The sequence below is a fragment of the Diplotaxodon limnothrissa genome, linkage group LG23 (genome assembly GCF_057381915.1).
Source record: "Diplotaxodon limnothrissa isolate DT_005_m linkage group LG23, D_limnothrissa_male_GT1.1, whole genome shotgun sequence".
Lineage (NCBI taxonomy): Eukaryota > Metazoa > Chordata > Actinopteri > Cichliformes > Cichlidae > Diplotaxodon > Diplotaxodon limnothrissa.
In genome coordinates this window covers 32394478-32455425 of record NC_140617.1, presented here as the reverse complement: position 1 = coordinate 32455425, position 60948 = coordinate 32394478, and the positions used below count along the sequence as shown (strand labels likewise).

The window sequence follows — 60948 nt, the reverse complement described above, 5'->3', positions numbered from 1 at the left end:
TTTTGGTTCATCTGGCTTTATAAATAGTTTCTATAAATGCCCAATGGCCTAAAATAGAGTGAATAATTCTTTGAAAAGATCAAAGATAAACTCTGATGCTTCTGCACTTTACAAAAAAAGCTCCTGCTGTAGCTAGACATGGGGGAAAATGAAGAAAGAATACTGTGCACCATAGGAATGTATGAATGGTTACAGCGGCACTGATGTCTCACTGTCTTAAACACTCTTTTACAAACACACTATGTGAATGAGATCCCCAGAGTTAAAAACAGATCAAGTAGTCAAATGCAAAAACACTTAACTTCCTTGTCTGTAGTTTTAACCCCATGATAGTATCCTTTGGGTTGGGCTCTGGACAGAAGAACAAGATAAGACCATGTTGTAAACTGAAGTACTAATACATGCTTGTTAAGTTACATGTGGTTTAACCCTCTTAGAACACAGAAAATAATAAACAACACATGAAAATGTAGACAGATGATGATATTACAATTGTTGTAAAGGTTTGAAAACCATCTGTATTTAATGGAGTCTCCATAGGAAACAAGAATAATGGGGGGCACATGTGACTTCACTTTACTGGTTGCGGCAGGTGGGTGCCCCTCCCTGAGCTTGGTTTTGTCAGAGGTTTTTCCTTCCCACTGTTTGCTCAGTGGGGTTGGGTTTTTCCTCTGTATTATTTTATGGTCTCTGCTTTACAATATAAAGCACCTTGTAGTGATTTGGCGCTATATAAATAAAACAGAATAACATTGAATTGATTTTTCAGGTTATGACCTGGAAAATTTTGAAATCAGATAAAATAGGAGAAAAAACGGCAACAAATTATGTTTTTAGGTAGTGTTACATTCTTTGAAGGTTTTCAGCTGATCCTTCAGGTAGTTTGAACAGTCATTAGTAGTGATGGAGCAGCAATTTTGATGTCAAACATCTCTGTCAGAATATGGTGGTCGAGCCATGTACTGTAGGTTGGCACTGGTTGGTGTGCCAGTGATGGTGTTGAAGATGCCCATAGAAGCAGACAGATTGCTCCTTGGACCATCGTCCACTGGGTTTATCTGGAAGAAATGGACTGTTAGAAAGCTTAAAATATACTGTTTGGTTTGTTTTATGTTTAAAAGGGGGTGGGGGGTGGAATTAGTGAGGAATGGTCTTTTAAAATTTTCCTTAATCCGTGGACAATCATAAATATCAGGCTACACATGAAGCTGATTCAAGAGGGCATTACATTTCATCTTTTGGAAGGCAGATTTGGATGTAGATACTATGTCCATGAAGCTGTTAGTCAGTTGCTGTCTATAAATCTTTTACAGTGTAAATAGTTACTTTATTCAATGACATAATCATTATTACCATCCAAGCTGCTCATGACAGCATAAATAAAGGAGATAGGAAACATGGTTAGTAAAGGTTAGAGTAAAAGAACTGCAGCACAGGACAGCACTTTTTGTCATGCAATTAAATATAAAATTACACATTGACAAACACCCTCATAACAAAATATATGTGTAGATAAGTGTAGATGAAGCATGCAGATGTGAATACAAATAAAATCTGACAGACCAGGTGCAACTTGATTCTTCACACGGAACAAAACTTTATAAATAAAATATTTAGTATTTATGAGCCATCACATCTCAGAGCCATCACATGCTGTGATCATTCATCATTCTTCAGTGTTTCCACCTGTTCGTGCATGATGTTCGATAGCTCCCTCGTCAGATTCCTGTAGTTGGCCTTCATCTCATCATGATACTCTTGCTGGTCTTCTTTAATCAGCCGCTCATTAACGCTAAGCGCTTGACCGCAGGCGTCCACAAACTTCCTGAAAAGAGAGGCATGAAAAAACTCAAAGCAAAGCAACAAGCGCAAAATAGTAATATGCAATACAGAAAGACAAGCATCCAACCTCTGTAGCCAAGCTCACTAAGGCACAATGTAATCATAGTAATATTGGGTATGTTATAGTGTGTGGGAAGAAGGTTTTCTGTCAGTACCTAAAGACCTCTTTGAGCTGTTTGACTTTGTTGTCTGGATATTTCTTGGCACTGCTGCTGTCTAGGAAGGCTCTGGCATAAGCAAGAGGACCAGCATTTACCTGGAAAATCAAAATCAAAGACTGTTAATTCTAGATTAAAGGAATAAAATAATTATTGATAAAGTAAAAATGATTATAACCTTGTGATTTTGACTCTACCTGAACACTGATGCTGCCTTGGAGCTTGAGCTGCAGGCGTATCATGTCCACTTCAGAGGCCGAGCACAGCTGTCGCAACTCATTCACCTTGGCACTCATCTCATCTATGGCCACTTCTATGGGGCTCAGGTCGGTTTGGTGTTGGTACATGACTGCTATACGCTTCTTTACGTATGGGAAACAGTGGGTGGCTGAGTGAACACAGGATTGGAAGAGAAAAAATATCTGTTGTTAGCAGCAACATAAAAATGTCCTTTGAACACAGAAACAGTAGATTCCACAGTAATGCTGATAACCAGGATACTAAATACTGTAAATGGCCACAGCGGAGTCTCCACTATAGCCAAATCGGTTAGCATAATTATTAATAAGGCACCGTAAGAGCTGAACTTACTGGTACACTAATGAAACAGAACTAAATTCATCTACATAATTTTTTAAGTGATTTGCACTAAAGTGAGACACAGGCAATTGTAATCAACAATAACAGCTGACAATCAGGAAGATATAATTAAACTTTGGTTAATCTACTCTACATTTACAAATAGTTTCCATGATTGTATGACATACTGGTGAGAACAGTCCGCCGTTTACATTGCTCTTCCACCCCGCCCTGCTTTTTGCCTGACATTGTGAACGGTGTTTCAAACACAAAGCGCCAGATGTTGTGACTCTTCTCAAAGTCTGTCCTCCTGTCCTCCAGCTCCTTTTCGTCGAGGTAGGGCGTGACGTGAGTTACCTGGATATAGGCGTACTTTGAGTCCAGATCTTTCGGATTCACCTGTGGATGCAGAAGAAGTTTTTCAACATATTTTATTTGTGTTCAATCCATAATATTTATATAAGCTTACATGAAAATAAATTAGTGTGTTAACCAACCAGTAACGGTATTTCCCAATAGCAGTTGACATATAAAAGGTATATATTAAATTTGATTTCTTCCCAACTGGCTTTGTATGCTCTCATGTTAACATTTTAACAAAGGTATTGGCAGCTACACAACTTCATTTTTTTTTTTTGAGGTTACAGGTTATACTGGCAAAAAAAATAACATTCACAAGTCAAGTTAGTGCAAGCTGAAAATAAATCAAAAGGTTAACTTTAAAAAATTGAGATTTTTTTTAGAATTCATATAATTCTTAAGCAAGATGGGTCTAGTCATTTCAGCACTTCAAAAGTAACCCTCAGCATGTGGTATGTGACCCAAAATCAGATTGAGGCTCATCAACAGTTGTCATAGTTATGGGCTTTCAATACAAACATTCACAGTGGTGGAGAGGGGAGGGGGGGTTGCCTTTGGGGCTTAGGTTACCAGGAGATATAGCATAAACAGCAACAAAGTACATTGTAGTGGATGAATAGGTGAAAATGTATTCATGCAGGAGAACGAGGTTTGTCTCCTATGTGAAGCCAAAAATTCAAAAACACATTTAAAAGACTTCATATATCCGGTTGTTCAGTGATGACGCAACGAATCCTACTTCCGGGTCTAAAGTAGTCTGCGTTTAATATGGCTTTTGTGTTGTTAACATGTTTAATGTTATGTATTTTCTTCTATTTGATCTCAAAAAGCTCCTAAAACAGTCAGTGATCACTGTTGACCTCCCTCGGCTTTTATTACCGCTAATCATTTATTTAAGCTCAATTTTTAACACCTTAGGATGTAACTACAGCCCAGCCCATGCAGCAGTATACGAATGACTAACCTCGTATTATGGATGGATTATCTCAGTTGTTCTCCTGGCTGAAGTTTGGTCCTTTTATAGCATCCTGCCATGCGATTACATTTGTTCGTGACCACCGAGAACACTCACGTTAACTTTTATCGAGTGGAAAAAAGGTTAGCTTGTTTATATTATGCTAACATAGCGGTGTCGCTAGCGGTCACGTAGCACATCATTATATACCAGCTAGCCCAACTTCAGTAACCCTACAAACGTCACTGCTTTTTAGTTTTCTGTCTTCATTTATGCTGGAAGTGATAACAGAGCTGTACGTTTTAATTTGTTTCCCAAACCCCGCAGTCAGGACATGCTATATTGTATTTAGATAGAAGCTAGCAAGCTAACTCCCTGCTAACTTCTAACTCCGTTAAATGTCATAAATTCCGTTTTCATGGATGCCTGGATATTTAACTCAATTGTTACACCTGGTAGAGCAGAACGCTGATCATTTTATTACAGATGAAAGACTTTAGACAGTTTTTCAACTCTCAGTAATGCCACAGTGATCGTTTGATATATGGACCTGCAGCGGAGTTTAGGTCCAGACACGGCTAGTGACGTCAGACTGAACAACCGGATTCATTGTGAATTCTCTGAATGCAATGTGTACGTCAAACCTACAATAACGTTTTCTCAAGATTATTGCACAGTTACTAAGGTCTATCATACTGTCATCCAAACATACAAGAATGTGATCACACCTTGCCAGAGTCCTGAATAATCTTGACATTTTCTTGGCCAAATTTGTCAGAGTATAGCTTCAGGAGCCTCTGGGAAATTTCAGACAGTGGAGTGAACTTTGGCTCCTTGTAGATGTATTCTTTTCCATCCTCATCCTCAAAGAACCCCTGCAAAACGGAAAGATCAAAACTGAAATAAGATGGTTAAAGAAAATATCTGTGCACTAAAGTGGACCTATTGTGCTCATTTCAAGCTCCACATTGTTAGTATTGCACTGTCTCCTTATTGTATGACTTGATGGTGGATTTATTCTTTCAATTACAAGATGTATGAAGCAGTCTGTATTTGTTTAAAGGTGTTAACAATGACATACGTAAATTGAGCACTCAAAGCCAGTGACACAAACATTCATACAGCCCTTTATGTATACATAAACACTGTTTAGCATTGTCATGCTAAATGACGTGCCAATGGACACATTCGGAGAAACTCAGGATTGTAACCAAGGCCCGAGATTGATCCACCAAGCTTCCAGTTGGTAGATGACCTGTCAACCACCTGAGCCACACCAATTCAATTCAGTTTTATTTATACAGCGCCAAATCACAACAACATTCACCTCAAGGCGCTTTGTATTGTAAGGTAGATCCTACAATAATACATACAGAGAAAAACCCAACAATCATATGACCCCCTATGAGCAAGCACTTTGGCGACAGTGGAAAGGAAAAACTCCCTTTTAACAGGAAGAAATCTCCAGCAGAACCAGGCTCTGGGAGGGGCGGGCATAAACACACACACACACACACACACACACACACACACACACATACATACATACATACAACTAGGGCTGCTCGATTATGGCAAAAATGATAATCACGATTATTTTCACTGAAATTGAGATCACGATTATTTGACGATATTTATTTCGTCCGCCAGAGCTTATATTATTTTTTTACATGCTGTAGTGCCATTTGTGGGAGCATTTCAAGTTGCTATACATCAATACAACTGTTATAGCCCATATTTTAAAAATGTGTATGCATTAAGTCCATAGTAACTACATTAATTGCAAAAAAGTGCAATAAACTACAAAAAAAATTGAAAATCGTTTTTGTTTTTACATATATTTCTACTTGGAGAAATTTAAGAGGTTTATCCCTCAAAACTTTAAATACAAAAAAGTTGCAAAAAATAGTTTACAACAACAGGAAATTTATTTTGAGTGTCTTCATAGTTTTATTTTTGGAGATACAGCAATTTTTATATACTGCAGGAAAAACAAAAAAACAATCCTATGATGCAAATTTGCAAAGAATGTGCATGTGCATCAAAATAAACTATTTCCAGCAGTGCAATTCGAGTTCTAAGGCCTACAAGTAAAAAACTACATTTTCCGCAAAAATGACGTCACTTGCGATAGTTCACGTTGATGTCTTTTTCAATGTGGGAAGTGTTAAGAACAGCTGATCGGATCGGCAAAGCGTGTTTCTGGAATATTATGTTTTTGTTCCTGCAAGCTCTTTTTATGCAATTTTTGCAAAGCTATATGTGGAAGGAAACCGTGACCGAGGACAAGCTGATGGCATAAGAAGTAAGTACAACTCCTCTGGTTTCATATGGAAAAAAATTTATTGTGCTAGCTTAGCGTTCAGGTTCTACAGGGATTTAAAAATAGTTACACAAAACGAGCATGCTGCTCTGACCGGCTTTAAAGGTTTAACAATAACAATGTATTGAATAATGACTTTAAAAAATAATATAAAATAGTGTGCAAATACTGATAACAGTGCAAATGTTTGCAATATAAGAAATAAATGAAAAATGTGAACTTTGCAGTGTTGCTCTGTGGTGCAGCTACGACACCATAGCAAAGTTTACACACTGTGTCTACTTGATCCACGTCTGACTCCGCGAAGCCATAATGTTTCCACACCACTTAAGTTTTTTTTTTTTACCTCTCTTTTCAACCAACGGCAGTCCACTCCTCTCCAAATAACTTCTGCTTAGCTTTCCGAGCTTCCCTCGGGTCCTCTTAATTGTTGTGACGCGTGTTCGAAATGCAGAGCAGTGCGCTTGATTTGCCACATGGAGCAGCGCGAGAGTAAAGCATGAGGGAGGGGCTAATAATCGGCTCAGTCATTTTTAATGATCGTTGAAAGCCCAGATCGTAATCGTGATTAAAATTCGATTAATTGAGCAGCCCTACATACAACCATCATGGAAGGACAGGCCCCTGCACAGTATGTACCACTGGCAGATAGAGGAGGTGGCTGATACCCAGAAATCCTACCAGTGGCTGGACAAAGCTGGACTGAAAGACAGCACAGAGGCACTAATCATGGCAGCATAGGAACAAGCACTGAGCACAAGATCCATAGAAGCTGGGGTCTATCACACCAGGCAAGACCCCAGGTGCAGGCTGTGTAAAGATGCCCCAGAGACAATCCAGCACATAACAGCAGGGTGCAAGATGCTAGCAGGCAAGGCATACATGGCACAGATGTTCCTGTACACTATGTCGGCCACTTGGTTATGACGTTCCGAGTATAACCTGGAAGTCCCGAGGTCAAAATGGGAGATGCCCCCAAGGGTGGTGGAGAATGACCGAGCTAAGATCCTGTGGGACTTCCAGATACAGACGGACATAATGGTGGTGGCTAACCAACCGGACATAGTGGTGGTAGACAAACAGAAGAAGACGGCCGTAGTGATCGATGTAGCGGTTCCGAATGACAGCAACATCAGGAAGAAGGAACACGAGAAGCTTGAGAAATACCAAGGGCTCAGAGAAGAGCTCGAGAAGATGTGGAGGGTGAAGGTAACGGTGGTCCCAGTGGTAATTGGAGCACTAGGTGCAGTGACTCCCAAGCTAGGCGAGTGGCTCCAGCAGAGCCCGGGAACAACATCGGAGATCTCTGTCCAGAAGAGCGCAGTCCTGGGAACAGCTAAGATACTGTGCAGGACCCTCAAGCTCCCAGGCCTCTGGTAGAGGACCCGAGCTTGAAGGATTAACCGCCCATATATATATACATATATACATATGAGCAATAGGTCCACTTTAAGTGATTGTCATTATATACAGAAAGTTATCAAACACAGCAAACATTAGCTGATCACTACCGAGTCAAACAGATACAATCTATTTAATTTAATATATTCATACATGCGTAACAGTTACACTGTGGTTTATTTGTATAAAAGTAATAGTTGGAAAGGCTTCATCAATTAATCAAAAGAAACTTTCAGGGGAAAAATCACAATGGGATCACATATGACTGAAAAAAGGATGAGTTTCTGGATTTGCAAATGAAACAGAAAAGAGATAAAATGATATAAAAGTCACACAACAGCTATTGTTTTGTGACTAAGTAACCATGTTTTATCCACTACTGGTCAAAAAAAATCATGAAGCAACAAAAGCTTAAAAATCTACAGATACTTGATAGTAATTTTACAAATACTCATTAGCCCTTAAACAACGTAAAAAGGCACTGACATAGAGGAGGACTCCTCTATTCACTTACCGCAGCCTTAAAAGGAAAGGGAAAAGAAGAGAAATCTCAATTTAAAAAATAGTAGCGTTCCACTTAGATTCAAAGGTTCAGCTGTATCAGAGAGTGTATGTGTGTATGTGGTACTGTACTGCAAAAAACAATAAGATAAACACCATGCTTTTATGAAAACTGTGGACTGAGTCAAATTTAAGCTGAACTGAAAATTTTAATTATTATCATATTTATTTACTTTTTATTTTGTAAACTTACCTGTCCAAAAAAGGCCACTCTGAAGTATGTGCCAAGCAGTCTCTTGCCAGAATGCATTACTTCCATCACTTTAGTATACGCACGGTGGAGTGTATCATACAGGTGTGCCAGTTTCTGTTTGACAAATTCAAAAACAAATTGCAATAACTGTCACGCAGATGTTTTTATTTACAAACTGTTGTTGTGAATTGGCATTATATAAACAGAACAGAACAATTCACACTTTGTCTATAACTTGTGCTCAGTGTGCAGCTCACCTCAAAGTCTCTGCGCTGTTCATAAATGGGAATGATGAGCCTATAGACATCAGCAATGAGCTCATAACGCTCTGCCTTCCAGAGGCCATCAGCACACTCCTCCAAAAGCTCCATCAGCACCTCCTGAACACAAACAATTATCTTATCTTTAGAAAAGACACTGAGAAGTGGGACTAATGTTACTGCCAAAAAATATTCCTGAAGCCAATGACTAATTTTAAAAGGACATTCTATAGGCTGACATTCAGAAAAGATCTAAACAAAGTCTGACCTCACTGAAGTGAACATCCTGCATCCCAACATCCTCCATCATGGCTGCTTCCTCGTCAATGTTCGGAGTGATGACACGGAAAGCTGAGCAGCCCTGCCTGAACATGCCTGGCATAAAAAAGGTACACAGAGAGGTCCAGTAGAACCATACACTGATCAAGCATAAAACTATCACCACTGACATGTCAACCCTGTCATAGAAATTATATTCCCGGTTGGCTATGGCCATGGATAATGTGCCCTGCCATGATGCAAAAATAGTTCAGGAATGGTTTGAGGTTGGCAAGATCTCAGTCCAAGCGGATCTTGTGGGATGTGCTGGACAAACAAGTCTGATCCATGGAGACCCCACAACTTACAGGATTTTAGAGATTTAACATGCTGTTATGTGCTAGACTGTCTCAGGGGCATCTTTGCACAGCCTGCGCCTGGGGTCTTGCCTGGTGTAATAGGCCGGGCCTCTATGAATCTTGTGCTCAGAGCTTGTTCCCGTGCTGCCATGATTTGTTGTCAACACTCTGTGTTGTCTTTCAGTCCAGCTTTTAGGATTTGGTAGGATTTGTTAGTATCAGCCAGTGGTACATGCCATGCAGGGGCCTGCCCTTCCCTGATGGTTCCTCTCTCCTTCCTGCTCTTCTTTGTTGGGCTTCTGCTGCCCGAGGTATTCACTAAGCACACTATCAGTTGCAGATAAATTCCTGATGTACTCGTGGACCTTTGTTTGTTCTTTCATCCTGGTTGTGACACTCACTAATTATCAGCCACGTTTCTTCCACTTTTGTGTGTGTAGTAAGAGAGAGAGAGACGTGAAGGGTGAAGGCAACAGTAGTCCCAGTGGTAACTAAAGCACTTCCCAGGAACAACATCTGAGTTCTCTGTCAAGAAGAGGGCAGCAAAAACACGGCACAGGACCATAAACTTGAAGGATAACGATGAAGGAATATGACTCACACTGTTTATTTTTTACAATTATTGATGGTTTTAGAGTTGGAGGAATTTGCAGTGTATACAATTTACAATTTCGATTGCAGACATCCCCAGCTCTGACATATAGCTTTTTATCACGTTCCATAAATCTTTCATCTGAAAACAACAAGAGAGTTGATAGGCTTTATTGAGTTTATCAATCAATCTCTCCAGGATAATGTTCCTCTACTGCTGTAATGTTTATCAGAGATTCATTTTATGGCTTCTGTAAATGAGGATCATAAAAACATGTTGGAGTTCAAATAGTTAACTGCCAGGAGACCTTACATTATATCCTCAACTTACCTTTCCTCCAGAGATACTCAGCCACCAGAGCGGCAACATGCACGTAACACATAGCTGCCTGCAGGTGAAAAGCACAGACACAGTCACGAGTCAGAGGCTAACACAACAATGCCTTACTGCAGAAAAAAAGTCAAGGTATTCAATGTGACGTAAAATACCTCTGAAAGATCCCCATTTTTGTTGTGGATGCGAGCCATACTGTCCAACCAGGTTTTACGGAGCTCAGGGGTGCTGGTGTAGGACTTGGCTAAGCTGTATTGGAGATCTACCAGCATTTCCGGGTCATTTTCGTGCTCTTTCATTTGCTCTGTGGCCATCAACACTGTCCTGATGCGTTTTGTTAGGTCCTTCACATCTGAAGGAAACGCCGTGTGCTGCCCAAGCACAACAACAAAGTGAATGTTCAGGATTACATAAAGCAAGAAGCGGGTACTGAAATGTGTTTGCCCCAAAACAGGAGAAAGGCTGAAATGTATCTATTTAGCCACCTAGTAATAGATAGTATTGCTACATGTATGATCTGACCAAGTGTTAATCAACCAGTTTGGGACAGAAATAACTAAAATTATTCAACAGTTCTCCTGGTAATTTATTTTGCCTACCAAACTCTCATTCCTCACCTTGATGGTCTTGTCACTGTTGGCATAGTTGTTGATGATGGAGAGAGACTGCTGGAAGCGCATACCCCCTATGCCGATGACGTCAGCAATCAGCTTACTGACAGCAATTACCACCTGGGTGAATATCAACAAGTAAAGAGAACCTTACATTTAAGACTTCCTGTATAATACAGAGATACATCATTAACATGGTTAGCAGATACATCATAGATACTGTATGTAGATAAGAGACTAGAAAAGATAACTAAACATATAAAATGTCAAATTTAGACAGACACAAATGAAACGCTTACCTGCAGATGTGTTCGTACAAAGGATTTACGACCTGTGTAGTCGAAATTGCTTTTCATAAGAAAGTAGAGAAGGTGGGCAGCATCGCTACGGATGGAGCTCAGCTTGGAGTTACAGCACTTGAGAATTTCGTAGCAGAGAGAGGCACACATGTCGGCCCGGCCATCAAAGAAGGTGCAAGGGAACTAGAGGACATGGAAATGCAGCTGTGGGGTCATTTCAAGTCGATTTGTGGATATCAAAAAATCACAACCACATGGGTTACAACCCAATTCAGTCCCACCATGTTAAGTCAATAAACATGGAGCCAGATATTTCACCTTGTAAATGAAAGTCCTGAGTGAGGTGAAGACCTGTTTGAGAGCAGCCTCAGACTGAGGTATCTGCAGAAAACACAAGTGCACCTGGAAAACCTTCTTCATCAGGGGATTGTGACCGAGATCTGAATTCAGCTGGGTCTGAAAACAGGGAAGGTGAGTTTATTGGCTGAGCAAGATAATAAAGGGTGTCATGTTGGCTGTCTCTGTTAATACCTTGAACCCCATGATGAAAGTGTTGAGTGTGTCCAGCACAGTGAGACAGACCTCTGTAGACACACTGGCCTCTAGAAGGCACTGGCTGCTCACATCTGCTTCCGTACAGGAGTACGCTGCACAGAAAGCACATAAGCTACGTCTCCGATAGGGATAATGTTTTATTAGAGCCATAAAAAAAAGTGCATACCGTTGATTGCTTTATTGATTTAAATCTAAGACCAATAACGATTTGCCATGTGCTTGTATGGCAGACCTGTTGTTGATTTTGTCACCATTACCAACTCCACGAAGGAGTCAGTAAAAGACAAATCCGTTGCCGCCAAGAGCTCGGGAAAGCATGGCTACATTAATTCAGATAAACACAATATTATTTAGGTCCAAAAAATAAATAAAAATAATAATATCCTACTTTAACTACAGCAACATCTGCTTCATGACCACATTTTAGCACAGTACAACTCACCCCAGCTACACACAAAGTACTTTAAGTATACTCTTAAGCAGAGATGGGCATTACTGCGTTACAACGCAGTAATGCAGTAACGCGTTACGAGTAAAGTAAGGGATTACTATTGCAAAAACGGTAATTAGATTACCGTTACTTTACCGTAGGAACGCTGCGTTACTGCATTACTAAAACCGTGATTGTTTTTGCGAGAATGTCTCATGACCATGATGTATGCGAGTGCGACGTTCCTGACAACAGCTGTGTGCAGATCAACAATGGATAATATATCGAGTGCGGAGAGAGTATGAGCGTGCAGTGTTTAAAGCGTGGAAGTACTGACCTTACTTTAAGTTTGATTCCATAAAAAGTGACAAAAACATTAGTGTCCGTTGTGCGTGGGAAGAAAACGTCTTTTTACAGCGAAAAAAAACCCCTAAACTTCCGAGCAAGCACAGAGTGCGCTATGATGTAATGGGAAATTCACAGAGAAACTCGCGGATTCTTCAACTGACCGCTGTGGCACACCTGCACCAGGGTAAACCTCCGCCTACCCTACTCCTGCTTCACAGGTGAAAATAGAGCAAAAGGACCGCTAGTCTTTGATTTTATTTATTTTCTGCTGTGTTTTACTTCCATCTATTTGAAAGAGTGAGTGTAAACACAAAAAATATATATATTTTATGTGCTGGAATGTGCAGAAAATTTTTGCTTGATGCATAAAGTTAAAAGACTAAAACAAGTTTTAAAAAGGGACTTTTCCATTTGATTACATTTTGTATGATGGATTATGTAGAAAAAGTAGAATTGGGCTGAAAGATCTATCGCTTTATCACCTCTTCAGGTTGTAAATCGTGTTTTTAAAAAGTAACTAAGTAATTAATTACTTTTGAAAATAAGTAGAGTAACGGGATTACTTTTTTGGGGAAGTAATCAGTAATTAGTTACTGATTACTTTTTTCAAGTAACTTGACCAACACTGCTCTTAAGTATGTTGAAATTCAACCTGAAAGAAGGAAATAACATTTCATACATACTCTAAGTATATACAGTACATTCTTGCCCAAATGATTACAAATAAAACATCAAAGTGCGCTATTACAAATGACTAGATAAAAATAATACAAATGTGTATATTTTCAGTTGTGTCATTATTACTGAAATTAAATGACGTAAGAAGTTTTAGTTTAATAGTCTTGGTTGTAACCCAGTTAACTCTTAATAAATCAATTTTTTGAAGGTTAGGGGTGTTTTTCTACAAGAACAGTTGTAGTTCGTGTACTTAAAAAGTATAGCCTCATATGCATCATCATGCTATCTCAAAATCTGTTATGTGTGCTTTGCCTTCATACTGATTCTGTCTCGTTAATGATTTACTTTTATATGCTGGTAACCCTACATGTAGGTTTCACCTGAGTATTGGAACATCAAACACTTTGTTTCCAGCATTCCGGCATTATGCCATTCTTCAAATGTTTTTAGAGAATAAAAGCGTTACCTAATGATTCAACAAAATAAAACGACTTCCTCATCTTTTTTGAAGATGGAAAGTTCTTAGAGTTCTGTGTCGTTTGTTTTGGTGAATAATTATCACATCAGTGATCATTTCATTTGTTACCTGTAATACTTTAAATGTATGTGTAGTTTCTGCTCATGTTCAAAACATTTAAGACAGATGTGGGATGATTTTTAGGAATCGTGTACATCTGTACTTGGAAAAAATTCTGACTGAAAACACAAAAAGAACACAAAACATTGCCTTAAGATTAGTTATCAAATTAGCAAACAAGACCTCTAAACTCAAAAAACGTCGATCACAAATTCTTCCTTTTGGTTTTGCCAAATGGTGGGACAGAATTCCAAGACAGATGGAAAAAACCAGATCATTAGTGACATATCTTATCCAGCACCGATTACAATTCATAGATTATTGTCTATAAAACAAAAAAAGAGAGACGTTGAGCTTGACCTTGACAGTTTAGGTGAAGAGCCATTAGGTGATCATCATGTGCAAGTTTTGCTAAACCAGTACTGTACAAAGTAAATTGTGGCCGGGCAACTAGATGGCTAAGTCGGATAAACTAACAAATATTACTACATTACCAAATTTAGACTAAATTATTGGGTATTTTTATTTATATGTTTATTTGTTTTTTGTTGACATGTGGAAAGCATCCATTTAATCATCCATTTCAGGTGGGCAGGCCTACTGTTGCTAAAGGTGTGAGCATTCTCCAGAGATCCCAGCTGCTGCAGACGGGCGTGGAGGATCCCAGCTCTGTTACGAGACACAGGGAGAGTCAGTGATTTCCTGTCAGGACCTACAGGCCCCGCCTCCTCATGGATCCTGTTGGAAAACGGAGAAGTACTATTAACTTCAAGCTTGAATGACTTACTTACAGCTAAGTCAGAATAAAGACACACAAAAGGGTATAATACTGTTATTTTAAAGCATCACTTACGGAGGGTGTTAATGGTTGTACAAAATAAACCATGGACACATGAAATAAATAAATGTCTAATATGTAATGTGGTTTTAAACTGACAGAGGCAAAAAGAATGTCATGCATTTTGTTAAGCAACCAGCGAATGTAAGATCGCAATCTTACCCAGGGAGGGGCCATAAAACAACTTGCCAGCAATGTTAAAGATCAAAGAACAAATCAAAATCCAACAGTTAAAAGAGTTACAGAAGATTCGCTAAAAGTCTCTGTTTAGATATGAATCACTAATTGCATGGAATGCCGGCAAAATTAGTTTAAGTTCAAGAATTCAGAAATCAGCAGACAGAACAATATTGACTCTACCTGGCGATGAATCTCTTCCCCATGTATCTGAACTGATAAAGGCAGACTCTGCAGGAAAAACACAGGTTTTATTATTCACAAGTTATTACTTCTAGTACCCATTTGACCCCTGCAGAGCTGGATCTGTATCGGAATCTTCAAACAACCCTTGGATTTGTTGCTGCAAACTCGAGATGTTACACCAAATGTCTTAAGAATATGATAAAGGCAGACAGAGTTTGGGTATGGTCTTATTCCCTCTTCAATCCAGGAGAGTTCTTTGTGGTCAAGCTAACTAGCAGATGGCAAAGTCCAGCAGGCTGGTGCAAACAAACATGATCAATTATGGCTCTAAACAAAAAAATCCCAAATGGCAACAAATGAAATTCTAAACTCAAGGCAGAACAGTAGTCCACAAACTGGCGCAAGCATCCCTTTGTCAATATCTTTTAGTGACGCTAGCGAAGTCAATGTTCATTAATTTGCGTACTATGACATCTAAGGCTTGCTAATACAATCTATCTTGTTTATGTTATCTAGAAAAAATATTATTTAGAAAATGTTCAGTCACTCTTACATGTATGTAATAATAAAAAGGTTCTTTCTCTACTTACTGTATCAGTGTGAAGAAGTCCATTAGCTCTGAGGAAGCAGCTTTACTCCAGTAAGTAAATAGGGCCTCTGAGTATGATGAAATTACATGAAATTAGATTATTAGACCATAGCACGTGTCAAAATCACATATGAATCGCATGGTTCCTACCCTCTGACATGTTCTTTAGGATATGCAGAAAACACATAAGCAGGTTTTTGATTTCATCCTGGTCCAGTTTGTCAGAGCGCAGCACAGTGCTGCCCAGGGCTGATGCACACGGATTCTGATGCACAGGAACAAAGTAGAGAAAACTTTTACTTATCAATCTTTGGAGTACTGAAAAAATCAACCTTTTAAGAGATATAACCCATCACTCAAACAAACCAAACTTTAAAGATGAAAAATGTCAAATACTTTCTTTAAAAACCTGTCTACTACTGCAGACAGTAACAACAACTCCAGGTTTAAAAAGCATAGAAGAAAAGAAGTGAAAAAGCAACAAGGTCTGCCAATCTTACAAATCCCAAATTTGCAAGACTCTGTAATATGAAAAACACTCTGAAGGGGTCACACATGTCAAACAGAATACTTGTAAAGTTAAGTTTTCCTCATGATTTGCATCCACCCTCTGGGCTGGAGCTGCCTTGTTATAATCACTGTCATTGTCCTGCAGTAGGTCAAGCAGGGGAACAGTGAGGAGAGAGAAGTCCACGGTGACCCGCTTGGTTGCATGATTAAGATGAGGTGCGACTTGGTGTTCGGGTTCAAAAGAGAAAGGGAGCACATTGATAGAATGCCTCCTGGTAGATCTCTCCTTTTGGTGGAGTTGGGATGTGATGGAGCACTGGTGGGAGGAGGGTGTGGGTATGAAAATAATAGAAAATAAAGACACATCTCAAGAGACCTTGAAGCTTACAGATGCTGCTTTTGCTTTGTTACTATTATGACTCCAACAGAGTAATGTAGTCTGTGTCGTGAAACAAGGCTTTTATTTCCCCGTCTCTGGATATTTCTGGGAGGTGGGGCAATTTTTATATTATATGTCCAGGTTTAGGACATATAATATAAGGATAAGGATAAGCAGAAGTGAATGGATGGATGGATGGATGTCCAGGTTTAATCTAGTCTACCTGAGTAGTTCTCAAATAGTTATGTTTTTGTTAACCTTGAGAAATGTTTTCTATGTTGCAGACTATATCTTTTTCAAAGTTCAAATAAGGCCAGAATTTCCACTACCAGTAAATATTTTATTCTCCTTATTAATCAACCCTTATTATCAATCCCGATCCTAATCAGGTTAGTCTGACTTTTTAAGAGTGATGTTAACATTCCTCTATGCCACTGACTCATCTTTATTTCATCAAGAAGAAACAACAACAAATGTGCCTAAGGAACTGCCATGTCACAAGTGGTGACCTACCTTTTCCAGAGAGTTGGTCCTGTCACTGCTCTTGCCCAGCAGGCTGTTCCCAGAGTCGGTAGAGACCAGAGAGCCTCTGGAGTCTGCATGGTGAACTGAGCTGGCATTGGTAGTGGAACTTTGAGGAGAGGCTGCAAAGGGACCGTAAAAAAAAAAAAAAGTTTTTCACCAAAAGTAAAACCACAAAAACACATTTTTCATTTGTGATCATGGTGCAAGATCAGTAAACTATGATTAAAGATACAGTTTATTCATTTTAAATGATATTGGAAAATTATTTACAATTTTTATTTTATTTTATTTATTTGAAATTATTTAAATTCGACACATTTTTATTACTCAGTAATGTCCTTATAAGAAGGGAAACACCTGTTCCAGAGATGACCCCAAACACATCTTTGTGGAGAGCATTCTCTATGCAGCTGCCAGGTTTCTGAGGAGTCACCATAGAGGTCTGTACCGGAGAGTCCTCTCGTGGGTTCTGGGACAGAAACTAAAATTACTATTGTGAAGTGCTCTAGTTCTCACTTAAAAACAATAAAGAGAGAAACTGCAGAACTGAGGCATGCATTACAGATGCAAGCTACCATTCAGTTTACAACCACTAGGTGTCAGGCTTACATTTACATTACGATTGTCGAGAGGCAACGACTCTTTGATGTCAAGCCTATAAACATTTTCCTGAAGCAGGCCAAACAGAGGGAGGTAGAGAGTGGCAAGTCTGGCCTGCTGGCTCTGCAACAACAAACCTTGAGTTAAATTATTTAAAGCTGTCAAATTGAAAAATTATTGTGTCACTGGTTAAACTACATCTAACATGTACTTTTATGGAAATGCAGCAGATGGCCAAAGAGAAGGATAATGGCCAAGAGCTGCAGAACTTACTTTGGAAGCATAGCGGTCATCAAACGTGTGTTTGATCATCAGTCCCTTGAGCACCTGGATGGCAATCTGACGAATCTCTCTGGACTCCTGAAGTGCACTACTCACCTCCCTGAGCAGCAGTCCCACCAGGAAGTGGTTTCGACAGAAGTCATCAGTCAGCAAGTAGTCCAGCTGGAGATCTGTAGCAGGCATTTATTAGCAGGACAAGGCAAGAGCAAAAAAAGATGCAATGTACAGATGAAGTCAGTGCAAATTGTGGGTTTTTTCTTACCCTGGAACCTCTGTATTCTCCCTTTCCAAAAAGGCATGGGCAGATTTAAAGGTACATAGTGCTCGTGGTTGCAGACCTCCCGCAGGAACTCAAACTTGAATTCATATAAGGTCTATAAGAACCATAAGAGAATGTACATTTTAGGGTTTTATATTAACTTCAACAACCTGTATCAAATCTTTAGAGACATTATGCCTGCTAACCTTGGGGTCTCCAGGAACAAAGCAGTTCAAGTAGTTGTTGATCTGCTTAAATACAAAGCCTCTGTTCATGAAGGTGAAGCAGCGCTGTGTGGAAAAGAGAACAAATATAATGAGCGAAGATTCATAAAAAAAAAAGTCCACTTAGTTTTCTGAAGTTGAATTAACTTATCATTTCAGTCTTTTATAAACAATAAGTAGTGAACAATAAGTAGTAAAAATGTTTTAATGTTTAACCTCAAAACAAAGAAAATTTGAGATATATTTCTACATAAATATAATATATAAACTAAAATAATCAGCTGGTGGCAACCTTAATGAAAATTGCCAGGCTGTGGTTGGCATTGCGAGCTGCATCGAGATTGTCCTTATATTTCTGGGTGATGTGTGGCATGAGCATATTGACAAGAGTCTCTACTGCATGGTAGTAGGATGCAGAAAAGCGCTGGTTCCTGGAGACCTGGACATAGGATGGGAAAAGAAGAAAAAGATTTGGAGGAGTCACGTTTGTAAGAAAATGGCTTAAGGACAAAAGGTTTTAACAACAGATCTACCTTAACCTTCCCGTGCTCTATCAGATAATGAGCCATGGATTTCACCAGACCTTCAAAGAAGTACCAGGAGTGCTGCAACCCAGAACACAGTGTCAGTGAAAGAAAGAAATACGATGAATGTACAAAATGTGAATTATTTTGAAAGTGAATGTTGCATGGAACTAGAAAATGACATCATAAATATGTCAACAAGAATTTATTCATTTATTTTCTCAAATTTCAGTAACAGATGTAAATTTTGGAGAACTCATAGCAACAGAATATAATGTTTGTAGATCTACTATCATGTATTACCTATTTATGTTGTTTAATTTAATTTTAATTTATTTTTTTTACAGGTAAATTGAAAAAAATAATCATTTTACAAAGATTTGTGGATTAGTTTAAAAATATTATTTTATTTTTCTTTATAAGTCTCCTTTAATTAGCTTCTGCTGATTGCCTTTTGACAGATGAATTACCTTTAGAAGCTTGTTGCTAGTCAGAAAGTCTGTTGATGGTTTGAGAATGGCTGTCATGGCTTTTGCCAGCTCCTCATGAACAGTTTTTACATTGGTGAAAGAATAGGGTTCTGGCTTCAACACAAACTGGGTGCAGAGAAGGGGGCGGGGAGTGTCAGACTCTGAAACAGTGAATATCATCATTGTGATAAAATTCATAAGACAATAAGCACCTTGACATACGATCTCAGGTAATGCTCAAGTCCCTCTTCATGGCACTGTGCTACCACATGAACCATCACCCTACAAAGATAATGAAATAAAAACAAAACACAGTTCAAAAGTGGCGCTGAAAGGCAGACGTTCTATGTATTTGTGTGTGTGTGTGTGTGTGTGTGTGTGTGTGTGTGTGTGTGTGTGTGTGTGTGTGTGTCTTGCCTGGTCACATTTACAGCCACATCCTCATGTGTGGTTCTGGTCAGGACACAGAATAGCTGGTTGAGAATGGTGGGCAGAAAGTTTACCATCATGTGACCTTCCATTGCATGGAGACTCTTTAAGAAGGAAGTAAGAAGAAAAAAGTCAATAACTGTGGACTCTTCCTGTCATGATCCCTTAAATGCTAGATGAAAAGATTGTTCAACAGTGTGTGTTCCATTTTCCTCAGGGTATTAGAAGTAAATGGAGCTCTGAATACCTTCAGGTATTTAACAAGCTCTCCCTCCGAAGCTTGTTCTGACATCTCCATGCTTTCGCAGTGGTGAAAGAAGTTATGCAAGTGCTGATCCTAATAGAAACATGTCATATCGATGTTTAGATTTTTTTTATTCTATAAAACCGTTGTGAGTAGGCAGCTAACATTAACTGCATGGATATATGTGCTATTTGTGTACACACCTGAGTGTTAACTGTGGATACAAGATGAGTTGAGACTTTGAAAAGAGGTTTTCCTCCATCCACCCATTTGATCTCCAACCCAGAGTGCTGCAACAAGTACACAACTATTAACTGCACTAGATATTAAGTATAAACTGCAGTACAACAAATAAACACAGTGATGTTCTTTTTGCATATACTGATTTATAATATAATAACGTTTATCACAGATTAATTGACAATAAGCCTTAATTATTATTGTTCCTCCATGGCAAGTACCCATGCTATCAATATACATATATCATATATCAATACATATATCAATCTACATCAATATCTATCTCAAGCAAGATGGATAGCTACTGTATAACCTCTGATTGCAGATGTTTGGGTTTCAACTTGCTAAATTCATCACTTTATTATTCTGAATAGAAGCCTGGGTTTCCCACATTGTCCTTTCACCATTTCCCAGCAGGTTAATTCCTGTCTACATATGCTGCTTGATTTACGGCCTTACCTTGCTAGAGGTAAATAACACTTAGTTGTCAAATAAGGATATGTTTAACAGATCTGTCTTGGTTGTCTTGGTTGATACTAAAATTAGCTTTAGGAAAATACAAACAAAATATATAAAATTAAACAAGACACCAGAAATGAAAGGATGATAGGATGCCACGCTGTTTGATGGAAATGAGACTTGTCAACCTACAGAGTGCTGAATCAAAGAATTATGAAAGAATTATGTGGCAGGCTAGTCCACTACCTATCTATAGTCTACACCATACTACCTACAAAAAAATAAAAGTTCATTTTTGTTGTTGTTGTCTTTTACCTTGTTCACACCATCCTGGGAGCTGAGGTACCCAGCAGGTAGATTGGCAGCCACAGGAAGTTGTTGTTCATTCGTGATAACTCTGCCATCCTTTAGTAGAGGCAGCCATACTTGGCCAACTGAGGGTTAAAAAAAAAAACCAGCACCATTAACATAGCACCAGTACTGGAATAGAGGCAGCATAAGAATTAAGATTTGAATATTAAATCACTGTGTATCTGAATCAAACTGCTACACACACAAACAGCTTCGTATTCATTGAGGGTTGATGTGACTTAAACTGATGGCCCACCTGGAGTTTCCACCACGTCTTTCTTCTTGCTGTTGCTGTCACAGCTCACATGATAGAAGGTGAAGAGAAGGTGATGCTTCTCATGCAGTTGAGTAGGCAGCTCTATCTTTATCTAGAGAGAGCACAACAACATAGTTTGCTAATACCGAAGAAGCTTTGCAGTTGTAGAGTTCAAATTTGCTCAAGCAACATGAGAGGCAATGAGAAGTATTTTGTTATTTCAAAAACAAAAAGGTTTGAAAAAAAAATTGCTTAATCGTGCAACATATCTGACTCTCTGCTGGTAGTTTGTAGCTATTTTTAATCCATCCATTTACTCTCTTCCACTTATCCATATCAGGGTCATGGGAGGGACTGAACTCTATCCCAGCTACCACAGGGTAGGTCACCAGTTTGTCACAGGACAACAGATACAGACAGACAATCATTCACACTCACATCCACACCTATGGGCAACAGTATCACCAATTCACCAAACCCTACTAATTGCATGTCTTTGGACTGTAGAAGGAAGCCGGAGTACCCAGGAACCAAATTCCACTCTGATGGTGGAGGCAAACTCAGGACCCTCTTGATATGACATGCAGCCCTATTAAGCCATTGTATCTATTAAACTCTGATTGTGAATAACATGAGCAGAGAAATACCTCGTCATAAAACTCAGGGTTCTGCTGATGGTGGAGGACTGCTGCATATGCCTGCTTAGTAAATAGAGGCCCTCCAGGACAGCCATAGATGCACTGCAGTAGATTCAAAAAGTAGGAGCAAGAAATCATGTGAGGACAGGCGGATATCTTGTCATGCTCATCGTGTGGTTTAATATGTTGTGGTCGTTGGTTTATCAGCTAGTTTGAGCTGTCAAGATGAACAATCCAAAGTCAAGATTGCAAAGCCCTAAGATTAATTCTAAGTCAAGGCAAAGAAACCCAAGTCAAAACAAACTAGTCTGTAGTCAATACAAAGCAGATTTAAGTTAAGACCTAACATTCAACACCAAGTCAAAGAATAAAGGCTTCAAAGCCATACTATTATTAATTATTATGATTAAGATGATGATAATGATGATTATTACATAAGTGTTGCAAGAGAACATTTTGAGATCTGCTTAGTAATTGTTTAAATAGCCAAATGTGATAATATCTGTGCAAGGCTTGTGCATTGTAATTAGCTAATATCTATTTTAGGAAAAGTACCCTCTCTTGGAGAGGACATCAATTAGTCTAAAGTGCACCCGTGAACCCTTGAGTGTTGATGTCTTTTGTCTTCTTGTTTAGAGCTTGCCGGGTGTCTAAATAAAGTGACCTAAGTATATGCCTCTATTACATCTCGTAGTTTTATGTTCTGCCTTGGAAGTATGCTATATAGCATATAAATGCACCTTCAGCGGCTGGGCTTCATCCTCATCAGAATCCTTAAATTCAATGCAAACAGCAATATTTCTTGCCTGAAGAGGGAAGAAACAGATAGAACATAAGAGAAAAGTAAGACACATTTCCACGATATCCCAGGTCACATAGAAGCAATTTACCAGCAAATACTTTTCCTACTTTGCCTCTCTGAGTCTATTTCAGACTGTGAAATAGACTTACCCGCTTGTTACAATAAAAGGAGGGAGAAATCTGTAAAGATCTGAGAGCTCACAATAAATTGAAAGAGAGTAAGAAGGCGCAAGGGAAATAAGATCGGTCGGTTTCCTGTTTGGAGCTGACTTAGTGAAAGTAAATGTAACAATCTTGTATTGATGCACTAATCAGAAGCAGCTGCTGTGCATTATGATAACTATCCAGCTCTGCAGCTTGACTGGAAGAGCTTGAAAGAGATCCCAGTTAGTTTCATAGGCTAAACAGAATATCTGCCAAACAAAACCATTTATTTCCTAAAATGATTTGTCTTAGAAGTTTCTCTTTAAAAGATGAAGCAGTGTTTGTGAGGGTCATGCATCGACCAACAGCTCAAAATCAAAGGTATCTTGTATTATTAGTTATTTTGATGCAGCCTTGTTGTGAGTACCTTAGCAAAGCATTTCTGCCCATCGTACTTGAGGTGTTTTGGATAGACATAAAGGTGGTTTTTATAGATGGTGAATGGTTGGGAACACTTAGCAATACAGGGCACAAACTCCTCCACTTCCAGAAGAGCACTGCTTTGCCCGTTTCCTTCAAAGTTCCCCACAGGGATGTAGGAGGCAGTGACACAATCTACAGGAAGGAATGATAGTCAGAATCCTTGTGGATACAATTTGATAACTGTAAATAGATACTCAGAAGTTATGTTATAAATTTGAAGATTTTACTGGTTAGATCTGGGGGCACACTGTCAACTGTTACATCCAAGTTCCCTAAGAGCACAGGGAGCTTAGCCATTTTCTCTGGTCTGTTGGGAACAAAGAAACAAATAATTTTTTGCAAAACTGTATCAAAACATGTTACAGAGAAACAAGTGACTAGATAAGAGAAAGAACGTACTTTCTGAAGTCGGTAAGCAGTTTGAACATGTCCTCATCTGACAGCTTGCTGCTGTCCTGTCTGTAAAGAGCTGAGAATCGTGCACTTTTGTCTAAAGTGCCTGATGCATCTTTAAACACAGGCCTGGGGAGATAGACACACCCAAAAAATAAAAATAAGTGAAATTACTGATGAGCACATCTAAGTTCCACAATACTGGTTTAATAACGTGTGTTCCTATAGAAAGTCTTTCCTTTAGTCACACTTTTCACCTGGTTTGGTTGCTGTATTTCAACTATAACTCCCTATTTTCCTCAACTACAACAACATTAGAAACAGGAACAGCGTTATACTAGCAAGTCAAGCCAAAGTTAACAAAATCCACAAATCCTCAAAGCAAAAACAAAACAACCCTCCACCTACCATTAATATTGTACATAAAATATGTATAAACTCATAGCTGGATTACATTTTTTAAAGAAACCAGACTACTTATCGTCTCCTATTTCCAACCCATGAAGGCATAGCACGAGAGGTGAGCAGTTGTTTGTTATAAGCCCTCTCTCATCACACATTTAGATCAGCACCAGGGACTGTCTTTGATGGTATTATATACACCAGCATCTCACTGAGCGACGGCTTCTGCAACCTGAGATCAAGACTATCATCTAACACTGAATTGAATAGGTAAATTGATGGTTTAAGTATAAGGTGGCTTTATACCTTGCAGCCCAGCCAAATGGCATCCTGTACTGGCCCAGTCGGCCGCAAGCTGTCTTGGCATTCTTTAGCACCTTTTGAGCCATCTACACAAGAAAACAGGGGATTTATTTTGGCAATTACCAGCATAAGACAAGAAAAATACACTTCATATCCTCATCTTCATATAAATGTACCTTAGCAGAGTCAGAGCTCTTCATGTAGGGTTCAGTGCAATGGGCGATCCCTCCCTGTAGGACCTTCTCAATCCTGGCCACTAGGAAGATTTCTGGATGGGGGCAGGTGACTGAGAATATACCCTGTTTGGGATACCGGACAGCCCCCTCTGGGAGCCCACTAGCTAACCTGTGTTCCAAAACACTATCATTACTGCTGCCACTGATTTGCTGGTTGGATCCACTACCATGACTGGATGTCATCTGTCGAACCAAAGGGTGGTTGAGATCCACATGGAAGTTGGCCGAGATCTTTCTGTTGTTCTGGACGTCAAAGAGGGACAGGATCACATAGAACGGCTCCACCTTTGACGATAGAGGACAGGAGGGAAAATGTTTTGAGACAGAGATGCAGTGTAAGAAAAAAGTAAAAAGAAAGCTGCAATTTAACCCTGGAGAACCCATGGGGTCAAATTTGAACCCATGGCTTCCCTAGTAAACCAATGGGGTCGGATCTGACCCCATGGGTTCTCCAGGGTTAAGGGATAGTCATTCTCCTAATGCACTTCTGATTTTCCATTAAGACTAAATGTACCATTGAGGTAATTTATCTTCCCTTTCACTCTTTCCACCAAGCTTTTCCATTACACAACACCATTTGTGTGTGTGTGCATGCATTCAGAGCAGCTCAAGAGCTAATGGCTGTATTGTCCCAGCTGAGCGTTGAGTGTTAGAGTCAGAGACAGAGACCTTGGAGTGACGACAGGAAACCAGCCTCAGACTGGTGCTAATGCATGGTAGGAGGCCAAAGCTGGTTTCCATGGTAGAGAACACTGCGGGGTTTTGATGGGGGCCAGCCAAGTGGGTCATCTGAATTGTCTGTGATCTTCTTAAGTGATTTAAACCTCACCATCATTTGCCAAAGGATATTTGTCTGTTAAGCTGAAAGTTTGTGTGCAAATACAGACACATCCAGCAGCTGCATTTGACTGCTGGGTTTTCACTGATACATACATTAGTTGTTGGCCTTTCATCATTCTCAGCAACACAGCCCTGCAGGTTAAACAACAGGTCATGACAGCTGACCAGGACTCTTTTCCCAAACTTCTCTTCAAACTGTTGCACATTAGGCTCAATGGCAGAAAAGTCTAGTTTCTGTGGAAATAAGAGTTGCTGTCAGAAGGCTTAAATTATCTGCTGCCACAACAAAAATATCAGTCACAGCGATGCTACTGAGAAATCAGACAATACCTGAGTGTCAGGGTCCAGAGTGAACAGCTTGAGGCGAGCTTCACTTCTCATCTTAGATTCAATATCTCTGGCAGTCTGTGAAAAACAAAGCAAAATAAGAATGCATTTCCAATTATAAAGTAGTAACAAACAAATTATGTTGTCCATTTTAGACATCTGGAGATCTTGAAGATGTGGCATCAGTTGAGTATTCTCTTGATACTGTATGTCTTTTCTCTTTTGCTTCACTCCCAAGCTTGCCTTGGGTCCAGTTTTGGATCTTCCTTCTTACTATTACCAAGTGCTTTCTCATAGAGGGTTGTTGTGGTTTTCTCACCAATATTGCAGACTCTTAGTGAAATATCACTAAATGCACAGTGTAGCAATGTTCTGCATCTACTTCCCCATTATATCGTCTTTTGAAACCCCAACCGGTCGCAGCAGATGGCCGCCCCTCCCTGAGCCTGGTTCTGCCGGAGGTTTCTTCCTGTTAAAAGGGAGTTTTTCCTTCCCACTGTTGCCAAAGTGCTTGCTCATAGGGGGTCATATGATTGTTGGGTTTTTCTCTGTATCTATGAAGCGCCTTGAGGCGACTTATGTTGTGATTTGGCGCTATATAAATAAAATTGAATTGAATTGAATTGAATTGAAAACTATCATCGCAACGAATATCATACCTAATTCCTTAGTGATTATTAAAGTATTCCGATTCTGATCATTTATCCTTCCAAAAGATTTTTAATTTAACTGACATTGGCTAAATACATTTTATACAGCATATACAGTACCTAACAACACAGTGCTTTTAAATTAGGGGCAATGCAAAAACCTGTAAAGGCAATGCTAAGACATTACTTAATGTAAAACTGCTTTGCCTTCTGTGTTAGCAAACCATTAGGATTTATTTGAAGTTGTGTTTCAGGGTATCTCCATCTGAATCGGGAATCACAATGAGGTCTGGGTAGCTCCCACTATGTTGTTGTTCACATAAAACTAAGGCAAAGAAATCCCCACAGATCTCAGAATTCTGAGATTAAAGTCAGCCCAGAAACACCAAGTGGCTACAACCAACAGCGAAGATCAAAAAGCAGTAAACACCTGCGTACCGATCCCCAAACATTCAGGAAGATCTCCATCAATGCCCAGGGCCCCCACCGTGACTCAACAAAAGGGCAGGCAGCACCGGCAGCCATAAAGAGGAGCTCATAGCATATGCTATAGTGTCACAAGTGCTAGAGTCTCAAGTGTGATCCCAGACTACTAAATCCCATTTTTAGAGATCTAGCACATTATATTGGATGTTTCCTTGGTAAGCACAAAGAGGAAAATGTGGAGGCCTGGATCCTTGAAACAGCTGGCCTAATGGTCAGGCCATAGTTACAATACAGACAGGCTCCAAGTGATCTCTCAAACATCAAAAATTCAGTATACATCCACAGTATGAGGACTGGTACTGTACATGCCAACCATTAATATTATTTCTGATGGACTAACAAGATACCTGAAAGGTTTCTTGAAAATCTCCAGTGGAAAGTTCTGTTTTTCCATGTTCCTCATCTGCTGGAGAGATCAACATAAGGTCTGTTAGCTGTGGCTGCTGCATAAAACATAGTAATGCATTGGTCTCTTGTATTCAGAAGGATAACTGAAAGGAAGTAAAAACATGGGTTATAAAGTTAAAGAAGTACATTTCAGCAAATCGAAGAATCCCACAGGTGCAGCAAGCTTCAAAAAATATAATCAGATGAAAACAAATGCAATTACAAACACAAGGCAGGCAGACAATAAAACATATAAATAATTCCGACAAAGTGTTAAAAAATACATACCATCATTCAGATCGCCATTTTTTTTCTCCTGCATGGCCTGTTCAAAGCTGCTGTGGAGAATCTTGTTGAGGGTAGTGATCCACTCCTCCATCTCTGCTTCACTGTCTGCAGCCAGCAGAAATGTGCTCTTATCCTGCATCTTCAACTCAAAGGCAAATCGACGCACTTTACTGTTCTAAAAGAGAAGAAACACAAACACAGCTTCTGTAAAAGTGGTTTTAATCTTTTTGTTTCCAGTGGACAGCTAACAGAATGCTAACTTTCCTTTTGCTGCATTCAGTTTAACCACCATCACTACCACCACCACAGCTCACCATTACCTGAACAACTCCCATGCATGAGTCAAGGAAGATGGTTCCTTTGGGATCTTTGGAGGTGTTCTCATCCTTGTAGAAGTTGAGGTTGTAAGACCCATCCCCCAGCTGAGCCAGATGGAAGTACCTCCTCTTGAAGGACTATGATGACAATAAAGAATGTTAACATTCCTAATGGACTAATTTTCTCTAAAAAATACTAAAGAACGGAGAGAGAGCATGGGAAAGCTTGTGGGTAAACTGAAAAAGTAAGCAAAGTTTTGAGCTATCACACACAAAGACTAATCTGAGTTCCATATGTTCACAGGAGAAAAAAGGATGCAGGGAAAAGTAGTTCGGTAGGGTTACTGAACCGTCATTATGCACTGAGTATTTTTTTCTTCAGTCGCTTTTCTCACGCACTGCGTGACTATACACCTCTCTGTATTGGATCATCACTTATTATTCATCTCTGGCTCTCTTCCACAACATGTCTTTGTCCTGTCTTGCCCCCCCGGACCCCAACTGGTCGCTGCAGATAGCTGTCCCTTGCTGAGCCTGCTGGACGTTTCTTCCTGTTAAAAGGGAGTTTTTGCTTCCCACTGTCGCCAAAGCGCTTGCTCAGAGGGGCTCATATGATTGTTGGGGTTTTCTCTGTTATATTTGTATTTTGTAGGGTCTTCCTTACAATTTAAAGTGCTTTGATATATATAAAATGTGATTTTTTTATATACAAAAACATCATGGCTGGATCTTAAGACAAAATGTTTTTTGATCTTCCACTTGACGTTTTTGTTCCTTAACCCTCAGAATCATTTAAGAAATTCCAAATGACCGTTTTACTGCGTCCCACCTCAACCTGGTTTTCAATAAATTGCATGCTCAAAAATGTTTTGTCTCACTTCCATTTCTTCTTGTTGCACGTTGAAGCTCTACTATATCCAACCATTCAAAATATAAATTTTTGTCATTTTTCAAGTGGTCTTAAACTTCTAATCCGGACTGTATATATAAACAAAGAAAATGTAAATTTCTGTCATTTTCAGTCTGCTGTACTCACCCGCATTGTAACAGTGATTGCACCGTTGACGTTGCCTTTAAAAAGCCAGCCATGCTTAGACACTCCTCCTTTCTGAGATCTCAGAGAGGCTGTGTCCTGGAGGAGGAGATTAAGGGGAAAATAAAAAAATTGTCTGGTGTTGCTATCCTTGTGGGGATATCTCATTGACATAACCATCAAAAATGTATGCCTAACTCTAACCCTTACCCTAATCCTAACCATAACCCAATCGTAACCCTGACACTAAAACCACATTTTGTCATGGTCCTGAGTCTGATGACTCAGTGTTTTGTGTTTCCTTATATTATTCTATGTTCTTGTTTATTCTGGTTATGTCTTTTGTTAAGGTTTGCCATTTGCTAGGTTTCTGTTCTGTGCCTACCTGCTCCCACTTCTCTGTGTTCCCTCTGTCTATCCATGGTGTCACAGTGTCTGCTCGTGAATCTGTCTGTTAAGTTCAGTGTCTTGTCTGGTTCTGTGTCTGTCAGTTTCCTGTTTTATTCTGAAGGTCTCTGTCTCATGTGAGTGTTCTCAGCTTTACATCTGTGTCTAGCCGTGATTTCTCCCAGGTGTGTTCCCCTCCTGTCTTCTATCCCATGATAACTCCTGAGAGTATTTAAGCCCTGTGTGTTCTGCTGCCTGTTGCTGGTTTGTCTGTGTTGCTTTCCCGAGTCTCCAGGTGTCTTTGTTCTGGGTTCAGGTTAGTTTTCCCAGTTTAAGTGCTCTTAGGTTTTGTTTTGTGCCTGCTACATTCTGGTTTGTGTGTCCATCCTTATTAATAAAGCTCACTCGCATCTGAAGCTGCCTGCATCTTGGGTCCTCTATTAAAACTCACACGGCTTGCCCTGCTAGCCGTGACAGCACAAACCAGACAACATGGACCCAGCGGCATTCAACCAGAAGACCTTTGCCGTGACATTATTTACTCCGTGGAGAAACTCTTTCAACTGTGGCTCAATCATGAGGGAAAGGAGTTTCATCACGCTGTGGAAACAAGGCTACAGCGATTCATTTCCAGGATCCCCTGACTACTGGATGCGCTTCACCCGCTCGTACGGAATTTCATCATCAATACGCTACACCTTCACCCAGCCACAACTGCTTCGCTGCCCGGCCCACCGGAGGATGTTCTGCCCGGCTCAGCAGCAGCCGCTAGCTCAGTCTCCAGTGTCACCTGCTCAGCAGCTGTGCCTGCTGGTTCTGATCAGTCTCTGCACCTGTTGGTTCTGTGTTGGCCACCGCTGAGGGTCCGAGGCGCCCGTTCAGCAGTCTACCTCTGCAGGAGGATCCAAGGCGCCCGTCGGGCAGTCCGTCTCCGCAGGAGGGTCCGAGGGGCCCGTTGGACAGTCTGTCTCCGCAGGAGGGTCCGAGGGGCCCGTTCGGCCGTCCGTCATCGCTAGAGGGCCCGAGGAGCCGCTTCAGCCGTCCGCCATCGCTGAAGGGTCAGAGGAATTGCTTCAGCACCTTGTGTCCGCTGACGGCTCTGCTGTGCGGTCAGCCCCCTGAACTGCTCGTCCTCCGGGTCGGCCTCCTGAACTGTTTATGAACTTCTCCCTGTGCTCCAGTGTTTTTGTGGATGTTTTGTTTTTGGACTGATGCCTTCAACCCCGTGGGGACCTGAATTTTAGTCCCCACAAGGGCTGTTGGTCCCCACCAGTATAGTAAGAACCTGTACACACATTAAGATAAACAGTGCTGTTGTGCGCCTATTAAGGTCCAAAGTTGAAATCGTTGTTAAAGTGTCATAATTATTGGGAAGAGATGTGCCTTTGAATGCTACAAACAGTGTGGATCTAGAGCAGTAAAGACATTTAGCTTGTAAAAGAGTACTGAAACTAAACAAATACAATGTTTAGTAATAAATTAAAAGCTAAGTGCGCTCTGTTACACTTCCTTGTATTTGAGTTTCTTTGAAGAGCGTTTGGTCAGTCCTAAAGGAAGAATGCAAAGTCACACTTATAAGCTCTGTATCTTACAGGAGCAGAAGTGGATCACAAAGAAACTATGGGAACAAGCAGCTGAAGACGAGTCTGGAATTAGTCATCTTACCTCATCTTTTTCCACATCTTCATCCACCTCAAACACATGAGCCACCAGTTTTTCAGGTCTCAATACCTTACTGAAAAGTTTGGGAAAAGATAATTCAGCCTTGGCTCACTTAATTCAATTTCATGTTAAACCATCTCACAAACATATGTAAGAACTCTTACATATGTTTGGGGCAAATTCTTGGACCGGCGCAAGACGGACGAAAGCGAAAGCATTTGCCAAGAATGTTTTCATTAATCAAGGGCAGGGATAGCTCAGTAGGTAGAGTGGTGGCCCCATGATCGGAAGGTCGGGGGTTCGACTCCACTGAACGGCTACCCTGAGGTACCCCTGAGCAAGGTGCCGTCCCTACACACTGCTCCCCGGGCGCTGCACTGGTGGCTGCCCACTGCTTCACTGGGTGAATGGGTTAAATGCAGAGGAACTATTTCCCTATGGGGACTAACACGCACACTTTACACTTTACTTTACTTTACAACTCTGAGACTATTAAGTTTGAAGTTAAACACTCAATGAATGTTTAACTCTTTAGTTTAGTTTTAATGAACTATACTAACCTTTATCCCCACAGCACATTGATAACCTCACCACCACTTCAGCCACATCTTGTAAGGTAATTCTTCTAGCAAGATGTTGATGAAATCGGCAGCTGTTTCTCTACTCTAGCTCAAACACCAGTGGCTCTGGGGAACTAGAACTATAAACAGTGCCAAAACCAGCTTGCTGTTACTCTGCAATGTCTTAACCATGACATACATCTGTAATACTCATTTCTTTTGTGAAGTAAAGGCTCATCCAAGGGCACATATGCATTGTGGTATTTTCTTTTTGTTATGATGCCATTGGGCAACAGCTATCCAAGAATAGTTCTACTTTTCCTTGGTAGGAAAACATCGAAAGTGTTCTATTTTTACTGTGGAGCTTAGAACCACCAAAAGAGAATCCAGCGTTTGATTGAAATAGCCATTCCCAAATCTCATAGGGCCACCCAATCTTAAATCTTCACTCTAACCAAAATACAAGAAAGAAATGTATATCCTAAATATTTTATTCAACCTCGACCGGTTGCAGGTATTTCCCATTTTATTTAAATATAAATAAATGATTTTTTTTTTTTATAAATATGTAACTTCAATTTCAAACTGAAATTCTGTTATTACAGAATAATGTAATGTGCCACCAGGAGGCACCAGTTCACACTTTGGGACTTGTACACAAAGGGCAGTGCCACTGAACACAGTGAGATTTACAATATGTTGTGGAGGCTTTTAGAACCATAGGGCAAGCAGTACAGTAAGAATATATATGCAAATCAAATCAAATCAAATCAAATCACTTTTATTGTCACATCACATGTGCAGGCACACTGGCACAGCACATGCGAGTGAAATTCTTGTGTGCGAGCCCCACAAGCAACAGAGATGTGCAAACACAACAACACAAACGAGCAAAATACAAGAATGGCCAACCTGAAACTAATAAATATATGTACAATATATAATAGTGTATTCATTTCTGGATGTGTATACTAAATATTTTCCTACGTGTGTGTGTGTGTGTGTGTGTGTGTGTGTGTGTGTGTGTGTGTATACACATTTTTACAAATTAAATAGTAAATAGTAAAAAAAAAAAAAATAATAATAATAATAATAATAATAATAAAATATATAAAATATACAGAGTTGAATATGTGCAAAACAAGTGGCACACACACACAAAGTGTGATGAGCTAAACAAATTTTGCTAATCTGCTATTTGTATATAGATGATTTGTTCTAACAGCAGTGTGCTTAAGACAAATCAGACTTATAAAGGCAACATGCTTTTACAAGACTTGCTGAGAATGATAAAAACAGATGTGGTGGAGTGCCCTTCTACCAGCAACACTTACATACTGTCTTTATTAATTTCACTGTAGTGTTTGAAACAGAGTCAGTAACACTATCATTGGCTACATGAATGCAGCATTGATAGACTGTTGAGAGCGTGCAGTCTGATGGACCTGTTAGCAGAAGCCTTCCGGCATACTCACTTCGGAAGCTGGCGGAAGTCTCCAGCATACTCCTCATACTTGTAGTTGACCACGTGCCAGTCAGACTTGTAGGTCGTGATACACTGCAGGTACATGAAGTAAAGAGGTGGTGAGGGGTCTCTTTAACAAAGCATATACAGATGTGTAATTAGATTTATTAAAAAAAATAATCTAGGAAAAGTATGGAGATGTTTAACAACATTACAAAAATTATTTTTAATTGGGAATAGATGGCCCTGTTGATGCAGGAGCGTCAGCAGATGCACGCTTTGTTCACTCTTCTGTTATTTACTAACTAAATATTATCTCTAGTTTACTAAATGTCTTACTTTACTATTTATAAATGGAATATCTTTGATTTTGGGCCATTCAATGATTAAAAGGAGTCAGTATAGTAATCACCTGGTTCCTCTCCCCTCATCACTTCTTGTGTATCTTCCTTTGTCCTGTCTTGGGTCGTCTGTATTGCTACGTGTTCTTGTAGCAAAGTATTACTTATATTGTTATTCCAATGATTTCCGAACTTGGACTTGCTGGTTTGTCCTCATTTTATTCCTGGACTTTGTACACCCATTGCTAATCAGCATTAAAAGTTTATTTATGACTGCCTATGAGTCCTACATTTGGATCCTCAAAACTAATTCACCCCTACCTCTGGCTACATTTATGAAACAATACTGAGATATGGTATTTCTAAATATCACATTATAGTTTGCATCCAAATAACATCTGACCTCTGTTTACTGCATTACAAACTTTTAAAGTACAGCTATTCCCCTAAAAGTAACCCAGCGAGGTATCTGCCTTGGTGGAAGAAGATCCCTCCTTTATACTTTAACACAGATTACAACCAATCAGTCACACAACAAGTGTTGTGTGACTGATTGGTTGTAATCTGTGTTCCACAGCCAATCTGTGGCTGGGTTGTGGGGAATTAAATACTTATTTCACTCAACGACATTTTGTTTCTTTTCAAATGAGCAAACCTAGAATTTTAGCAGAGAATCAAATCATTCAAAGTAAACTTAAAGAATGAATCCTTTCAGAGCACTTGAATGTTTTAATTAAAACACTGTTATACAAGTTTATAGTTAATATGCAGAAAAAGAACATGATTCAATAAAAAAAACAGCTATTCAAGATAACAAAGCATAAAAGAACATGTTTTTGAGGTAAAGAGCAGTTTAAACATAGCTTTATTATTTCAATGTGTGCTCATCAGTTCTGTGTTCACAAAATGTGAGGGAAAAGGGGGTCATTAAAATGTAGAATAACAAATTATGAAACAAAACATCCCATGTGTAAGGAGCACAGCTGCTCCAGATGTACTTATGATTTCACTCTTGGCTGCAGCTGTGGGGGAATATCACCTATCAGGCTCTATCAGGCTGCACCCAAACCAATCTCAACACACAGCTCTTCTGAAACTACATGAACCACCAATGAACTATAGGCTCCATCTGTGGCCAATCTACTGGACTGTTAGCAAGCATGTAAGGGCGGGGAACATGAATGGAAGTTCATCTGAAGGGGAGCAGAAAAAAATTCCAGCACACATGGTATGACTTGTTTCTAGTGGTCAGATAACATTTGTCTTTTTCACTTAGATTTGACTGAAATATAATTAGCTCTCTCGTTGCCAACCTGCCACAAACAAATCAGAGTATGTCCCTGCATGGATTTGTATCTGAAAATACAAGCCCCCTTTGATGAGTCTTCAAAGAGTGAAATCCAGATACACAATCTGGATGCCTACTTTTGGCTGAAAGGTGAAATCATGGTGGTGCGGTTGAGTGATAAATAACGGACAAAGCAGGCTTGCATCCAGATATGTATTAGTTTTACCTCTTGGACAAACAGTGAGTGAGCTTCTTTCTCTGCAGTCTCTGGCACAGTGGAAAACAGAGTCCGGCCCTGGCGCTGCAGGGTGGAGATCTGAGGGGAGACACAGAAGGCAGGCCTGAAAATGAGGTTGGCACAGCATATCTAGGTTTAGGTTTTTATAAGACCAAAAATTCACTTTACTCTTGTTTGAACTATTGAACTATTGATCCCTATTGGGGGATTCTCTTTGTACTCTTTTTCAAAAGAAGGTAGGCAACATTCCGGCCTCCTTAGAGCCAAGAAGGTTCACTGCTGTGCTCAGTTACCCTACAGCATAGTGGCAGCTACTTCCTATGCCTCTGTGATTTTTTTATTTCATATGGATGATCGTATTATACTTCATTGTGGCTCCACTGTGTATTGGTTTACACATTTCCCTAACAAGTGAGCATCCCCGGTTTGATCCACAGAGGAGACACAAATCCCTCAGGTTGATCTGATATCCTTGTGTTGGTGTTGTTCCCAGATCATCATACTAAATGCTGTTCCAGGATCAACATTGCAAGTGACCAATCAGAATTTTGTGACGTCATAGTTTTGCGACTTCGGGAAAAACTGGCGTAAAACAAAAAACTGTACTTAAGCTGCGTGAAACCGCCTCTGTCCGCCGATCAACAGACCCTGACCCTAACCCTAACCCTAACCGTAACCCTTTAATAAACAGTAAGCAGAATTGATATTGTCCTTGCAACATTGGAATTTCATAAATGCACGAATGGCTTGGAATAACGTCACAACAATGTGATTGGTCACTTGCAATGTTGAACCTGGAACAACATTTTCATGATGGTCTGGGAACAACACCAACACGAGGATATCAGATCATCCAATCCCTCAGGGGGGCTGTGTCAGGAAGGGCATCCGGTGTAAAAGAGTGCCAAATGAAATGTGCTGAGCTAGCCATTATGCTGACCCCTTGTGAATAAGGGAGCAGCTGAAAGTAGCTTGGTAAACTTGGACAATATTAAAAATGCATTTTAATAATGAAGTGAAAGGAATCATAATGATTACTCAGAGAAATCCTCTGCTACAGAGGATTTATGGCAGCCAAACGTTACTCCAACCTAATTCATCTTTGCCAGCCTTATTAGAGTGAGACATCCAGACACAGATGACGAGTGATAATCCAAAGCAAAGGAGCAAAAAGCACCTCAGGCCAGAAAAAGACTGGCAAGACTTTCAAGCTACTGGAGGTTGTGCTACCACTTAGTCTTCTGTTTTTCTGCTCAAACCACAAAGATGAGTATGCAGCTGTGGCACAATGACCTAGTTTCTTCATTCCTCCATTAGCAAGCATGTCTGACCAGCTCACGTTCACATCAGCCATCAAATGTATGCCAATAGATAAACTGGGCTCACTTGAATCTTCCTGTGTGTAATCCTGCATAAAGGTCCAATATAGTTCTTATATTTATAATGTGGAAAATTCAGATTATTCAGACTGATATTTCAACTGTTCAGCTTCATTTCCTCTATGACTCTACTCTCTCTCTATGGATTTATTAATGGATTATATATGATTTGGAAAGACAATACAGTATATTAATACAGAGAAATATTATAAATATAGTTCCCAAAATATCCATCTGCTGCTGTAACATCCATAATGTATAGACAAGCATAAAGGACAAGTTGCTCTTTAAAGGTGGCTAAATTTACATTTTTGACTGTGAGCAGGAACTGCTGGCAGCCAGTTAACATCATTCCTTTCACAGTCATTAAAACAGGGCTTTGATGACTTCCACCAGACCAAAGGAGTGTGTTCCCACAGCACTAATGCAGGAGGACAGACAAAATTTAAATACTTATAGGGCATAGAGATCACAGAGGCCAGAGTGGTAAAGGGTAAGAAGAGAGTCTCCTGAGGTCAACCTTCTTCTTTGGAAACTGAAGGTACCAGTAAGGTGACAGTTGGAGATCTGCAAAACTGCCCATGAAAGTACCATTTTCACGTAATCCCATTTAATTTTGTTGTTTTTAAAATACAGGCATTACCGTATTCTGCTCGTATGTGCATGCAGAGATACAGACCAGCATTCTTAGCAGGCTGATAAATGTGAACGTGGGCGTGTGCTCATATGTGTTAATCTGTGCAGCACGTGCCCATGCTACACCCACATGTCTGGCTAGCTCCCTCCCTTCTCTATGGGCCCAGTGATGTAAAACATATGGCAGGTTAGATGGACATACTGGGCGAGACCATGAAAACACACACACACACATTCACTAATCACTATACTATACACCAGAGGTGGGACCAAGTCATTGTCTTGCAAGTCTCAAGTAAGTCTCAAGTCTTTATCCTCAAGTCTCAAGTCAAGTCTCAAGTAATGTCAGGCAAGTCAGAGTCGAGTCTCAAGTCACTGGTGTAAAAGTCCGAGTCAAGTCACAAGTCTGAAACTTTGAATTTCAAGTCCTTTCGAGTCTTTAAAAAAAAAAACGAAAAAATAATGTTGCAGTTATGCTAAATGTAAATATTAGACCATGTAATTTTAAAATCTGTGTTTTTCTCAACACATGACAAAATAGTGAACTTAGAAAATATACACAAATTGTGAAATTGCACCTCTTTAAAATGCAGCTCAATTAAACCTAGCTCCAAGAATAATTTTCACCGACAGTTCTGAGATACGCTGCATGTTATTCTTGGATGCGGTTGTAGGACCAGCTTTAAAATCGCATGACAAAAATATCATACACATTAAAAAAAACTGTATCACCAACGTAGCCTGGACAACATTTGCTAGTTAGATGAAGTCAGCTATCTCATCTTAGCATATTTATTTCAATTCAATTCAATCTTTTTTTTTTTTTTTATAAATTTTATTTTCAGTCACAGCAGCATGTTAACAACAAAACATTGAACATACAGTAGTTTGCTGTTCAGTATTTACAATACCCCAAAAGATAACAGAAATAGAGAAGGAAAAAACAAACAAACAAACCAAAGAAACCCCTACAAAACAACAAAAAACAAACAAACAACAACAAACAAATAGAAAAATAAAATGTATAAGGGACATTCAGCGTACAGTTAGCTATGATAGCGATATAGAGATATGGTATCTGGTCATGATAAGGTGGTCATTTTAAATGTTTCCATGTACATCAAGAATGGCTGCCATGCCCTAAGAAATTTGGTGGTTGAACCTGCCAGTGTATATCTCATCTTTTCTAAATGTAAAAACCTCATGAGCTCCGCAAGCCACTGTTCATGTGTGGGAGGAGCTTCCTGCTTCCATCTTAAAAGTATAAGGCGCCTTGCGATAAGTGAAGCAAAGGCAATAGAATTCGAATAGCATTTTGGCAAAGTGATGTCTTGAGGTATCACCCCAAAGATAGCCGTTAGAGCAGAAGGCTCATATTTAACGTTATACATCTCTGACAGAGTGTTAAATATAGACACCCAATAGGTATGAAGATTGGGGCATGTCCAAAAGGTATGAAGGAGCGAACCTGTTTCTGCTTTACATCTGTTACACAGAGGGTCAGCTCCTGGATAGAACTTGGCTAACTTTTCCTTGGAGATATGTAATCGGTGTAGGACCTTAAATTGAAGGAGCCCATGCCTGGCACATATCGAAGAAGAGTGTACCCTCTGGAGAAAAGATTGCCAGAGCTCATCTGTTATAGTCATCCCAAGGTCTTTCTCCCACTGTGCTTTAAGGATGAAGAGAGAAGGAGATTGAAAATCTAATAGTATAGCATAGATTTCTTTAATCGCCCCTCTCTTATGAACGTTTATATTAATAATTTTATCCAAAGAAGTTTCCTCAGGTAGTTCCGGAAATGAAGGAAATCGACTCTTTACAAAGTGACGAATTTGTAAATAGCGGAAAAAATGTTGCCGAGGAACATTAAACTGCTTCAGGAGCTGCGTGAATGAGGCAAAAATCCCATCTACAAAAAGGTCTTTGATATTTCTAAGGCCATTACTTTCCCATATTTTAAAAGCAGAGTCCATCATGGAGGGTGGGAACATATGGTTTGAGCAGATAGGTGCTTTAATTGACATTAAGTGTAACCCCAACCTTTTCCTACATTGCACCCAGATTCTGAGCGAGTCATACAACAAAGGGTTACGTTTATAGGTGTATAGTTCTAATGGGAGAGCTGAACTCAACAAAGCTGATAAGCAAATTTTGCCACAATTGGATGACTCAATTTGGAGCCAAGCTGGAGTCTCTGTAGTAACATTACTCATCCAGTACAGCATATTACGAATATTTGCTGCCCAATAATAAGACTGAAAGTTTGGCAAGGCTAATCCACCCATTGGCCTAGTCCTCTGCATGAAATCTTTACGAATTCGTGGACTTTTGCCATTCCAAATAAATGCAGAGATATGCTTATTCAGTGTTATAAAATACTTATTGGGTAAGTAGCATGGGATACATTGAAATAAGTAAAGGAACTTGGGAAGTATGTTCATTTTGATAGAATTGACGCGGCCAATTAATGACAGTGGTAAATTGTTCCACCTCTGAAGATCTGTCTCAGTATTTTTAAGCAGCGGGACAAAGTTTCTTTCATAAAGATCTTTGTATGAGTGGGTAACCTTAACCCCCAGATAGGTCACATACCCTGATTTAACGCTAAATTGAAAACCTGAAAATGAAATCTTTCTGGCTATAGAGTTGACACAGAGAAGTTCACTTTTATGCAGATTTAACTTGTAACCTGAAATATTACCAAAACATTAAAAAATGGCAAGAGCACGGGGAAGAGAGCATAAAGGCTCTGACATATACAGCAGGAGGTCGTCAGCATATAAGGATATTTTGTGCTCCTGGTCACCTCTGAAGATGCCCTTAATGCAACTGTCAGCTCGCAGTTTAATCGCCAGTGGTTCAATTGATAATGCAAAAAGAAGAGGGGATAAGGGACAACCTTGTCTCGTACCACGGAGAAGTGGGAAATAAGAAGAGAATAACGAATTTGTTCTAACACGTGCCATAGGTGAGGAGTAAAGTAACTGAATCCATGAAATGAAATTAGGGCCAAATCCAAATTTATGCAGAGTATAAAACAGATAATCCCACTCCACCCGGTCAAATGCCTTCTCAGCATCGAGTAATAAGGCAATTTCAGGGGTTGTAGTTGACTTGGTGTGTAATATGTTCAAAAACCTGCGCAGGTTGAAAAAACCATGCCTACCCTTCACGAAACCTGTCTGATCTGGAGAAATTAACAATGGTAGATGTTGCTCTAGCCTGAGAGCAAGTGTTTTTGACAGTATTTTTAAATCTACATTTAAGAGTGATATAGGACGATATGATGAACACTCTAATGGATCTTTATAATTCAATTCAATCTTAATTGGCAGACTTCATGTCCATAAAAACAAGACAAAAAAAAAAAAAAACACACACACACACACAACACTCCCCCCCCCCCCCCAACACAAGGTATACACCATTAAATATATATATGTATATAAATAAGTATCTAAAACATTTGTAAAAACATAAAACCATAATATACATAAAACACAATTACTTAAAATAAATCAATAAATACACAAACACTTTAACCAGTGCTTTCTGAGACTGGATGAGTAACGGGAACCACTCACTGTCGGATCTGTGAGTGCTAAAATTATACTGTTACTCGAACCATCCAGTCGTTCTCTAAAATTGAACATTAGCTTCCTTAAAAGTGCTTTAAAAGTCCAAACACCCACAGCTACAAACATCTGGCTGGCACTACCACTTCTAGGTATCCTGCAAAGGATTCTCATCGCATCATTATATGCAACATGCAGCTTCTGCATGCTACATTGTTTGTAGGATGACCACAAGGGGGCAGTATATAGCGGTGTGCAATACGCTTTAAACAAAGCCACTTTAACTGGAAGTGAACAAAAGCTGAATTTGCGTGCAATAGTATTTGCCTGCACATAGAGCTTACACCGTTGTCTGTATATGTCATCATCATCATTCATTTGCTCAGTAATAAAGTGACCGAGGTATTTCACCTTTTTATGAACTTCAAGAGTTTTTTGTGCCAGTTTAAACAAAGGGAAATTTAGCTGTTTATCCTGCTTGGTTCTACATATCAAAACAGCACTTTTAGCAGCATTGTACTCAATGTCATATTGCACACCATATTCAGTACAGACATTAAGAAGATCCTGTAACCCAGCACTGCTTGGACTAAAAACAACCAGGTCATCTGCATACATGAGATGATTTATCAGTGCTTTACCTAATATACACCCAGTGTTACAGGCTCTCAGTTGTATGGACAAATCATCAACATACAAATTAAATAAAATTGGAGACAAAATCCCACCCCGTCTAACACCATTGCTGACACCAAAGGGGGCAGAAATACTGCTTCCCCATTTAACCTGCATGTTCTGATGAGCGTACCAGTAAGAGAGAATCCTCACGATGTACTGAGGAACTCCCCATCTCTTCATTTTATCAAAAAGTTTTCTGTGGTTCACTCGATCAAAAGCCTTAGAGGCATCAATGAAAGACATGAGGACAGATGAATTTTTAGCCCTGTACAAACTGACTATTTCCTTGAGTGCATATATGCACATGTCAGTGCCGTGCTTTGAAGCCAAACTGATTATCCAGAGAAGAGATGAACACACTAACTCTGTCAAACAAGATTCTTTCTAACACCTTAGATAAAATACTGGCTAGTGCAATTGGCCTGTAATTATCCAAGCAGCTCACTTTTGCAGCTTTGTCCTTCATAACTGGTACCAGTAAAATACACAGCATTGAGTCTGGTAATATGCCATGAATCATAAACCCAGTGAAACAGAGTGCTAAAAGAGGAGCTAGCCTTACACTAGCATGTTTTAAATGTTCTGCAGTGATGTGATCCAAACCAGAGGATTTATTATCAGACAACCTATGAATGGCTTCATATACTTCATGTGTCCTTACACTTATTGTGTCATTACTCATGTCAAGATTGTCCTCATATGGTTCACTTTTTATACAGTTAAACAACGCACTGTAATGCTGTCTCCATAACGCTGCAATGTTATCTGCCCCAGAAACACCTTCAACAGTTGATGGTAGAGATGGTTTACAGTTATTAAGAGCTTTCACCTCTTTCCAAAAATCTGCCGTATTATTACACAGCATTTTCCTGGCCAAAGAATCTGCTCTTAGCATTTGCTCATTTTTAGTTATAAAGCGAACAGCGTACTTATATCTGGCATTCGCACATTTTTTCTGTTCAAATTCTGGGCCTTGTTTAGGTCTTCCAGCCATGGCCCAACATTTATAAGCTATGCGAGCTTCATCATGGTACATGGATACATGTTCTTTCCAGCCAGGTCTGATGTTAGGTTTCTTATGCTTATATTGTTTATCAAGCAGTGTGCCACTTTTATACAGAGCAGTCACTATATCATCATACATGGAGCAGAGTAAATGTTTATGCACAGCATTCTTACAGTTGACATCTTTGCACAAAATAGCTTCTTTATTTATATGCATATTAATAATCATACGGTTCTTGGAGTGAGTGCATACACTCATGAAGTTTAGTAACTTCCGGTCACTGCAACAAGTCCAGGTACAGTTTACCGACGGATGGGTGCAGGACCTTGAAATGCACCGTGTAGAACGAAAGACCATCGTACGTATCATAAGTTTACCAATCTCACAAATCGTCGTCATAAATACACATTCCTTAACCGTTTATTAATATAACCTTTGAGCTCAACGGTAATTAATTAGTAGTGGAAATAATTTCTGGTTCATCACAGAAATGTAGCAGTGACAACAATACTGTATGCTGTAATCGCACTGGACAATTAGTGATACAAAACAACTGTTTTATCCTGTGAATAAACGTATATGTTTTTGTCAATGTACCATAATAACATAAGCGAAACGCAATATTATGTCAGGACAATTCACTATTTATGCACAATAAATAAAGGAGCATAGCGCCACAATTTCTGTTCAGCGCCAGACTTGCTTGTAACCTATATCACCAATTATGTTATGAAAATGACGTATTAACTACTAAAAAACACTGACTTTCGTGTAAATGCTTGGAGCAGACTAACCTGTGAGCTGGAGTGTTCTGGGACGTTATATTTGATCTTTGAATGGCTGCAATCCAGGCCATCCGTCGCGTCTTTGTTACTTCGGAAACATGGCTCGAACAATTTCTCTTCAACGACGTAATCCGATAACAACCGATCTCTTTACCCGTCGGCTTCCCGTGGCTGTCATGCGACCGGCTATTGCAGTTAATAATACAACAGCTTCTTGACATTTTTGTGTTTCTTTTTATCGCTGTATAACTGATTTTAATTGAAAGCCTGCGTGCGCTAGTACCGCTTGCCACGAGTTCCCAGAATCCTTTGTGGTTCTACCCGTGAATGACGTCACATTTTCAATCTCTATATAATATGCATGTTAAATTTTATATTTGGGGTAAAATATCAAGTCTTTTCAAGTAAACCGGTTCAAGTCCAATTCAAGTCCCAAGTCATTGGTGTAAAAGTCCAAGTCAAGTCACAAGTCTTAGAACATTTTTTCAAGTCAAGTCTAAAGTCATAAAATTAATGACTCGAGTCTGACTCGAGTCCAAGTCATGTGACTCGAGTCCACACCTCTGCTATACACTGCAGACGGCCTTGTAATGAAACCCACCCATCATCTACTGATTACGAAAGAGTCCAGAGGGGAGTTGTAGACTGTAGATTTCCCACCACATACTATTGTTGCTATGAATTTTTAATTAATTTATATTTTTTTACTGTATGTGGCATTGACATGAGACAGTGAGCCTGTACAAAACTGCTCATAAAATGTCTTTTTCATGTAATTAATTACTATACATTTTACCCAAATTTATTCAAATAGGAAGAAATGGTGTCTCTGTTAGAGATTCATTTTAGCCATGGATTAAGCCACATTAATCCAGCAGGAGAGTATATGTGGGTTTGAGTCCAGCACAGTAGTGTGCCCCATGGTTGTGTTTGTTTTCATCTCTTCTTTGTTGGTTTGGTGTTTTTGTCAAATTTATTGTGCAGTAAGAAAAGAATAAAGTTTGGTTTATTGCCAAGGAGACTGATTGACAAGTGGCAATTATTTGAGCATGACTTGTTCCAAAAGTGGGAACAGGCCAATCTAACATCAATCTCAGCACTACTGTGATGTCATGTTGATGCATTCTTTAAGCTCTTTTGAATGGAAGCAGCAGATGTAGATGCTGTACAGACAGTGTACACAATACAGTAAAAATCCAATGTATGACACATACTTGTTTATACATACTTACTATACTTCTTTGTACTTGGTTTACCAGCTCACAGTTATGGATTCTCTACATTTCCCTAAAAGGTAGTGCAGCATGGCTTTCAGAACTCTCACTTTTCTTACCTGGAAGTCGTCTGTGGGGAACTGCAGCATGTCTCTGAGAACATCACTGATGATCTCAGTTTTCCTCTGTAGGAGCACATTCTCATAATCCAGAGGCTCAATGATCTTTGGCTTTACCTGAAGGAACAGATGACTGAATTAATCCAGCTCTTCACATTTTTGTCGTAGTCATTTACAGCATAAGCGCACAACCTTAATGGCAGTCTTTTACTGTAGAGTTGTCAAGGGTATTATTATTGCACAGGTTGTGAGATAAGTTACAAAAGGAAATCTGTCACAGTGCATGGACAACAAGTTGCCATTGTCCTTTCACAGCATTACTGATTGAAAGCTACAGATGTAGAAACAGAAACAGAGATGGCAGTGAATGTGGGTTACGGTAGGAGACACTGGTGTGTGTGTGTGTGTGTGTGTGTGTGTGTGTGTGTGTGTGTGTGTGTGTGTGTGTGTGTGTGTCACTGTACCAGTCACAGTGGGCTGAGCTCAGATTTAAAACCTCAACAGGAGGAAGATACACCCTGACCAGGAGTTTTAACTTAGAAGTAGACCATGCTGTATTGTCACTGCAGACATCAGCTGTAACATACCACAGAAAAGACCCAAGGGGTTCCCCCCCACATGTCCTCCCTCACAAAGTCTGATGTTCACCAGTGATACACGCCATCTCTGTGGATGTGGATATTAGACTAAACCAAGACACAGTTCGGTGTTTACAGAACCAGTTAATTACAAGGAAATAGCTGTTCTGAACAGCTACATTTCTCTACACATTAAGGCCAAAAATGTATTTGAGTGCCCTTTTGCAGTTTCAGCCCTTGTAGCTAGATTAAGTAGCTATACTATGTTTTCTGTGTGGGAACTGAAGCTTAAAACTATAGGTTTGCCTTTGTTTTTAAACTCCATTTTACTAGGATACCTGCCAAGTATTGTGAAGTAAAACATGAGAATGAAGAAAAGAAGGGGTTTTCCAAGCAAAGTCACTAACAGACACCTCAGTGAAAAAAAGTTATGCCTTGTGTGCAAAAAAGAAGAAAAGGCTAAGTTTGCAGATTTAACACAAATTCTAACATCAATGTATGAACATACTCACTGTAATAAAGCTAAAGTGCTGATGTTTCGCATATGCAGAGTATTTACTACTTTGCCACCTCCATCAAACCACACTTCAGTCTTTTAAACCTGCTCTTTCACTCTTGTTGCTATCCTTAATGTCACAGATCACACACCAACACTCATCTCCACCCACTCCACCCTTGCCGCACTCTCTCCTTCACCTCTGTTCTTAATGGTCATAATTCAGTTCAGCACAATGTTATTTAAATAGCACCAAGTAACAGCACCTAGTTTTTTTGGATTTACTTAAAAAAAGATGTTAAGTAGATCCACCCAACTGTGTTAGCTCCAAAATCACTGATAAAGTTATCAACCTGACCATCAACCAGACCAACGCAAGTCACACACAGCCTTTGTGACCGAAGCCATTGGCCTCTTGCCATCTGCGCCCCAACAATAAGACCTCTATCAAGAGTTTTCCTCTTACCCTCTTGACACAAAATTAGACACAACTGTCTGCTCAGAGCACGACTGGATGTTAAGTGCTAAATTGTAAAATGCAGTTTACCAGTGTGGAAGGATCTGCATTTGTCATTTTTCGACTGATTCAAATTTCCAACTGAATGTTTGCCAGTGAGATCGAAGATAACAGCAAGCGGCTGTGAACTGTGTGACTTTCAAGTAATTCATTCCCAGGCTATGGTGCTTTTTACTATTTTCTTCAACAAATGAGCTCTCTATCAACTCTGCATTTAACTTCTCAAACTCACTAAGGCACAGGAACAGTTCATGAAAAAAAGGACTCACAAGTGCTTCATATCCTAAAAAAGATTGACATTCAACCCTCTGGAGAGGTGTGACCTACTATTTCCAATTTCCTTCAAATGCCTTTAAAAAGATCTTCAAAGTAGCTGTTAAAAAGAATCTATGCACTAAAAGGTAACAATCACATCTCTTCCATTTAGCAAGAAATTTCCAGATTTAAAAAAAACAACTTGTGATTTATTTCTGAAATATGGCATAAGTACAACTCACCGTTGCCCCCTGTGACCCTGCCTCCACCTCTGCCTCAATCTCAGCCAGGCTCTTGTACTGCTGTGGAGACTCTATCACCATCTCCTTTCTGGGTGTTTTTCCTGCCCGTCCCTGCATGGCGATCAGTCTTGTCTGTGCCTATAGCCAGATGGACGATTCTGTCACTGGGCTACTGCCTTTAGTCTGTGAGAGTGTTGCCAGGGTCCAGTGACATTCCCTCTATACTCAGTCGCAACCGTCAAGCTTCTCTCTCCCGTTCTCTATTCCAGTCTGTGAGGGTGGGAGGGGCTCACAGCTGTGTGTGTATGCGTGTGTGTGTGTGTGCATTTGTATGTACAGTATGTGATTTGTGTGAGTAGGAGGGGAATATAATCACATCCCCATTAAACATTCGGAAGAGGCACAAATACTCGCCGGCCCCACCTACTACTAAGCTGAAAACTGAACCCACCTAAAAAGGTAGGAAAAAAGATGCAATAACTCAGATATACTATACTTACTTTCATTTCGAACACACTTAAAAGGCTAACTCTTTAAAATAAGGTGTAGTAAATACCTAAACACTCATCTCAAAAGACAATGCTATCAAAATGCATTGTACAGCAAACCATTACTTTATAGACCTTACCATTTACTCTAAATTGTTTGTCCTTCTTATACTGTAGTGCACTTCAATAATACTGAGGTCATTGAGGTTCATATTTGAAATGCCAGAAAATAAAGTTGGCTTGTCATTTGTTTGGTTGATCAACACCTCAAAGGAGGCATCTGAATTACTTTGTTCATGATGTGAACACATAAAAGCTACAAGCTTTAGTTTTACAGATGGATCCTACATTGGTTCCAAAACACTAAAGCTACTGTTGATATGAAAACATGGCCAATGGTCACAGTTACAGTATTTCAACAGTCTGCATTGAGAAAGTTCTACTCCCCGTTGCTGTTTTGCTCTGCTTTGAACTGTTCTTGTGCTGTATCCACTGCAGCAGGCACCCACAGCAGGGTCTACTAAAAACACACTTCCCCCTTATCCGGGTCTCAGATACAGCACACGCTCTCCTGCTGCTTCAGGAACACTTTGAGTTGCCTCTTGCTTATCCATACAGTCATCACTCTCTCTGAGGACAACCACTTGCCTTTAATCTTTAAGCAACAGAGGCGCCTCAGCTCAGCTCCGTTTTCCATCGAAGGCTGTGTTTCAGAAAGATGACATTTAAAGTTTTCAGTGAGGAATTACTTGTGCTAAATTTATGCAAATCCTTTATTTTGGAGGCTTTCTTTTCTCCATTAAGCTATAATTCACACAACTCCAAAACACACTGCCGTTTATGAGCCATGGAGTCTTACTGAGTCACACACACACAGTTAATAACTCATCCAATTATCTCCATGAGGTGTAAATTTATGGCTCCCTAGTGCACACAGACTGTAAGAGGGGGAGGTGGGACATCACAGCGTGGAGATGACATGCTATGGGTCAGAATGACTTCAAAGGCCATCATTGCTCCACTGCAGTTTCAGATCCATCGCTCCTAATAAAATGTAGCACACAGGCAGGCAAGCGTGTGTGAGTTGTGTGAGCGTGTGAGACTTTTTTGTGCCGCAGTTTCCTTTGATCATTTGCACAACTTCTTTTAACTGTACAAGCTTCAAAGAGACTTGCTGAAATGTAGCATGCAGAGAAATTATTTCCTCTAAAAACAACGGAAAAGTGCACCATTTATTATTCAATAAGGTGTGGTGCAGAAGAGCTTCATTATGGTCCAGCAAAACCATCAGTAAAAGAGCAAGTAACTGCTGGAAGGATTTTAGTCAAATGTGGTTCATACACTGGTTTATATCAATTAGGGTGGTTGTGCAGAAATATAGGGAGGGTAACTTTCAATTCAATTTTATGTATACAGCGCCACATCACAAAAACAGTCGCCTCAAGGTGCTTCATAGATACAGAGAAAAACCCAACAATCATATGACCCCTTATGAGCAAGCACTTTGGCAACAGTGGGAAGGAAAAACTCCCTTTTAACAGGAAGAAACCTCCGGCAGAACCAGGCTCAGGGAGGGGTGGCCATCTGTTGCGACCGGTTGGGGAGAGAGAAGGAAGACAGGATAAAAGACATGCTGTGGAAGAGAGACAGAGATTAATAACAAGTATGACTCAATGCAGAGAGGTCTATTAACACATAGTGAGTGAGAAAGGTGACTGAAGAAGAAATACTCAATGCATCATAGGAATCCCCCAGCAGCCTACACCTACTGCAGCATAACTAAGGGAGGATTCAGGGTCACCTGATCCAGCCCTAACTATAAGCTTTAGCGAAAAGGAAAGTGTGAAACCTAATCTTAAAAGCAGAGATAGTGTCTGTCTCCCGAATCCAAACCGGAAGCTGGTTCCACAGAAGAGGGGCCTGAAAACTGAAGGCTCTGCCTCCCATTCTACTTTTAAATACACTACGAACAACTTGGGCTGTAAAGAGTTTTTCTAAACTTTTATTACACCTGCCAGACAGCTTTCAATGAATCCTGTCGTTAAGTCTGACGTCACTAGCTGTGTCTGGGCCTAAACTCCGCTGCAGGTCCATATATCAAACGATCACTATGGCATTTCTGAGAGTTGAAAAACTGTCTTTCATCTTTAATAATGATCAGTGTTCTGCTCTACCAGGTGTAACAATTGAGTTTAACATCCAGGCATCCATGAAAACGGAATTTATGACATTTAACGGCGTTAGAAGTTAGCAGGAAGTTAGCTCGGTAGCTTCTATCTAAACACAATATAGCATGCCCTGACTGCGGAGTTTTGGAAACAAATTAAAACGTACAGCTCTGTTATCACTTCCAACATAAATGAAGACAGAAAACAGCAGTGACGTTTGCAGGGTTACTGAAGTTGGACTAGCTGGTATATAATGATGTGCTACGTGATCGCTAGCGACACAGCTATGTTAGCATAATATAAACAAGCTAACTTTTTTTCCACTCGATAAAAGTTAACGTGAGTATTCTCGTGGTCAGGTACAAATGTAATCGCATGGCAGGATGCTGTAAAAGGACCAAACTTCAGCCAGGAGAACAACTGAGATAATCCATCCACAATACGAGGTTAGTCATTCATATACTGCTGCATGGGCTGGGCTGTAGTTACATCCTAAGGTTTTAAAAACTGATCTTAAATAAATGATTAGCGGTAATAAAAGCCGAGGGAGGTCAACAGTGATCACTGACTGTTTTAGGAGCTTTTTGAGATTAAATAGAAGAAAATACAAAACATTAAACATGTTAACAACACAAAAGCCATATTAAACGCAGACTACTTTAGGCCCAGAAGTAGGATTTGTCACGTCATCACTTAACGACCGGATACACCAATTTTTGCACACGTAGTAATTTTCCCCAATACCACCAGGGAGAAGACTGGTGACATTCTGGTATGACGCTGCTAAGCTAGCTGCATTGTTTCTTGTGAGGCTGCTCCTGTAAGTTTATGGGAACCGTATGTTTGAAGTCACTTGCACTCCCACTGAAGAAATGCTAAGAATATTTAACATCTACTTTACCGTAACTCAAAAAGATGTGAACAAGGGTCTGGTTAACAGCTGGTTTGTTGTAAGCAAGCATTGAGCTGCCTCAAATCCTAAAAACTTACCACCATAAATTGGACACATTTATAATACTAAACTTGAATATTTGAGTTTATTTATAAACTACTGATATTTCTATTACCAAATGCTAGCATGTCAACACTCTAAACAAGGACTTGGCAAGCTTGACTATGAAAACAGAAACTTTATGAACTGAGTGGGAACAAAACTTTTGGCTTACAATGCTTTGCAAGTTATTTTCATTCACGTATGAAGACACAATGAAATATCTATGAAGACAGACAAACAGAAAGACAGTCGCAGTGGAAAGTAGGTAGGTTCCTACCACAAAAGCTGCAGAAACTGTAATATAGAGTGACCTGAAAGCCCACCTAGCAGGCGACTTTTTAAAAAGCAGCTGTACTGATAACAAAAAGACAAAAAGAGGTAGCAAAACAGGCAATGCATGTGAAAGCCTTTAAAATAAACAATATATTGAAAACACTGGATTCTGATGTTTCCCTTTAAACCTCAAAGCTTAGGTGAAGTAAAATGGGCAAAACAACTGTCTTCAACAGGAGAGTTTGAGGTAAAACATTTACTGTACACTGAATCTAATGCATGTTAGAGACTTGGCTGTCCTTTGGTCTTATGCACTGCTGACTGCTGTGTCCCTGTCATCCTACGGAGGCTGCAGTGACGGTGACGCCAGCTCAGTATAATAATCAGCCCCTTGTCAATAGACTGGCTGCACTGAGGTCATTCTGCTTCATTCACCCACATCTCTGGAGCACTCTCATACACTTCCACAGGGTATCACGGATACCATAACAGTCACACCACAAGTGACTTTGGCTCTGAATGTGTGTTTGAAGGGATTGCAAATCAGTTTATAGGCCCATCTCCGTAAGAGCCTGTAAAAAAAAAAAAAATCATAGAAAAAGCAGAGGAGGAGGAAGTGGAGTGGGATAGTCTCCACTTGCTTTTATTCAGCTTGAACCAATTACGACATGTGAGCCTTTCACAAAGTTCCTGAGGGGAATATATATACACGCACACACATGTGCATGTGCACACACACAAACATATACATATAAAGACACAGCACATCACAAGAGTCTGTGGAGTATTGCATAAGGCCAGATTGACATAATGTTTGAGAGCTACAGTTAGCCTGGGGAGTCAAAGTGTGAGGGTGTTGACTGAAAAGAAGTGAAACTTCCCCTTCAGACTGATCTTATATGTCATACACAGATTTAAAACACATTTTGCCACTGTCTATAACAGTCAACAACAATTCAGAATGAGGTTAAATTAAACTAGTAGCTGAGTTTCATTCAGTCTTCAATCTGTAACCTAATAAGATAAGGGGGTAATAATAAGATGCTGGGTATTCTGCATCACACGAAAACTAAAGCTGGGCTTAATGTGACTCAATGTTTGTGCAGTTATGTTTTGTTTGCTTTTCTTTAAGTGGCACTGTGCATTATTGGTCTTGTCTGTCCAGAGGACATTGTGCAAACTTGCAAAACTATTTCAGGTCCTAGGTCTGGGACCCAGTGTTCTGAGTTTTTTGGAATTTGAATTCTCTTTTACTATAAGGTATTCTCTGTTTGGTTTTTAGTTATTTTTTATATTTTGATTCTATTATTTATATATATTAGATTTCCTTTGTATTTTGAGTCTTCAGTTCTTAGTTCCAGCTTCTGTTTGTATTTATTGATTTTTTTATTGAGTCGTCTTCTAATTGAACATAAATATTGACTATACTAATTGAGTTAGCATGATAAATGAGTCTGAGATGTAGCTCTTAGGTGTCCTTTCAGTCAATTCACTTGTTACAACACATAGTATGGCATATAATGCCTCCGCATGTTGTGGCTGAAGACAAATCTGTTCAAGCTTGTAATGCAGATGATCTGCAATGACTAACCAGAGTTCGTCTGCTAGTCAAACCTCAGATACAGGAGGAACAATGCGGTTTTCGTCCTAGTCGCGAAACACTGGACCAGCTCTTTATCCTCTCAAGGATACTTGAGGGCACATGGGAGTTTGCCCAACCAGTCTACATGTGTTTTGTGGACTTGGAGAAGGCATTCAACCGTGTCCCTTGGGGTGTCCTGTGGGAAATGCTACGGGAGTATGGGGTGTCTGGCCCATTGCTACGGGCCATTCAATCCCTATACAACCGTTGCAAGAGCTTGGTTCGCATTGCCAGCAATAAGTCGGACTCGTTCCCGGTGGGTGATGGGCTCTGCCAGGGCTGCTCTTTGTCACCAATTCTGTTCATAATTTTTATGGACAGGATTTCTAGGCGCAGCCAAGTGGCGGAGGGCTATGACTTCAGTGGCCTCAGAAACTGATCTCTGCTTTTCGCGGATGATGTGGTTCTGTTGGCTTCATCGGGTGATGGCCTCCAGCTCACACTGGAACGGTTCACAGCTGAGTATGAAGTAGCGGGAATGAGGATCAGCACCTCCAAATCTGAGGCCATGGTTCTCAGCCGGAAAAGGGTGGAGTGTCCACTCCGGGTCGGGGATGAGTTCCTGCCACAAGTGGAGGAGTTCAAGTATCTCGGGGTCTTGTTCGCAAGTGATGGGAGAAGGGAGTCGGAGATCGACAGATGGATTGGTTCTGCGGCCGCAGTGATGCAGACCCTGCACCGGTCCGTCATGGTGAAGAGAGAGCTGAGTGTAAAAGCGAAGCTCTCAATTTACCGGTCGATCTACGTCCCTACCCTCACCTATGGCGACGAGCTGTGGGTAGTGACCGAAAGAACGAGATTGTGGACATAAGCGGCAGAAATGAGCTTCCTCCGAAGGGTGGCTGGCCTCTCCCTTAGAGATAGGGTGAGAAGTTCAGCAATCCGGGAGGTTTAGAGTAGAGCCGCTGCTCCTCCACATCGAAAGGAGCCAGCTGAGGTGGTTCGGGCATCTGACAAGGATGCCTCCTGGGCACCTTCTGGGTGAGGTGTTCCGAGCATGTCCCACCGGGAGGAGGCCCCGGGGCAGATCCAGGACACGCTGGAGAGATTATATCTCTCGGCTGGCCTGGGAACACCTTGGTGTTCCCCTGGATAAGCTAGAGGAGGTGGCTAGGGAGACGGAGGTCTGGGCTTCTCTGCTTAGGCTGCTGCCCCCGCGACCCGGCCCCGGATAAAGCGGAAGAAAATGGATGGATGGATGGATGGATGGATGGATGGATGGATGGATGGATCTGCAATGACACCTGGGACCTGCCTGCACATATACACCCCTGTCATCACAGTCATCTGTCAGTTCTTGCCCTCTTAAAACACCTCTGCCAAGTTGAACTAGATAGTTCTGTTGTCTGCTGACTTGAAGTTAGGCTAACACCAACTTCGGGGCGGTTAAGCTATGCTCAGTATGTAGGCTACCCCAGCTTTATCCAAGTCCCAAGGACAGAAGTATTCAGTCAATGCTCCTGCAACTAGCTGGGGTGATCACATGAAGATCCGTGGTTTTCAAAGGATACACTGGAGAGCCTGGCTACCAGTGTTGGTCAAGTTACTTGAAAAAAGTAATCAGTAACTAATTACTGTTACTTTACTGATTACTTATTTTCAAAAGTAATTAATTACTTAGTTACTTAGTTACTTTTTAAAAACACGATTTACAACCTGAAGAGGTGATAAAGTGATAGATCTTTCAGCCCAATTCTACTTTTTCTACATAATCCATCATACAAAATGTAATCAAATGGAAAAGTCTCTTTTTTTTAAACTTGTTTTATCAGTTTTAATCTTTTAACTTTATACATCAAGCAAAAATTTTATTATATGCAACATTCTCTGACTTGAATAAATTTGTTTAATATTTAAACCTATTTTCTGCACATTCCAGCACATAAAATAAAATATTTTTTGTGTTTACACTCACTCTTTCAAATAGATGCAAGTAAAACACAGCAGAAAATAAATAAAGTCAAAGACTCAGCGGTGCTGTTGCTCTATTTTCACCTGTAAAGCAGGACTACAGTAGGCGGAGGTTTACCCTGGTGTAGGTGTGCCGCGGTCAGTTGAAGAATCCGCGACTTTCTCTGTGAGTTTCCCATTACGTCATGGCGCACCCGGTGCTTGCTTGGAAGTTTAGGGGTTTTTTTCGCTGTAAAAAGAAGTTTTCTTCCCACGCACAATGGACGCTAATGTTTTTGTCACTTTTTATGGAATCAAACTCAAAGTAAGGTCAGTACTTCCACGCTTTAAACGCTGCACGCTCATACTCTCTCCCACAATCGATATGTGATCCATTGTTGATCTGCAGACAGCTGTTGTCACTAACGGCGCACTCGCTTACGTCACTGTCGTGAGACATTCTCGCAAAAAATCACAGTTTTAGTAACGCAGCGTTCCTACGGGAAAGTAACGGTAATCTAATTACCGTTTTTGCAATAGTAAACCCTTACTTTACTCGTTACTTGAAAAAAGTAATCAGATTACAGTAACGCGCCCATCTTTGCTGGCTACCACAGCATTCTGCAGCACCACACAATGGTGGTCCCTCTGGTATGCGCTTAGTTGGTCAGGGGTTCATCCTACAGCAAAACAATAACCCAAAACATAAGTCTGAGCTATGCCAGAATTACCTCAGGAAAAAAGAACAAGATGGTAAGCTTAAAAACAGTCTCCAGACTTAAACCCCATCGAGATGGTTTGGAATGAACTGGACAGAAGAGTAAAAGCAAAGCAACCTACAAGTGCCACACATTTATGGGAACCTCTGCAACACATACGGGAAGAACTTTCTGGAGAATATTTGACTTCTGTTATAGAAAGACTGCATTGGTGGTATGTTTTGGGTCATTATCATGCTGGACGACACATCAATGACCCATCTTCAGTGTCCTAGTTGAGGAACGGAAGTTCTCGCCCAAGATTTCACAGTAAATGGCCGCATCCACTGGCCTCTCAATGCAGTGATGTCGTCCTTAATCCTTAGTACCGGTACTTAGTAATGTTATAGTTTTGGGCTAATGCACCACCTTTCTCATGATCATCAAATGATGGCTATTTTGATTCCATTCCCATTTTCAAATAATTGCACCAACAGCTGTGTTCTTTTCATCACACTTTTTTTCTGATGGTCTTGTAGCCAAATTCCAGAATTCCAGCCTTGTGCTTGTCTATAATCTTGTCCCTGACATCCTTTGAGAGCTCTTTGGTAATGTGAGTTTTTTTTTCAGGGTTTTGGTTGATATTCTGTTCCTGTCCAATAAAATGAAACTATCATAAAAAATAGACTGCTTATTCCTTTGTAAGTGAGCAAACTTAAAATTCAGCAGATCAAACATTTTTCACCCAACTACACTGGACAGATTATTTACTGGCCAGTTATTAACCAGTTAGTAAACATTAATTATTGTGTTGTTATTAGTTACTGATAAATAAGTATTAAGTGCAGTTAATGATCAATTTGCTTTTTATTTGATGATGGTTAATATGCTGACTGTGTTACTGACTTCTTGGAAAATATACCTAAACACAAGACTAATATTTAGTGGTAGTTACCAGTGTGCTGGTGGGAATCCACAGTTGAGATCCCCTTAGACTTGATGTTTCCACTTGCTCCTCCAGAACCACCAGCTCCACCTCCCCCTTGATGTAGCCACAATTTCTCTCAAGGATGGAACGCAGCACCTCCAAGAGAACCACGCTGGTGGTGCATCCCATGGTGCTCCCAGATGCTCACAGGTACCATGCAGGAAAAGCTGAATTTTTGCGACACACAGATACAGCAGCCCCAACTTTGTCTGTCAAACTTGACCTCTTTCCCACAAAGTCCTGTTGCAGATGAACTGACAGGTATCAGATGATCCCCTGTAGCTTACAAGGATTCCCAATCATTCCATTTGAAACACATTCACCATTTTGAAAAGCAAATCCAGCAAATCTCAGCCTAAGGGTCAGGCTGCTGAGTGGCATCCTTCTGTTTGCTGCTCAGTGGGGATGAACGGCATGAGGCTGCTGAGCTGCTCTTTCAGTCAGAGCAGGGCGTTGACTAACAGCCTCCTCTTCCTTCTGCTGGGGGATGAGGATGCTCAGTTGCTCTTTCCTTCTCCCTCTCTCTCCCCTTTCTCTTTCCCCCTTTTGTCAACCTCGTATCTCACTCATTCTTGTCACTACCCCGCCCCACCCACTCCTTCTCGCTCTCTCAGCAGCCCCCCACCCCCAACCTACAGTCATGCAGCTTAGTCATTTATCTGACTCTGCATGCTTTGTCAACAGTACAAGCAGACTACTACTAACAAAAATGCAAACACAGACTCACCCACACATAAATCACCTCCTGCAAACAACGTTTTACTCTTCCTCTTTCCCCCTCTCGCTTGATATTCTTTTCCCCACTGACACTGGAATTACAGCAGATGCAGTAATCTTTGATGTCATTTAGTCTTAAAAGGAATGACTTAACTTCCCTTGATCTTGTGTGGCAGTCACATGGTCACTAACACAAGCCTGGTATTACTTTTACTGTTATTTACTGGTCGCTGTCCTACTGCGTCATAGAAAAAGCTATAAAATATACAGGTGTGTTTATTTACAGCAATTTAAATGTATATTCTTCATCTTCTCTGTGGTTGCTGGTATAAATATTTGATCAGTGATTGACATACTCACCTACTTTTAAGTGGATGATGTAGCACAATGGGTAACACCTGGGTAACGCATCTGATTCTGATAGGAGATATACATAATTGTCAGGATGTCACAGTCTCCTGTGGAGACATGGGTTCGAATCCCACTTCTGACACAAATTATTTATGGCAGCTGGATAGTGTAGTAGTAAGAGTACACACCTTTGAAGCGGGAGTCACAAGTTTGAATTCTGCCCAGTATCTAGTAAGATACTGAATGAAGTTATTTAAATAAGTTCACGTGTACTGCAATCATTTTTTTTTTCTATTAAACTAGTGTATGCATGAGGATAATTGTAAAAATACACACATACAGTTAAGACTTTTCAGAGAATCTCATATAGTAATGTCAGTTACTGGAACCTCAACTTTATTCCTACAAAAGGAGTTTCTAGGTCTACTGTACACCTTGGAAATCTTAGGATCTCACAAGCCAGCGTTGTCCTGGTAATGATCTACCTTCAAGTAAAGGTAAAGGCTAATTTATACCATTGAGGCCTCATCTCAAAAACTGACATAGAAGTAACTCTGTCTGTGAAGCTGGATTTAAGAAATAAGTACTTAAAGTTTTAAAAATGTGTTTAGCACCATCTTCTGTCAGTATGGAACCTTACGTCACCGATTGGTTGGTCACTGTCAATAGACTTAAACTAGCAACAGAACCAATAACTCAGGGGAATATAAAGAGAGTAAACTAAAAAAATCTGTTTAAGGGGACCACTTTTGTGCTGCAACAATAACTTTTATGTTAAAATCAAGGCTATACTGTCTACTTTCTGAAGCAGTAAGTGGTTGTACGTTGTTTAGCTAACTGCACTGACACAAGAAAATCCACCTGTTAGCCATAATGTTTGTGTTTGTAAAGCACTTTAAAAATAAGGGCTATGTGGAGAAGAGTCTGTTTGAGTCAGGTGAAAGCTGGTTCAACCCACTGTTACAGCCAGAGGCAGCACAAATGTGACCCCCTTAAACTGATTTTTAGTTTTAGTGTCCCTTTTTTCCCTAAATAAATAACTGCTGTAACAGCAGTTATTGTAGTTATTGGTTGTCTTATTAGTAAGATTTCCATTAGTTTATGTTAGTTATGTCAGTTTTTGAGAGCCGGCCTCAATGGTGTAATCAGCCTTTATACATTTACTGTTTCATTTCTACTTCAAGCACAGTGAGGGGATCGTTGTTCCACTGCTTTATAATCCTGCTATATAAATACATTCAGACTGAATTGAAAACTGTCAGCTGTGGTGGAAAATAACATCTATGAGCATGAAATTCTATAAAGCTATAGAGCAAAAACTAAACAAAATAATGAACTGAAAAACGATAAAATGGTCTTTAGACCTGCACAGCAGAGCTCCACAGTTGACATTAATTCTCTATTCTGCAGGATATTTTTGCTACTAAATTCTCAAATCACTTGCAACAGGCATTCTGTTTTCACTTTTGAAAGCTCCCTTTAGAAGTAAGGACAATAACCTGCATGTATATATTCATTTGAGTTTCCCTTTCAATAAATACAAATACTTTTTGATCTTTTTCCATGTGTTGTAAAGCAGACTGCAAAACAAAAATAGGAAAATCGCCCTCAGTCAGCAAAGCAAACATTATGCTTTTCTCATGTGCACATCCTTGAATAAGTCTTTATTCTAAAGTAACTTGAAGCCTGTAATGCCAGGAGACATGGACCAATGCTGCCTCCCAGAGGCTGATACTAACAGTGCAACAACCCCGATAACTTGCTGGAAAAAGCCAGGAGACACTTCTAACCTGAATATATTCTGAAAAAGCTTTCTATGAAACAAAACAAAACAACAAAAAAGCTCCAGATATATGGTCACTAAAAGCTTTGCCCAAACACTGTAACACTGCCCAGTGTGAGCAAGCAAACGAATGGTTTCACTAATGTGGTTTGATTTGATTTAATCAGTTCAATTACACACAGCATCTCTTAACCATCTAGGATGAAAAGAGGAATGGAATTTTTCCATTTTAATGGGGTAAGACTATAGGCTGACAGGCAAAATCAGGAAGATAATATGGTAAATACGGTACAAAATAATAAGGATATTATATGATTATCCATCCATGATATGGCTCTTGTTAAATGAATACAAACAATAAAACACAGGTACTTTTAAGTTAGTTGAGGTTATGGGGAGAGGGACCCTATAGGGGTCCAAGCAGGGCTGGACTGGGACAAAAAAATCAGCCTAGGCATTTTGACTACAGACCGGCCCACCAGGTATTATAGGAAAAACCATAAAGCTCTTTGCTTAGGCTGCTGCCCCCGCGACCCAGCCTCGGATAAAGCGGATGAAGATGGATGGATGGATGGATGGATGGACCATAAAGCCTTTGAATGAAAACAAACGTCGTTGTGACAGTGATGTACACTGTCTTGTTGGTATATATGTATCACTCTAAAACTTAAACCTACACTCCCTATTCTGGTATTCTAAACAGTACTTAGCCAAAACCCAAAGACTGCTTGGTCGAGTTAACCTCCTAAACTATCTACAACACATGGTGGAAACCTGACATTAAGACAGAGAAGACTAGAGGTAAAACATGACCATTACTGAATATTAAAAATAATAAATGACAGATTTAGTGATGTTTTCATGAACTATTTATTTACCACATCAATTAACATCATGGCAGGGCAAAATATTTTTTCTAACAAAAAAACTAACTAACAAAATAACTAAAAACTGATATTTGCTAGACGTTTTAAATGAGAATAAGAAAGAAAAGTATTTCTTTGTGCCCCCTTTCCCTGTTAATGCCCTACCTGCCGTCCTGGCAAAACTTTGCTAGAGCCGCCCCTACACAGTTACCAGATGTCAGCTAAGTAAAAAAGGATACTGGTGTTATTTGTCTCTCAAACAGTTCATAACTTCCCTTCAACTAATTCATGTCACCTAAAAGGTAAACCTGTTTCTCCATCACCTGTTCAGCTCTGATGATTCAGTAAGGACATCTCCTGGTTTCATCTTCATGTTTCCCAGATATCCAAACCGATATCAAGACCAGCAGCTTTTACAGCTGTGGCTCCAGCAAACATCAGCTGATACTAGAAAGTAATATTAAATCAATTCTAACAACAGCTGATCAAGCTTAAACGTGCTGCTGCCACTGGTTTCCTCTTTCTGGTGCAAAGTGGGCGATAAACAAACAAGACAGACGGGACTTGTGACAGAAAAGCCAATCAGCTGATCATTGATCAGTTTCGTGATTGAAGTAGCAGCAGCTGCCTCCCCTTTCCCTCATCCACCTGCTGGCCTCCACCACTTTCTAATTTTACTGAATCTGTGGAAGCTCCGCCATAGCCACCACCAAACAATTGAGTTATTTTTACACATCTGCCAGCATCTGGCCAATCCGCCACCTTTCATTATTTACACCGTTACGGGGAAAAAACAGAACAACAAAAAAAATCAGCGCATAAAAACGAAAAATTACCATCGGCCCACCAGACAGATTCCCAGTATGCCCAATGACCAGTCCAGCTATGGGTCCAAGGACAGTCTCATTGAAATGTGAAGGGCTCAGATCATGTTCCCATTGTTCTTTGAGTGTTACTGTGCTTCCTCTCTTCATCTCAGGCACAGAGGCCATAAGTTTCATCATGGACCTAAATTTAGGCTAAAAGTAATGAATGCACTCCACTGTGATTTGGGTATTGAGTGCCTGCAGGTATTGACAGAGTGAAACAGGGTCCACATGAACCCTGCAGAAGAACGTTTTTATTTAAAAAAAAAACAAAAACAAACATGTTCGGATAGACTTTTAGTAGCTTTAAAATTAGCACACTGTTGCTGTTTTTTGTTTCAATCTAAGTAGGCTTCAAGTTTTCTAATTGTATCGCTTTTTGTCCAACTTTCACATGTCAGGATCCTCAAGCAACCAAAGAGGCCATGAATGTTGTCCACACCAAAAACCTATTTTTGCACATGCTCCACAGAACTGGATATGCAATTGTGTCATCTGGGTCAGATAAAATATTTTCTGGTCACTGCCCATTTTTTGCAGACACAAGTGACTACACAGCTGATTGAAATAGCCACTGGGTTTTTTTTTCATGATGGTTATTTGAAAGTATTTATAGACAGTGGAATACCGAGAGTGTAGCCTGATGTGTTTCACCGAATCATGGCTGCACCAGGACATTCCCGATGAGAATGCTTCCGTGGAAGGCTTCCACACTGTTCGGGCGGACAGGGACAGCATCGCTAGCGGTAAGCGTAAAGGAGGTGGGCTTGCTGTTTTAGTTAACAACCGGTGGTGTAACCCTGCCAACATAACAATCAAAGAAAGGATTTGTTGCCCGGACACTGAACTGTGTGCTGT

The 60948-nt window shown here is 40.1% G+C and overlaps 1 protein-coding gene across 1 annotated transcript; it reads right to left on the bottom strand.

Annotated features, from left to right (window-relative positions):
- Positions 1-507: 507 nt before the first annotated feature.
- Positions 508-55636, bottom strand: LOC146608530 (dedicator of cytokinesis protein 9-like). The gene is made up of 52 exons (XM_085347191.1): positions 55475-55636; positions 44279-44395; positions 34872-34961; positions 33027-33109; positions 30995-31064; positions 28946-29041; positions 27913-28047; positions 27593-27767; positions 27265-27323; positions 25785-25859; positions 25548-25688; positions 24555-24899; positions 24382-24464; positions 23680-23802; positions 23508-23587; positions 23225-23412; positions 22593-22658; positions 21862-21954; positions 21215-21326; positions 20923-21041; positions 20112-20198; positions 19912-20001; positions 19653-19768; positions 19448-19517; positions 19236-19361; positions 18775-18846; positions 18534-18680; positions 18224-18307; positions 18021-18132; positions 17750-17928; positions 17486-17599; positions 17234-17345; positions 16865-16995; positions 15613-15727; positions 15464-15530; positions 14871-14918; positions 14274-14410; positions 11616-11731; positions 11403-11540; positions 11085-11267; positions 10792-10905; positions 10330-10545; positions 10172-10229; positions 8901-9007; positions 8630-8752; positions 8373-8486; positions 4623-4769; positions 2768-2978; positions 2198-2388; positions 1998-2098; positions 1687-1825; positions 508-1058 (listed from the first exon to the last, which is right to left on the bottom strand). Exons 1-52 carry the CDS (start codon positions 55634-55636, stop codon positions 924-926), a joined length of 6312 nt encoding a protein of 2103 aa, XP_085203317.1. The 3' UTR covers positions 508-923.
- Positions 55637-60948: the final 5312 nt, after the last annotated feature.

Excerpts from the sequence above, each read along its gene's own strand:
- LOC146608530 (XM_085347191.1), bottom strand. The coding sequence starts at position 55,636 with ATGGGATGCACCACCAGCGTGGTTCTCTTGGAGGTGCTGCGTTCCATC. Across the intron at positions 28,048-28,945 it reads CAATCACTGTTACAATGCGG|TCCTTCAAGAGGAGGTACTT; the intron begins GTGAGTACAGCA and ends TTGTCATCATAG. Across the intron at positions 10,906-11,084 it reads TTGTACGAACACATCTGCAG|GTGGTAATTGCTGTCAGTAA; the intron begins GTAAGCGTTTCA and ends ATATTCACCCAG.